This window comes from Coffea eugenioides, chromosome 2, assembly GCF_003713205.1.
Source record: "Coffea eugenioides isolate CCC68of chromosome 2, Ceug_1.0, whole genome shotgun sequence".
NCBI classification, from domain to species: Eukaryota; Viridiplantae; Streptophyta; class Magnoliopsida; order Gentianales; family Rubiaceae; genus Coffea; species Coffea eugenioides.
Genome location: NC_040036.1, coordinates 17,895,611 through 17,957,114, shown reverse-complemented (window position 1 = coordinate 17,957,114; position 61,504 = coordinate 17,895,611). Strand labels below are relative to the sequence as shown.

General features: G+C 34.8%; 6 protein-coding genes and 1 non-coding gene across 16 annotated transcripts in view; 3 read left to right on the top strand and 4 right to left on the bottom strand.

Moving 5' to 3' along the window:
* Positions 1 to 5,609: 5,609 nt before the first annotated feature.
* LOC113761916 (amidophosphoribosyltransferase, chloroplastic-like) lies at positions 5,610 to 7,809 on the top strand. The gene has a single exon (XM_027305101.1). The coding sequence runs from the start codon at positions 5,692 to 5,694 to the stop codon at positions 7,360 to 7,362; it is 1,671 nt and encodes a 556-aa protein (XP_027160902.1). The 5' UTR covers positions 5,610 to 5,691; the 3' UTR covers positions 7,363 to 7,809.
* Positions 7,810 to 8,161: 352 nt separating this feature from the next.
* Positions 8,162 to 12,393, bottom strand: LOC113763134 (tRNA-dihydrouridine(47) synthase [NAD(P)(+)]-like). The gene is made up of 9 exons (XM_027306862.1): positions 11,968 to 12,393; positions 11,390 to 11,737; positions 10,998 to 11,235; positions 10,642 to 10,901; positions 10,038 to 10,310; positions 9,487 to 9,768; positions 9,266 to 9,386; positions 8,743 to 8,912; positions 8,162 to 8,639 (listed from the first exon to the last, which is right to left on the bottom strand). Exons 1-9 carry the CDS (start codon positions 12,277 to 12,279, stop codon positions 8,541 to 8,543), a joined length of 2,103 nt encoding a protein of 700 aa, XP_027162663.1. The 5' UTR covers positions 12,280 to 12,393; the 3' UTR covers positions 8,162 to 8,540.
* Positions 12,394 to 13,566: 1,173 nt separating this feature from the next.
* Positions 13,567 to 13,650, bottom strand: TRNAL-CAA. Its single transcript has one exon. It is a non-coding gene; the product is annotated as a tRNA-Leu (tRNA).
* Positions 13,651 to 14,530: 880 nt separating this feature from the next.
* On the bottom strand, positions 14,531 to 18,254 carry LOC113762917 (myb-like protein Z). 2 transcript variants are annotated; one of them, XM_027306553.1, is made up of 5 exons: positions 17,976 to 18,254; positions 16,308 to 17,784; positions 16,059 to 16,191; positions 15,880 to 15,964; positions 14,531 to 15,169 (listed from the first exon to the last, which is right to left on the bottom strand). In XM_027306553.1, exons 2-5 carry the CDS (start codon positions 17,624 to 17,626, stop codon positions 14,946 to 14,948), a joined length of 1,761 nt encoding a protein of 586 aa, XP_027162354.1. In that variant the 5' UTR covers positions 17,627 to 17,784; positions 17,976 to 18,254; the 3' UTR covers positions 14,531 to 14,945. The 2 variants fall into 2 exon arrangements, with proteins under 2 accessions (XP_027162354.1, XP_027162353.1); XM_027306552.1 differs by having other exon boundaries at positions 16,308 to 17,750.
* An 11,290-nt stretch (positions 18,255 to 29,544) lies between these two features.
* LOC113761287 (protein BASIC PENTACYSTEINE4-like) lies at positions 29,545 to 34,143 on the bottom strand. Of its 5 annotated transcripts, none has more exons than XM_027304208.1 (4): positions 34,009 to 34,143; positions 32,613 to 32,786; positions 31,686 to 31,802; positions 29,545 to 31,494 (listed from the first exon to the last, which is right to left on the bottom strand). In XM_027304208.1, the coding sequence occupies exons 3-4, from the start codon at positions 31,752 to 31,754 to the stop codon at positions 30,625 to 30,627; spliced, it is 939 nt and encodes a 312-aa protein (XP_027160009.1). In that variant the 5' UTR covers positions 31,755 to 31,802; positions 32,613 to 32,786; positions 34,009 to 34,143; the 3' UTR covers positions 29,545 to 30,624. The 5 variants fall into 5 exon arrangements, with proteins under 5 accessions (XP_027160009.1, XP_027160005.1, XP_027160010.1 ...); XM_027304204.1 differs by having other exon boundaries at positions 31,686 to 31,843; positions 34,009 to 34,142; XM_027304209.1 differs by lacking the exon at positions 32,613 to 32,786.
* Positions 34,144 to 37,297: 3,154 nt separating this feature from the next.
* LOC113761285 (polyprenol reductase 2-like) lies at positions 37,298 to 43,939 on the top strand. Of its 5 annotated transcripts, none has more exons than XM_027304203.1 (7): positions 37,298 to 37,813; positions 38,686 to 39,035; positions 40,041 to 40,275; positions 41,363 to 41,461; positions 41,607 to 41,678; positions 41,865 to 41,979; positions 43,728 to 43,939. In XM_027304203.1, exons 1-6 carry the CDS (start codon positions 37,655 to 37,657, stop codon positions 41,967 to 41,969), a joined length of 1,020 nt encoding a protein of 339 aa, XP_027160004.1. In that variant the 5' UTR covers positions 37,298 to 37,654; the 3' UTR covers positions 41,970 to 41,979; positions 43,728 to 43,939. The 5 variants fall into 5 exon arrangements, with proteins under 5 accessions (XP_027160004.1, XP_027160002.1, XP_027160000.1 ...); XM_027304201.1 differs by lacking the exon at positions 43,728 to 43,939 and having other exon boundaries at positions 37,298 to 37,462; positions 37,651 to 37,813; positions 41,865 to 42,224; XM_027304199.1 differs by lacking the exon at positions 43,728 to 43,939 and having other exon boundaries at positions 37,298 to 37,462; positions 37,637 to 37,813; positions 41,865 to 42,224.
* A 17,436-nt stretch (positions 43,940 to 61,375) lies between these two features.
* Positions 61,376 to 61,504, top strand: part of LOC113761431 (arginine decarboxylase) — a 3,230-nt gene continuing 3,101 nt past the window's right edge. The window contains exon 1 of the mRNA XM_027304415.1: positions 61,376 to 61,504. This exon is cut by the window's right edge and continues 3,101 nt beyond it. The gene's annotated coding sequence lies outside the window, so the exon portion shown is untranslated.

The window sequence follows — 61,504 nt, the reverse complement described above, 5'->3', positions numbered from 1 at the left end:
ACCTGTAGGTTATGCTGAGCATACTTTTCTCCAGAAACCTGTAGAGACTCCAGAGTGAATATCATTTTATGCTTGGGTGGGTATCAAGTTCTGCAACCCTCTCCCGGTGGTCTGGAATCCCTAATTGTCTATTAGTAATTTGCTGCAGTGTTTGACCAGTGTAGCCGAAAGGAAACCTGCCCGGTCAATCATAAGCCCTATGAAAATTGAAAGCTACAACCCTACCACGTTGTATTACCTTACTGTCTGACACCCATGCTTGTCTTGCGGGTCTCACAAGGCTATAGTACTTTGCAGCTTTCTTTCAGAAGAGTAGAATCGTTCAAAGCTTTATACACCATGCTTGTCCTGCGACCCTCACATTCAAGAGGACTTTGCAATTTGCATCTTTCTTGAAGAGTAGAATCGTTCAAAGCTTTATCAGCGCCGTATTAGAAAAGTTGATACACTACTATTAATTCAATTCTTTTTTTTTTTGTCAGATACGATAGATTTTAGTCTATATCTACTCCTGTTCTATACTAAAAGAATGAGGGTGATCACTGATCTAGATAGATAATAAAACAATTTCATCTTATGATATTTTCTTGATAATAAAATGAGAAACTAGAAAGGAAAGAGGAAAACCCAAAATTAAAAGAATTGAAAGACTAAAAAAATTGTATTTTAGGAAAGTGATTTGAAATTTTTTTTTTTAAATCATTTAAGAAGAAGATAGATCTCTGCAATTCCTTTTTTTTTAATTTCAATCATTAAGGTAAAGATTTTTGTGGGAAAAATGAAGAATTAAATAAAGAATAAAGAGAAAAAGAAATAAAAGAAAGGAAAACAAGGAAAATAAAGAGTCAAAATAATGCAAGGGCAATTTTGTACTATAGGGGATTAAGTGAGCAAAATTAAAAGTTAGGGGGTAAACTGAGAAATGGGATATACTTTAAGGGGATTAAATGTGATTAATCTATTTTATAGCTCATTGAGGGACATTTTAGTCAGCCAAAACAAACGGCTCTCTTCCCATGGTAATTTCGGCATCTTGAAGTTTTTAACGGTGCAATTACTTAGCTAAATTGACGATGGGGGTAAACTGTGAAAAAAATAAATATTAGGGGGTAAATTGAAAATGACACATACTTAAAGGGGATAAAATGCTATTAACCCAAATTTTTGTGATAGCTAACTACTCTAAAAAGTAGATAGTTGCTATCAGTTCAATCCAGAAGAGTTCTGCAAGTTGCAAAGCCAATGAGCGCTGAGCAGTGACTCACCGACAGGTTCCCGAACCCACCCACCAATTAAAGTTAGTTGTAGTTAAAAGCCCAGTAAGTAGTAAAAACTATTCCCCCGTTGCTTCGCCCGCTCTCAAACAGTCATCTATATCTATATCTATATATATTGAGGAAGGGGTTTTTATCAGAGACCCTCTCAATGGCTTCTAAATTTCTCATTCTTTTTTCTAAATTTTTGTATTTATTTTAATACATAAAAGTAGTGGATTATAATTAACTCTATCACCAATCAAATTTAAAATTTAAAACATTCTCACTATCTACTTCATAAACCGTTTATACTTTGTTATTTATACTATAAATCCTTTTTACTTCTTAATTAAAAATAAATGCTCATTCGTATGCTATTTTAATACAATGTTACATTTTTATAATTAAGAAATATTTATCCCCAAACTAACCCTACAACCACCCCTACAATTGAGTTTTGCAAATTACAATTACGTTTCAAAAAAATCACAAATGTGCAACTACATGTAAAGTTGAGGGGGTAAAGTGCAACTAAATGTAAAGTTAAGGGGTTTACTATATTTAACCAAAAAAAAAAATTCCAAGAACGGAACAAATAGTGAGTTATAGATTTTTGTATTTATTTTAATACATAAAAAGTAGTGGGTTATAACAAACCCTATCACCAATCAAATTGAAATTTTAAAACATTCACACTATCTACTTCATAAACCTTTTATACTTTGTTATTCTTTTTTCTAGATTTTTGTATTTATTTTAATACATAAAAAGTAGTGGATTATAATCAACCCTATCACCAATTAAATTTAAAATTTAAAACATTAACATTATCTACTTCATAAACCGTTTATACTTTAAATCCTTTTTACTCCTTAATTAAAGACAAATGCTCATTCGTATGCTATTTTAATACAATGTTACATTTTTATAATTAAGAAATATTTATCCCCAAACTAACCCTATAACCACCCCTACCAATGAGCTTTGTAAATTACAATTACATTTCAAAAAAATCACAAATGTGCAACTACATGTAAAGTTGATGGGGTATAGTGCAACTATATGTAAAGTTAAGGGGTTTACTATATTTAACCCTAAAAAAAATCTCAAGAATGGAACAAGTAATGGGTTATAAATTTTTGTATTTATTTTAATACATAAAAAGTAGTGGGTTATAACCAACCCTATCATCAATCAAATTTAAAATTTAAAACATTATCACTATCTACTTCATACACCGTTTATACTTTGTTATTTATATTTTAAATTTTTTTTACTCTTTAATTAAAGACAAATGCTCATTTGTATGCTATTTTAATACAATGTTACATTTTTATAATTAAAAAATATTTATCCCCAAACTAACCCTATAACTACCCCTTCAAATGAGCTTTACAAATTACAATCACGTTTTAAAAAAATCACAAATGTGCAACTAAATGTAAAGTTGAGGGAGTAAAGTGCAGCTAAATGTAAAGTTAAGGGGTTTACTATATTTAACTCTAAAAAAAATCTTAAGAACGGAACAAGTAGTGGGTTATAGATTTTTGTCTAGATTTTTGTATTTATTTTAATACATAAAGAGTAGTGGGTTATAACCAACCCTATCACCAATCAAATTTAAAATTTAAAATATTCCCGCTATCTATTTTGTAAACCGTTTATACTTTGTTTTTTTATACTTTAAATCCTTTTTACTCCTTAATTAAAGACAAATGCTCATTCGTATGCTATTTTAATACAATGTTACATTTTTATAATTAAGAAATATTTATCTCCAAACTAACCCTATAACCACCCCTACAAATGAGCTTTGCAAATTACAATCACGTTTCAAAAAAATCACAAATGTGTAACTAAATGTAAAGTTGAGGGGGTAAAGTGCAGCTAAATGTAAAGTTAAGGGGTTTACTATATTTAACCCTAAAAAAAATTTCAAGAACGGAACAAGTAGTGAGTTATAGATTTTTGTCTAAATTTTTGTATTTATCAAATCGAATGCATAATATTTGTAAGTATTTCATTTTAACAACATTCAATTACATTCATTTTTGTTCATATATCATTCATTTTCTAAAATAAATTTCTATTATTTTTTTAGGATCTATCTTCCGAAAAAAAATAGTTCTTGAATGATATGCACTTTCTATCATATTTCAAACTATTGTTAGACAGATATTACATTTTAATTGTGTTGGTACAATTTTTAAACTTTTTTTATTCACCATTTTATTTTTACTTTTTCAATAATGCCAGCACTGTGTGTAGCACGGGTATTCACACTAGTCTATATGTATTCAGGAAGGAGTTTTTAGCATAAACCTTCTCAATGGTTTCTAAATTTCTCATTCTTTTTTCTAAATTTTTGTATTTATTTTAATACATAAAAAGTAGTGGGTTATAACCCACCTTATCACCAATCAAATTTAAATTTAAAATATTTTCACTATCTCTTAACCCATCCCACAACCATTCCTACAAATCCTTTAATCATCATTCCACGTTTCCCCCTACATTTCCTCCCATGTTTCTCACTCCAATTAACAGTCCACTCCAACGATCTCTTAACTCATCCTACAACCACTCCTACAAACCCTCTAATCATTATCCCACGTTTCCCCCCACGTTTGCACTTATCAAAATTTTGTCAACACAGTTTGACAGTAGCTCGATTCATATTGTGGGATAATTTTGCTAATAATGATGGTGAACGGTTATATCTATTTACTACTCTGTTTGGATTGTAAATTATTTGAAATATTTTTACTGTAACACATTTTGTGATGTGATGTATGTGAGATAAAAAGGTAATTGGAAAGATAAAAATGTGTGTTGGAAATTGTAATGATAATGTAAGCAAATAAATTTTGGCAAATAATCCTCAATCCAAACAAACCTATTAATATTTTACTAGTATTTGGTATTTGCGTACGAAATTTCAGAGGTAAATTAATTGTTTTTAGTTATATTCTATATATTTTGAACAGCTTTTGAGCAAACATAACCATACTATGCAGGACCATCACTGTGTACAATTGGAACTAGCAAATTACATATTAATCACAATTTAGATTTTGCTCGATACCTGCGCAGTTGGTGAGTTCCTCAGTAACACTATATCAAACTATTAATATTGTTTCGTACTCTTATTGACATGTATTTCAAAAAATTGCAGGTTTGAAAATAATACATGTGCCCGGAAGTTAGTTATGTGGTTGAGATCAAGCAATTTCACAACACCACAAGTAGTGTTGATAGCAAATTCAAAGAGAATATGGATATCTAAATATACAATCATGCCTACCGTAAGCTTACTCAATTTTAATTAATTACTGAACGAATTTTTTAAAGTTATAATCATAACCTATATCTTATTTCATTCTTATTAGATTAAGTATTTTCGAATACTTGCTTACATTCAGAGCATTAACATAGAAAATATGTTCTACGAGTCATGCAAAAATTGTAGACAACTATGTGAAGGTCATTTTTCAAAGACAGTGTGTATGCATTGTAATAACGTTGTTGACACTGTTATTAGGTAATTAATTTAATGTATATTTAATTTCAATATATTTTTCTGTATTGCATATAGTATTTTATTTGTCAAACAAGTGCAATGTTAACATATAAATCAAAGATTCCAGTGGTAACATGCATCTTAATCTACAAGACAGACATGCACGATTTGTATTTAATTGTGATGCTTTTTATCTCAGAAAATTACAAAGGAAGGTAGAATTTCTTAATATATATTTATTTTTTATAGTACTATTTATAAACTATCTAAAAAAATACACTAATTTCGTACGTTCTTAATTATCAGGAAAATGGTGATTGGTTGTTTAGCCAACGAATTAATTCATGCAAAGATCGTGCATTTTCATTTGTAGTACGCATTCCACAAAATTCAACAGAGTTAATTAAATCACCAATTTTAGCTTTCGTACTAAAAGTGGATTGGTGTGAAGAGTATTCGCACCTTCAAACAAGATTATCAAATCAAATGCTTAGTCTTTGTAAGTATTTCATTTTAACAACATTTAATTACATTCATTTATAAAAATATATCATTCCCTTTTTTAATATAAATTTTTATTTTTTTTTCAGGATCTATCTTCCGAAAAAAGACAGTTCTTGAATGATATACACATTCTATTATATTTCAAACTATTGTTAAACAGATATTACATTTTAATTTTTTTGGTTCAATTTTTTCACCTTTATTTGTTCACCATTTTATTTTTATTTTTTTAAATAATCTCAGTACCGGTATTCACACTAGTTTACCAAGTAGTACTACTACTAGAAGTGGTAATTGGATAAAGGACCTAAACCTAGCCGTAACATCCTGGCTATTCGTACATAGTACACGTTTCTCATTTGATTTCCCTCACGTCCCTTACTCTTCCCTGCGCAACCCCCACGCAATCCCATGGCCGCCTCCGTCGCCACCGCAGCAGCCGCCGCCGCCGCGGCCTCCCAGAAGCTCTCTCCGCTTACAACCCCTCCTCATGACAAACCCTTCTGCTCTTCCTTCTCAAAAACCCTCCTAAAACCCTGCCACCCCGTCACCCACACTCGCAAAGTCCACTGGACCGGTGTCTCGGCCGCTTCCAAGAATCCTATCTCCGATGTCTCCGACGATTATGACGACAAACCCAGAGAGGAGTGCGGCGTGGTGGGCATCTATGGCGACCCCGAAGCTTCTCGCATGTGCTATTTAGCCCTCCACGCCCTCCAGCACCGCGGCCAAGAAGGCGCCGGCATCGTCTCCGTCCATGACAACGTCCTCAAATCGATTACTGGAGTTGGTTTGGTTTCTGATGTCTTTAACGAGTCCAAGCTATCCCAACTCCCCGGTGACATGGCCATAGGCCATGTCAGATACTCCACCGCGGGCGCGTCCATGCTGAAGAACGTCCAGCCGTTCGTTGCCGGGTACCGATTTGGCTCGGTTGGGGTTGCCCACAATGGCAATTTGGTGAATTACCAATCCCTTCGAGCTCGGCTCGAAGAAAATGGCTCCATTTTTAACACTAGCTCCGATACGGAGGTGGTTCTTCACCTTATTGCGATATCGAAGGAGAGGCCGTTCTTTATGAGGATTGTTGAGGCGTGCAGGGAGCTGGAGGGAGCATATTCGATGGTGTTTTTGACGGAGGATAAGTTGGTTGCGGTTAGGGACCCTTACGGCTTTAGGCCGCTGGTTATGGGCAGGAGGAGCAACGGTGCCGTGGTGTTTGCCTCGGAGACTTGTGCTTTGGATTTGATAGAAGCTACTTACGAGAGAGAGGTGATGCCCGGTGAGGTATTGGTTGTGGATAAAGACGGGGTTGGACCCCTTTGTCTGATGTCTCATCCGGAGCCTAAGTCTTGCATCTTTGAGCATATTTATTTTGCTTTACCCAATTCAGTAGTTTTTGGGAAGTCTGTTTACGAGTCTAGGCGGTCATTTGGGGAAATTTTGGCCACTGTATTCCCCGTTGATTGTGATGTGGTGATAGCTGTGCCTGACTCTGGAGTTGTGGCTGCCCTTGGTTACGCTGCAAAAGCAGGGGTTCCGTTTCAACAGGGGTTGATAAGGTCGCATTATGTTGGGCGGACATTCATTGAGCCTTCGCAAAGGATTAGGGACTTTGGAGTCAAGCTTAAGCTTTCGCCAGTGAAAGCGGTTTTGGAAGGGAAGAGAGTTGTGGTTGTAGACGATTCGATTGTGAGAGGAACAACTTCTTCCAAGATTGTTCGGCTGATAAAGGAGGCAGGGGCTAAGGAGGTGCATATGAGGATTGCTAGCCCTCCAATTATAGCTTCTTGTTATTATGGTGTGGACACTCCCAGTGCTGAAGAATTGATATCTAATAGAATGAGTGTGGAGGAGATTAGGGAGTTCATTGGATCAGATTCACTTGCTTTTCTTCCAATTGATAGCTTGAAAGAGCATTTGGGGGAAGACGCACCAAACTTTTGTTATGCTTGCTTTTCTGGTAAGTACCCAGTTTTGCCAAGGGGAAAGGTGAAAAGGGTGGGTGATTTTCTTGATGATGGATTGAGTGGGAGTTTGGAGTCTATTGATGGAGGTTGGCTTTCTGGAACCAGAAATTAGAAGCAAAAGGATACCCGATCACCTACCTAGTCTGATCGGGTCTAATTTGGGGGTTTAGCAGAGAGAGGGGGAAGAGGAGAGACTATTATTACAGAAAATAAAAGGAGAGAAAGTTTTGACACCTACCTTTTTTATCCATCTTATACCGGGGCTTCGGATGATTTTGAACTTACTAGATTTTATTCTTTTGTTCTTTTAACATTTTGTGTATAAGCTTCTGTTTATCATTTGTGTGCGTCGAACAAACTCTCGTCTTGGCTCCATTTCGGCTCCTCCTGCCCACGTTTGAACAAACTTTCTTAAACTTTTGAACCATCTCATTTCTCTCCACTTCTGTTTCTCCACCCAATTATCACAAACAAAAGAATTTTTTTTTGCTCACTGTTGTTGAGAATGCTACCATAAGGTTGTAAATTGTAATGTTATAATAAAGTTGAAGTTGCTCTAGTGCAAGGTTGTGATTGTGATGATGATGAAATTCTATGATGAAGATGATGGTGATCCAGTCGTGCTCTTTCGGTTCGAGCAACAAGAAAATTTGTAACCCCTGCTGCTCTTTTGCTGCGGTTTCTTTACGACTCTTTTAACAATTTTGTCTTCAGAGAATGTAAGCCAGTGATTTATGTTACAGTTCATTCTACAATGATAGGCTCGGATTTTTGATAACAGTATGGAGGATGGTTTTGCGTATTCTATATTTCTTTCATTACTCATCCAGGCTTTTCAACAATATGATTCAAATCTGCATAAAATACTGAACCCTTAATCAACATAAATAATTGAATTGAAAGATGAGAAGGATGTCGACGTTGTGTTTTGCTGTATAAATCTCATATGCTGATGGGGCGGATTGCTAATACAAGAGAAGTGTATCGACAGCATTTGAGCTACAAAACCTCGACGAAATTCTTCAAATAAGATTAATACATGGACGGTGCAATCTCATTTGCAAATTCTCAAATTCAGAATCGCTGGAAATCTTTAGAATGAATTGTAGAACAAAAATGTTACTCGCACAAATTTAAGGCTCGTTTTCCCCAATGAAGCCGTCCATTGCAGAAAATACAAGGGATAAATTTCATCCGGCTTTTGAGCAGCAGATTGCTGTCCTGGCATTATCCCATTATTCACTCATTGAACAAGGAATAGCTATTATCTTGTGTGGATCGAACCTAATATTAGCCATTTTCAGCGCTGTCATAAGCATTGGACTTGTGCTTCGGTGAGAACGTAAATCCAGCTGGGACCTTGCCAAGTAACATCTCAGAGATTCTAATCTGCACACAAGTAGGAAAGCCAAAGCAGGTGAATAGCTGTAGCAAGATGGTACTGAAATGAAAAATTCATTAAAAATGAGCAATCAGGATGAGTAGTATATACCCAATCTGCAGCTGAATCAGAAGCCATCAGTGTTTCCAAGTCATCCCGACCATAGTACGAGGGAGGCCGCCAGTTAATTTTTTGGGGGATCACATCTAAGAGACCAACCGGTATATACCTACAAGAGTAACTTAGCCATTCCAACAAGAAATGCCTAGTTGTTTCCACACCTGCGATAGTCAAGGTTAAACATGAGGATGCCAAATCTCCTACCTTACAAATGCTTTGAGAAACTACTCAGAACTTAAAATAGCTAGTAGCTGTGTGCTCTCCAATTTCACGTCTTTTCAGTCCATGAAGACACCTTCCCAAATTTCGAGTTCATCCAATATCGGATTAAACTGCTTTTCAATCCACAAAGTTGACATTTTAATAAGCATTCACTGTCAAAGTCATATTTTTTGTTGTCCTCGTTTCTTCTTAAGCCAAAGCACAATAAAATTAAGCGGGAAAGTCATTTTTGCAGTCAACAGGAGGACAGACTTGCATTCTATTTTACTTTAAGCAAATGCATGGTACATACCTTTGGAATCAGATCCCCAGTGTTGAAGGCCAAAATGCACATAATCCTTGAAAATATCAAGACGTTCAGCAGAACTAATATCCCAATGTCTCTGTTCCTTTATTTCAGTAAAAATCCAGGGCTGCACAAGTTCAAAAACCATTTATTTCAGCACAAAACTGCAGTAAATAAAAAAGATAACATTTTACGCTTCCAGTTGATCGTCAAAATGTAGCACAAACCTTAATTAGGGCTCCTCGAGCAACCATACAAGCAGAAAGCTGAGGACAATCAAACTTGTGCTTATTCCAGTCTAAATAGGAGAACACATCCCCATTTCCAAGGACTTGCAATGAATCTGGGGCCTTTTGCGCACACTGGTATATGTACTCCCAATCAGCAAGCTTGCTGTAACGTTGCTGACGCGAACGACCATGTATAGTCACTGCACTTGCTCCCCAATTTCCAATATCTTCAATCACAGAATCAATGCGATTTCTGCCCTCAAAATAGCCAGTTCGCACCTACATCACACAAGTTATGCATCTGATAAGTGTTCAGTAATACTATGAAAGAAGTACGTAATCAGACGCAAATCAGAAGATTCCAGAAAATTGATTCCCATAGCAGAAAGACAAGGCATATGCATCAAAACTATAGGTGCATCAACATAACGTCTAAAAGAGTGGCAAATGAAAGATTTGACAAGAATACATCTATATCTTCATATCACAGGGCAAGAAATTGCTGAAATTGACACCAAAAAAGGTTAACTTACTATATTAAACCATACCTTGATGGTTATTGGGGTATCAACTGTTCCAGAAGCTGCTTGTATGACACTCTTCATTCGCATTGGTTTTGTAAGAAGAGCGGATCCAGCGCCCTTGTTAACAACAATATCAATGGGACATCCCATATTAAGATCAATAAAATCCACCGAGCATTCCTGCTCTATGAGTTCAACAGTTCTTGAAACTGTATCAGGATATGCTCCACAAATCTGAACACCAAAGAGGTCCTCAGACGAATGACGCCTCAGTAGTGCCCATTCTGAAGCTTGCCCCTGCTCCCATGGGCCAAGATAAGGTAAGTACCAAGCAGCTAAAGATTTTCATTGCAGAAAAGAAAAAATTGGACCTAATACAGGTAAAGAATATGAACACATGTATCTTTTATTTGTGTACAAAATAATCCCAACATGTAGGTGACATGAGTAACTCAAGACTAAAAGAAGGTTCGCAGAGTATATAAAACAAAAACGACCCTCAATTAGGGAAATAAAGATCAAAGTCAAAGTACTTGTACAAGTATATCCGTATTCAAGAACAACAAATCATCTGTATTGTTATCTCATCACACAAATAAGAATCTAGTCAGTAAAACAGCATGGTAACCTGCAAAAGATTAGTGCACATTGCCATCTCGCCACATGTCACATCAGCTCCAAGCAATTTGCAAACCCTTCGGAAAGGTAGATTCCCCACAGTAGTCAGAGGTGCAAGATAAAGCTTTTCTCTGAAGTCAATGAGCTTTTTCTCACGTGGGTGTAATTTTAGGATTTTATCAGACTCTACAGTAACAGTATCAGCAATATCAACTGATTTTGATCCATTTGGTTTGGAGCTAATATCCTCCTTCCCATGCACACCATAACCTATTCCAATAAAATTTTCAACTGCTAGTACCCCAGAAATAAAAACTAACTTCTGATGGTAAAAATGAAATAAATCAATACCAAAAGTAGACTAACCAGCATTTACTTCAGTGGAGCCATAAGATTCATCACATGAAGATTTTGCCTTCTTGACAGGTCGTATATCTTCAGTTGCATCAGCATCCTCTGGCTTATCCTCTTCCAGCAATTCAGAACAGCAATTCACATCACTAACAGAACCAATTTCAGCAGAATCTTTTTTAGCATTTTCCTCAGCAGAGCCATTTGTAGCAACTTGATTGTCCTCGGTGTCCACCAATTTTTTTATTTTACCCTGTCCCATCATTTAAAAAATACTCTCAATCATTACACAGACTAAACTAAAGGGAACTTGATGAAGTCCAATCTCACAAGGGATGATCCTTCAGTTATCATCAAAGCACAAACATAATTAAACGAAAACCGAATGACCCTTTTTTTCCCCTTACTGAAAGGCCAAGAAGCTTTAGGGTAGCGTCAGCTTTGGGGAACCTCATCTTATTCTTCCAGAGAAGCTTTTGGACATCCTTATTCAACGAATTAACTTCATTCCTCAGAGTCCCAGCAGCAACAACACCATTAGCTCTATGAGTGCCGGAGAATCTACAAGCCAGCCCATAATGACAAAGTCCTTGATCAATCTTCAAAAAGGGGCAACTGCCCTTCAAATCAGCCGGCTTCTGAGCATTGAACGCCTCCACATCATGGCTAAACCGGCACTTTTCACCGTAACAACAAGAACCCACATCCCCGCTCTTGGCAACCTCCGGACACAAGTGCAATGCAGATTTTAATTCCTGCAATCAGCATTCACATTAACCAATATACCCAGTAGTTAACTGCCTTGTGTTCCTCATCTGAAATGCCCATTCCCACCCCCCACACCCGCGCGCACACACAAAAAAAGGAACATAATAATCACAGCAATTCACATTCTATTCTTAATTTATCTCCATTACGAAAGAAAGATTTTAATCTCTCGTTTTCGGGGATTATGAAATACTAGTATATGAAAAAGTACGAGTACTTGGCGGCGTTCACGTTTGAGCTGGCGTTTGGATTTTTTCTCTTTGATAAGAGGAGTGGAGTTGGGCTCCGTTGCGGCGTCGTGAGGTTGGGACGTGGTGGAGTTGGATGTTCTGATTGGTGGTGGGCGAAGGAACTCTTTCTTAACTGGAGCTCTGGCTTTAGCTACTAACTCTTCTGGGGTGAGCGGAGCCGGAGCCGGAGCCGGAGCCGCGGTTGGAGCTGAAGCATCATCATCAGGTTTTGAGTTTTGGGGATTCTCCCGGAATGAGGGTTGCTCCAGAATACTGGCCTCAGCTGCAGACCCGTCCATAACGGGTCGGGTTAGCAACGAGAGCAGGCGTCTGCGAGGAATAGGTAGGGTTTTTGGGTTCTAGCTCATGCTACAGCTCAAAGCAACAGTGGAATGTGGAGGTGTCGCCAGGAACGGCGTCGTCTAATGTACAGGACGAATGATCTGGTCCTACTATTGGGCTTTATTATTCAAGAACTGCTCGTATAGTGGGCCGTAGGCCTTTGGTCGGACTTCTTTTTCACATTTCATACAAGTCTACAAGAACATTGACCCCAATTTAGTTTTTGGTAATTTCTCTCCTCTCATTATTTTAGGCTTAGTTTGGGAGTTTAGGATAGAAAAGAAAAGAAGGGAAAGTTTAAGTTATGAGAGAAGAGAAGAGAAGAGATTGTTATGTTGTTTGAGAGTTTTGAGAATTAGTGGAATGATTTGGATATGGAAGTCATTAAATATTTATTCAAGGCATTTTTAAGGACAAAATAGGCATTTTAGAAAAATTAACAAGTTTTCTCCAAACTTTCTCTCCATTTCTTTCCAATTTGGGAGGAAACATTTTTGTCACTATTCATCCTCTCATTTCCTTTCTTTTCTTTCCTACTTAAAACTATCAAAGGAAAATCAGTCTTTCTCTTCTTTTCTCTTCTTTTCTATCCAAATCATTCACTCCCAAATGAACCCTTAGAGTTTTGAAATAAAAAACGAGAGAGAGATTGGCACACTCCTATTTTAATTTTTATGTATTGTATAAAATCTTCGCATTGAGCTTTTTTCTGAAGCTCTTTTACTTGCAATATCTCTTTTTAAGCCTTGAGTCCAAATATTCTCCTGGAAGCGTTGCCAACACACGTAAGCCGTTTTGATTGCAACCTTTTTTTTGGAGTTTTTGTAAGAAATTATATGATTTGATGTATGTGAAATTAAACAAAAAAAAAATTGAAAAATGTGTCAAGAAAATATTTCAAAAACTTTCATGAAAACTCAGCAATCAAATAGCCTACCCTAGGTGTTTATGGCGTTGGAACTTTGTTTATGAACTCCTTAGTTCTTGTCAGTTTGGATTACTATGTTTAGCAGTTTGTATAAAAAGAAAAAAAAATGTACTGCATCGATTTAATGTATGTGAGATAGAAATGTATTCATGAAAGCATAAAATTTTTTTTTTTAAAAAAAAAATACAATTGAAATGAGCATTAAACGCGAGACAGAGGAGCTATTTTGTAGAATTTATCTTCCATGGCTTTATCAAAATCAATGTAAGAAGCAAAAGAGATCCAAGATTAAAAGAAATGAAAAAGTGAACAGTCTTGTCAGAAGTGGGATTTGAACCCACGCCCTCTCACGAGGACCAGAACTTGAGTCTGGCGCCTTAGACCACTCGGCCATCCTGACAGTTGACGGTTGATCCTGCTCTCTATAATACTAGTAAAAAATAAACTCTTACAGATTGTCCTAGTAGTAATTTTTTTAATTGTTAGTGGTCGTGGGAGTTTCATTCTCCGTTTACGGAAAGCATAGTCAAAGGCGACTTTGAGTTGGGTGGGCTTGTCGTCCGCGCAATTAAAGCATGTACACGTGAGGAGTCCTTGACCATTCATCAAACGGCCCAAAGCATATTAATTCGCACACGATTGGTAGCTTGCTTCTTTCGTTTGGCTTTCTAATTTTCTTGATTTTACCATTTTATCCATCCGCTTGAAAGTTGCTGCAAAACCACTTTGGATAGGGTTTTTTTTCAAAAAAAAAAAAAAAAAAAGGAATGGATGAAACAATGACATGTAGTGGCTGAAAACCGAGCACTAATGCAACTTTGGAAGAACGATTATTGTTTCCCCTTAAATTAATACTCGGACGTTTGGATGATTTTAGTAATAGAAAAAGGGTTGTAAATTGCAGCTCAGCTCAGCTAAAGAGTTTCGCGATGGGCCACAATGTCATAGGGCGGGCGGTGACTTCTTTTTGTTTTTGTGTCATGCGAAATCGTGCAAGCCACCGACTCGACCAGACCAGATTCCGCGGCTGATTGCGTGTTAGGACGATTCTGGTTTGAACATGAAATCCAGTACAAAAGCGAATGGACGAATGCGTTGCCAAACTTTTCTTTGCAATCGCATTTCAATTCATCGAGCGTCGATCCCCTCCCTATAAACAATTATTTTGCCAGCCAAATTCATCTTCTCCTTAATTAAAAGGAGTTTCAGATTCGCAGCTGCAGCTGCGTCCAGAAACATATTATTGAACTTTTACGTTAAACAACCCCTCCACTCAAAAGCAACCGAAATACCAAGTGAGATATTTATATACTACTGTTTGTTGTTACAAGGATACGAAGTACATAATAATTATGCATTTCTGCTTTGAAGATGATATCACAAAACCAAGTCACGTGCACATTAATTCCCTAGCACACGAGCCAAAGCTACACAAGTTTTTTTTTTTTTTTGGTATGTTTGACTTCTAGAAGTTGTTTTGCAAAACCATGCAGGATTTGTAGGGTCTCTATGGAAACAAAATACTACTAACTCTTATAGAAGTACCTTTCTGTTTGAAATGCAAAACAATGAATGAATGCTTTTTTTTTTTAAATTAAAAAAAAAAACTGATGAATGAAATCAAATTGAGGAAAGCGCAAGATGAACAAAAAAAAAAGACACCATCATCCACCAACCCAACATCATCCACCAAATTTATTGGTTGGTTTCATGCTTGGCAGGCGTCTGTTGCTGCTGTGGTGACTGAGATTGCTGCTGCTGTAGCTGGTGAATGTTAAGTTGGGCAGCCTGCTGATGATGCAACTGAAACATTTGAGAACTCATGGCAAGCTGCTGCTGGTACTTGGAAGGATCACCGTTCAGCTCAGCAGTTGCAAGCTTCAAGCGCTGAACCTCCGCTGTTAATGCTTCATTTAATGCTGTGACAACAACATAGCCGAGTTCAAGTTCATATTATTTTATGGTTACATGTATATGACACAGCAGAAGATTATTAACTCCCCAAATGTCAATTGTAAGTATTGTTGGATAGAAAACAAGCAGATCAACTAACTAAATCAAAGTCCCTAATTTTCTCAATTACACGAGCAAAGAGCACCCGCCTAATTGTAGAAAAGAATAAATACCAAAGCAAGACAATGATAAAACGGAACACTGGCACGCATGCATGTTCTCCGAGAAATTTACTCGATCAAAAAACGGCTGCCACAAGAGTACGCAATACAGTTGGTACAAGTTTCAGGGGAGCTGGGACATCGTTAAAGGAAAACCTTCCAATATAAATGGCCACAAACCACACAGGATTACATAAACTAATTTTTTTAAAGAATTCCAAACTACCAAGAGTATTAATTTTGGGGGTAACTTCCAACATGGACTCAACCTCCCAAATGACAACATGTATTAATTTTGGGGGTAATTGGTTCACCAACCATTAGTTAATTTGTCCCTCAAAAAAAAAAAACATTAGCTAGCCTGTCATTAAAGGAGAACAAAAGGCCCTCCCGGCAATCAAAACACATGCTGGCTCTTTGTGCTTTGCAAGATAAAGCAAAAAAAAACAGAAAAAATCATAAATTTCAAAATAAAAATGCATGAATGTTGAATTCTGGAAATAACAGGACATTACCATCTCGCAGTTGTGCCTGTTGTTCCATGGCTTGCAAGCGAAACTTCAATTCATTGTTCTGGCTGGTCAGTCCAGCAGAATCTCTCTGAAGAATGCACATTTAAGCAATAATGATCAGACATACAGAAGGTAATAATACTTTAAAGAAAGATGTGCAAACACACAGTCCCGCTCTTTACCTGCAATAGTGTTAGCTGGGCAGATAATGTGGTTGCTTCAGTCTGTAAAGTTTGAACCTTGTGCTCCAATTCAGCAATATATCTCATCTTTCTCTCCTTTGAACGAGCGGCAGACTGACGATTGGCCAAAATCCTGTCACAAGATGTACGAATTCGTTAAGCTCAACTAATTAATCCTAAACTCCATGGAACAGCAGCAAGAAACAAAAGCCCTGGTAAATGCAAAAGACGAATTTAGGGACTCAGTACCTCTTGGCCCTTTTAGGATCAGATAAAGCAATCTCAGCTAGTTTCTCGTTTGCCATAATCTTCTTAAGTTCTGCCCCGCTAAACTCGCCGTTTCCAAACTCCAAGCTGAAGGTATTTGAATTTGCATCGAGAGAATTGCTTGGTGACAGTTGCCCAGCACGAGCTCCTGGGGATGGAGGCATTTTTGGTGACTCATCACCAAAGTTTAACTTGCCCATGAAGCTATCCATGGAAACGCTCCGATAGTGTCTTGAAGCTGGAGAGATATCTTCCCCGGCATTCCTTTTGAAACCCTCCCTCTTCTCACTTGAAGAAGAGATTCCTAATCTCTGCATGCTATTACTACTTTCATTTACACTGCTCGTCGCTTCATTATCACTGCTATCACCACCATTTGTCCTTGTACCACTAGCTCTACTATCCAAATCTTCACGGTTCTCAGTGCCCTGCTTTTCATCAGTTCCAGAAGAATTCAGTGCATCTATGTTGTCCAAATTCATATAAGCAGAAAACAGATCATCTACAACCTCCCCCTCAGATTTTCTCTCACCCATACCCTCTGCATTGGCCTCGCTACTTTTCTCCCAAAAGGATTCGCGTTTCACCAATTGTGCTGGCTTAGCAACTGAATTTTCTCTCGGAGGGATGGCAGCACCGGGACTTCGCAATGGCACAAGGGGCGGTGAGGATTGCATGATAGTAGAAAATCCAAATGGTATATCACTGTTAGACCGCCTGTGCGTCTTACGGGGAGGAAGATTTTCCCCTACCCTTAAAGAATTTACACCCCTAGTGAAAGGGGACGGTGGCAATAATGATGATTGTGAATTGGCATTTTGATCCTCCATAGAAACATCAACTGATAGATGATGTTCAGAAATGGAGCTCGGAGAGGATTCTTTATAAGGGGAAGGGCTTAAGGGAGGCAATGAATCGAGCGAGAAAAATGAAGGTTGTGACAAAGATCGTGTGTGTGAGGGCCCTGGACCTGAAGTATTACCAAAAATTTGAATTCCCGATTGCTGATTTCCAGGCCGGGTTACTGGGATCTGTGAATAGGGAGAAACACGGGGCATTTGAGGGTGAGAAGGCGGTATGCCAGCCCTTTTGCTACCATCAACACTAAAACTTGGAGAAAACTGCCGCATCTGACCTCGAAATTGCGAGGAATTCAACTGGGGTACCTCAATTTGATTCACGGACATGGGTAACTGTTGCTGCTGTTGCTGTTGTATAGGAACTGAAGATGATGAGGTACCAAATGATGATTGAAGCCTTTGCATCATAGCACTACTAGCCTCATCACTATCACCACCCATTTGCTACGCAAAACAACCAGCTTTAACACTAGTTTCAAACGGTCGCCGCTCGCTATAATTTATTCAAAAGCTCCTCCTAAAAGGCCTAACTTAACAAGCACTTCACTTCAGCGTTCAAAACCACCTGAATATTAGAAAACCCAACATAATATCAAAATCTGCAAGCCAAAATTCAACCCCATTACATGCAGGAATGATCTAAAATCGGAGTCGCGTACATATGAACAAAAACAACTTGATCAGACCCCAGAAAATTTTTATTTAAACAGAAAAGCACCAAAAGTAGCTACTTAAACGATAAACAAGTGGGGAAGATACAAACTTTACTATACTTTCTTAAAAAGGGCACCTGAAATTCGAGATAAAATCGACCATTTTCAGAAGAAATCCGCCAATTCAGACAGGCTACATCCACCACCCATTTGAAGCTGCCAAATGTGCTGTCCAAAGTGAGGAGGAATGAGGGTGGTGACGGAGACACCGATGGGAAAAATAGCCTCTCTGTCTTCTTCTTCTACTGCTTCTATTCTCTCCTGCTTAGTGTGTATCTGCTTGTTTTTTTTTTCCTTGATTTTTTTTTTTTTGGGGGGGGGGGAGGGGGTTCTCTCTTCTCTCTCTGAAAAGTTCTTTTTTGCTCTCCTTCAGCTTCTCTCTCTAAGATGGACGGCGATGACACTACTGTGATGCTGAAAGAAAAGGGATTGAGCAGTAGCGTATTATATTATTTACAAGAACACGGATTTCTTGGCCAAAAAGATCAAATGAATATTGTACGAGTACAGTCCTCCTACAGTAGTATAGCCAACCAGGAAAGTACGTACTTTTAGTTCTCAGGACTCAAAAGGAGCAGTGATCCTTGCTAGTTACTACTTCAAAAAAGACGCGTGAATTTATTATGAATTTCATTTTCATTTGGGTGGAATCCGCATTTCGGCCGAATTTCAATTTCATTCCGACTTCATTTCCTAAATCTTTCCCCCTCTATCACCGCAGATTTTGTTGCATCGAATCTCTCTCATGTCCATCTCTCTCACGTTCTCTCTCCCTCTCTGTCGTCCCCCCCCCCCCCGGGCACAAACTCCCCTCCTCTTTCTTTTCCCGAATGGAAGTAGTATTGCACTGCCACCTCCTTTTTGTATTTTTTGTATTATCAAATAAACTTTTTTATTTTTTCAAAATTTATTCGTAAAATAAACAAATAATTAATCCGTTTCTTGTGCCCATTATTTGGACACTATTTATAAAAAAAAAAAGAGAATTTGCAACTCATCTTTTCACCTCGCATATATAATATAACAAATTATTTCAACTCGGATAATTTGTGCTCGAGTATCCAAATAATTTAAATCAACTTATTTTTATAATAATATAAAGCTATCATTGGATAAGAAGTGGTGTTTGTATTTAAAAGTGATGGGATTACCGTTGAAGGGCTCCTACAAATAAAGCGTCATATTTGAAATTTATTTTTCAGGACGTACTTTCATGCCATCTTCAATTCTCAACACAAATTTTTGATAGAGACAAATCAATAAAAAGGTTCACAGCAATCTTAAAATGCATTCAGATAAGGCCTTATTTCATTTCAACGATATAAAAGCAACAGCTACACGTGTCGCGATACTACGACAAACCCTGTATCCACATTTTAAATCAAAATTTTATTAATTTTGTAGGGTAGTACAAGCATTAAAAGAGAAGGATGTTGGGCAGTAATTGTGAGATACATAGTTTGATTTTCAGGTCTTTCTCTTATAGAGTTTCAAGTCTCCTCTTGGGAGTTTTTTAAAAGACTAATAACAGTGTGCAACTTTGTATTAAAACCATTTTTTAATCCATGTCAAATTGATTTGCACAAAAAAAAAATCTTTTAAACAAAGATTATCCAATATTATAGAATAACGGGAAAATATTGATCAATTGAAAATGTTCCAAGGGAAAAAAAAACCTTTAAGTCAAAAGTTGGATTCTAATTGACATAACATTGAAATGAAATTTGTTCTTTCATCAACTTAGGTCTCGCACCTTATAGTTAATTTTTCTAATGTTAAAATTTCAATTTGGCTAGGTGTTTTTTTTTTTTTTTTTTAAAAAAAAAAATATAGGTAATTTGGAAACATATCTAAATCCATGGTGTGCAATTATTATATAGTAAGTTAAGTGCAATTTAGGTACGTTGATGTATGCTCGAAATTTTTTTTTTTATACATTTACAAGATTTACCTTATTTATTATCCATTTTTTAGTTCCTTAATAATTACATACAAATTTTACCTGCAATATTTATGTCTTTACCTAATTTATCTCATAACATAAATAATTTTAAAAAACTTGTAATTTTACTGAAGGAGGAATAAAGGATAAACATGAAAAAGTTTTGAGAGGACAATAATTATGACATTATGATTTTTTTTTATAAAACTTACAGTGCATTATCCCTAAATCCGTCCTTGGTCACGAGTGTACAAGACTTTTATTGGATATGACACACGTTAATTTCATGTTTAATTATTATGGTAAGAAAAAAAAAAGAGAAGGAAGAAGAGCAAATTGCAAAGAGTTGTAGTAAAACTTGGGCTATAAAGGGTGATTATGAACTTTTATTGACTCAAATACCAATTTTCTATACACACTGGTAGATAGGATCAGAGTATTTCATTGTGCAGCTAATTTCCAGCCCAACATGCCAATACCCTTGCCACGGAAAACCATTAAACGATTGCTTCAGTTACCTTCACTTTGGACACTATGCAATTAATCTGAGTTTGCAGTTTCACCAAAGAAATATAAATCAATCTTTCTTACACTGACTGACAGTGTATACACTATCAATTTTGAATGAATGATAATTATATAAAATTTAAAATTGAAATTCAATTTTTGCACATGTATCATAAATCTAACGGTAATAATGTATACGCTGTCGATGTATGTAAAATTTAACCAACAAATATTCAAGTGAATTGCAACTTGCTAATCCTTCATGCGTATCATTGGAAGTGGACTCTTTTATTGCATTGCATGGCTTACCTTAATTAGTCTAATTACAGTAGTATTGTGATAATTGAGGTCCATGAAATTCAGATGTCAGACTTTTGTTTTCCACGTCAATTATTTATGGAATTAATCTATCTCCAGTTAAGGAAGATGATAGCTGAGAATATCTTTCTTGCATCCATGCAATAATTACGTGGGCCCCACGCTTAACTAAATCTTATTTAGGGGTGGGATGGGAAAGTTTTCGGATAACAAACACGAATTGCAGGCAGATACTTGATACTTCGTTCCCATTTTAAATATATAGTTGGGTGCAACTTCGTGTTTCTTGAGAATCGTTTAAATCCGCAGAAAATTTAAGGTCTTGGTTTGATTGTGAATTTTGAAAAAAGAACTTTTGAAACATTTTTATTATTTTTAAAAATATTTTTTATTACACACATGTCACATAATTATGCGTCCAAAACATGTAGATGCATCTTCTCGTGCTCTGAAGACTCTCGTCGATGTGTCTTTTGCTTACCTCGTGAAGCTCTGTTTGGATAGAGAATTATTAGCCAAATTTTATTTGCTTGCATCATCATTATAATTTTCAACACATCTTTTTATCTTCCCAATTACCTTTTTATCTCACATACATCACATCACAAAAAAGTGCTACAGTAAAAATATCTCAAATAATTTACAATCCAAACAGATGTACTCACAAGCATGTACAGCATAGGTGTATTTGGATGGAAATTATGTCTACAAATTATTTATTTGCATCACAAATATATTTTTTAATAATTTTTTTAAATTTTTAAAATTAATTTTTTTCATTTCACATATATCACATTATAAAAAATACTAAAAAACTACAATAATTATTCTAAATAGTATTTCAAATAACGATCTCAGAGCTCAATTGCCAAACCCTCATATATTTGACATTTGATGCAATACTTTGCGTCCAATAGTTTCTTTTTTCTCCTGTTGGGTTCGGTTGTCTAAATTAGAGGCGAGGGAATGTTTTTGGATTGCATTTTCCGTTATTTTTCATGGAAAAATTACTGTAGCGATTTGATATATGTGAGGGAAAAAGGTGATAGGAAAATGTGATCACGGAAAACGACAATATTTTCCGACGGAAACAAGCAATCCAAACAAGGCCTTTTTCCCTTAAAATTTTGGCTAGTTTGACCGGTTAAGTGTATCAAGCTGAGAGCGTTAATGGGTTCCCCTACCACCCCATTCTGGACATCCAAATAGGGCTGTCAACGGGCCGGGTCCGGGCCGGAATTCATTATTCCGGACCCGGACCCGAATTACTATGCCGGATCCGGATCTGACCCGTTTACCCGACGGGTCTTTTATTCTATGTTCCGGATCCGGATCCGGCGGGTCCCGGATCCGGGTCTACCCGAACAAATTTACCAAATTTTATAATTTCTAATAAAAATGAGAAAAAAATATATTTGTAAACTAATTTCTAACTAATGCAAATAAAAAACCAAATAAGAAAAGAAATCAAATTAATTTTATTAAAATACATCACCTTAATCAAATTATATTGATAAATATATATTTTTTAAATTATTAATTCATTTATATCAGGATCCGGGTCTAATACGGGTCGGAATACTATATTCCCTATCCGACCCGTTTTTTTGTTTGACAAAACGGATCCGGATCCGGATCCGGGAAACGGAATTAAATCCCTACCCATACCCGCAATAATTTCACGGATCCGGTCCGGATCCGGGTCTAGACCCGACCGGTTGACAGGCCTACATCCAAATCTCTAAGGAGAGATTGAACATGGAACTTGGGAGGAAACTTCAATCAATATAACCGACCAAATAAAAATAGTAGGCCATTTTTGTTAAGTTAATTTCAATTAGTAGCGATACTTCCCATTAGAGCTTTAGTAACAAGATGCAGTATTGCATCTTCTATTAATTTTGGCATCCTAATTCTCGTATAACGAAAGCAAAATAGAAAAAACCTTTATAGTAGTATATTGTAATGTTGGAAGTCGAGATAGTTGAATAGTAGTATATTGTAGTATCGGAAGTCGAGATAGTTTATCCATGATTCAATGATTAACGAAGTTTAAGCCAAGATTCATGCTGCGTTGTCTTGACCGTTCAGGCATACTTGTTCGTTGAGGAGGCATGTGGCAAACCAAGCAATTGATTTACTAATTTAGATCGCAACTGATTCTTTCTTCTTCCATATTCTTTTTTTTTTGTCACATGAAACATAAAAAGTCTAATCTTAATTTGTACTTACTAACAAAATATCATTTAATATTGTTGTTCAACTCTTCTCCTTTTCAAAATTCAGACCAAATCTAAGTCCGTCATTTAGACTATGCATAGTTTGACAAATGGAGATAAAAGCAAGTGAGGGAAGAATAGTGACACAAAGTCTTTTCCTTGTTTGAAAATGGATTTTTCATCAAAAGATCTCTATGTTTTTCGTAAACACATTTTTCAATCACTTTTTTACCTCACATATATCAAATCACTATAGTATATTTTCTACAAAATACAAAACAACTGCAATCAAAACACGAATGTTGGTAAGAATTTTAGAGCAAAATGTCAAAGGAAGAAAAATAAGGAGAAGAAACCTTAGAAATACCACCAATCTGCTTAAAGTGTTAGTAATTTAAATGAGATATCATTTTTTTTCTCTAATGTATGTGAGATAAAAAAGAGTTATTGGAAATATTAAAAGATAATTGGAAGTAAAAAATAATACTTGAAAAAATATATATCTATCCTACCTTTTTATAGTCCCACAAACAAAAAATTGAGCATCTATTTTTCTTTCCATGAAACATAAGTCAATTTAAAAGATTGTACAAAACAAGTGATATCTGTATAAAATCAAACGAGTTTTATAGATGGCAAATGATTATTCTTTTGTGGTTGGCCTTTATATCGAGTCACATTATGCTTGAGCTCTAAGAAGATATTTTTGTCCGCCGGTTTGTTTGGACAGCTGATTATTTTTCTAAATATATTTGCTTACATAATTATTACAATTTGTAATACAAATTTTTTTTTAATTACCTTTTTAACCCATATACATCACATCACAAAACATGTTACAGTAAAAATATCCCAAATAACTTATAATCCAAACAAACTGTTCAACAAATTCGAATTTGTCTATCTCGAGGATCTAGGTGGATATTTATACAGCACAGGAGACATATTCTAGCTGTCTTAACTAGACAAAGGGGGTACAGAAGTAGGAGGAGGGAAAAAGTAAATAAGGATCTGAAATGCCTAAACTCCGGTCCCCTACTCACCTTCATCGTAAAAGTCACACAGTGTACAAGTGGCAAATGTTGATGCACGAATTATTCATATTTCTGTACAATTTCAATTTCAAAGTAGAGCCGCGGAGCTGTGGAAAGTGAATAAATTTTACTCTTACCCCAAAAAAGGAAAAAATAAAGAATAAATTTACATCCACGTGGCTGAGATCAGGTCGGTCATCAAAGATATCAATAGGTTGACTTTAAAGCTGGTGGACCAGGATTAGCAAACACGTGGCTGTACGCGAGTACTATTACGGCCCAGGGAAAACTTATCCGCTCCGATGGACAGCCATTTGGCAATGGTCAAACATCAATCATGAACGCAAAAAGTTGACATGGGCCCACTTAGTTTGCCAGGCCTGCCCACTTACGAATATGACTTGATCAGACCCATGTGAATTTTTTATTTTTTATAAAAAATATTTATTTACACTCGCACTTTTAATAATCACACTTCTAATGTCAATTTTAATCATATAATTTTTATTTATTGAATTATACAATAAATTAAATAATGAGAGTGCAAATAATATTTCTTTTTCCTATTGATAAAAATCACTTTACACTATTAATCCTTTTCAAGTATTCAGCTATATCTACAAGAGCCCCAAGCTCATTCAAAAAATCATAACTACAGGGCCAAATGGTGCACTCATAACTAAACTCATGGAAGTTCGATGTACGTAGCTTATAATTTTTTATCTCAATTTTCTTGGAATGCCCGAAAACATATACTCCTATTATTATTTTCTGGGATAATTTCAGAAAACTCTCTTGAAGTTTCTGACAATTGCATTCGATTTTTCTCAGATTTAAAAAATTACACTTACCTCTCTTGACACAGTAAAATACCTATAATGCTCTCCATTTAGTAGATAATTTTAAATTTAAGGCAATAAATTTACAAAACCAAAAAATATATATTTTTTGTCACTTGTCTATTTTCTAATTAATATAATCTCTTTTTATTATCTTCAATTTTGTGGATATTAGAAAATTGAAATTATAAAATCTACGAAGGGAGTATATTATGTTTCAAACTATAATGAAATGGAGAGACTCGCAGTGATAACTAAATAAATAATGAAATTGATGATTGAAATAGGAAGAACAACTAAATATGCGGAATTTGACATATTTTGTTTATTGTTAAGAAAAACTTTTATAAAATATCAATAATTACATAATGATTTCTTTCATTGGATTAGAAATTTTTTATTATGATTTTATTGTAGAGGTAGAATTTATTCTCTACTTTTGAGATATTAATATTTTTAAGGCCATTGGAGAGTTATAATGATGGTTCTATGTCAAATTAACTTATATTAAAAAAGTATTCGAGCATTGATATTTAATTTAGGGGTATAAAATTGGTTGTCAATAGGGTTTTGTGTGTGTGTTTTTTTATCGTAACAAGTATTAATACTGTATATACAATTTGGGATCTTTTGGATGACTACTTGATTTTAGAATTTATGTTTGGATGGTTGTTAGAATTTGACTTGTTGATTAATGCAAAGAGTGGATGAAAATAATTGAATATACTGTATTTTTCTTTCTTAGTTTTGTACAAAAAGGTAATTTAAGATTTTTGGAAGAAAAATCTAGATTTTTTGACCTATATTGTTACTAAACAGTAAAAGTGGGGGAGGTATATATAATTTTTAAAACTTGAGGGAATCTCTTTGTAATTGTGAGAAACCTTAGGGGAGGTTTGTGAAAATATCCCTTATTTTCTAGCTGCAAGCCGAACCTACAGCAAACTTCTAGCCAGGCTGCACTTCACTTTACAATTGTTGCACATGTAGTTAAGGAAAAAGAAAATTATACTATCCAACTTCCCAAAGAAAATTGAGTGGAACAAACGCAAAGAAAAGAGAAAAGGAAAAAACTGATTAATGGCCAAATTTGTGTCTATAAACATCTGAGGATATTTGAACAAATTGGGAAGGGCGTCTGAGGATGTTCCTAACTTCATATGACGTGTGTCCCAATTACTAGGAAGTGACAAGCTTTCCCAACGTTGTTGAAAAGCAACAGGAGACACGTCACAAACTAATCTTTTGCCAAGTTGGACAATCCTTTTTATTTTGTTAAAAAAAAAAACGTGCCTTTTTCTTCTGATACCAGGACATGTTAAGCTTCTGTAGACAGGAACTCAGAAAAACATGCCACGTTTCCGCTTAGGCCAACAAACCAAGAATACCCTTACCCACGTCAACCCCACCATCTCCAGAAAAATCGATGTCACGAGAAAAATGGAAGCAGAAAGGAGCTATACATGTTGTTACTTGTTAGTAGTATTTGTTTAAGGCGAATGGAGTCGGCAACTAGGTACAATAATTTTAATTTAATTGAAGGTACGCGCGAGGGGATGGTTTTGGGGTTCGGTTGGTGATACGATCGAGGAAGCCACAGGACCATGTAATGTATATGCCCATCATCTTCGCGAGTACTTAGTGTTGGTGATCTGGCTATCGCGATGAGCGGTCACTCATGCGACCTAAATTTATACGTTCCGATCCATTTTAATTTTCGTCTAAAAGCATTGATCAATCATTCAACAATAATACAGTGGACAAATCGAAATAATATTTTATCCAAACAAACATGTTTTTCTTCTTCGGACCACAAGCTTTTCTGGAAAATCGATACTACGAGTATCAATCTTGACATCAGATAGTGTAAGCATTTTTTTATCTTTAAATTTTTTAATTAGAATTATTGCATTTCAATATGTCACTAATTAAAAGAAATAAAACACTCCAATTAATTACATCTCAATGATTTTGGTAATTTTAATTAAATATTGTTCATTCAAAACTATTTACCTACCCTTGAACTCCATCTCCACTTATTATACGTATTAAAATTTCTTAATCGAACCATGAAAAATTGCTCATTAATCATTAAATGGGATTGTAAAAAAAAATTGATGTCAAAAAATAGATACTTTCTAAAAAAAAAAGAAGAGAGAAACATACAAGGAGAAGAGAACCCTTATTCATCTGTATATTTTCATACAAATATCATAAGTAAATTTCACAATTATGCACTTTTTACCGATATAAAGAATTTTTCGCGTTGCAGCTAATGGAATTTCAATATGCAAAAAATTTATACTGAAATAGTAATATTAAATTGAAAAAAGAAAATCTAAAATAGCACCATACAAACTATTATTATCATTAATAGCAACCCCTCAAAACAATAAAAACTGAAAACTATTCATAAAATGACATAAAGTAAATAGCAATGAATCAAAATGTTAGAATACAATTCAAATAATACCAAAGATAACATCCAAATATCTGATATCCAAATGAAGACAAACATTATTGTTATTAACAATAATATAGTAATGCTTCATTTGTGTTGATTTGAGCAGACCAAATACATCCATCATGCTAGGAGCTATCTTCAATGATAAAATGAGAATTATAATAAAAGCAAATTTAAAATGAAGAATGATAAAATGAAAACGATATCCAAATTGTTTTCAATAATGCCCAAAATAACCTTATTTTTCTAATGATTACATATGTGTATTGTATTGCAATATTAATGAATAATAGTAGCATTTATGAAATGAAAATCTTTAAAATTAAGTAAATTTCATTTATGGTGACGATTGTAATTAGACAGATTTAGTGCATTCCAATAATTGACAATAATAATAGAGGTTATGGATTAAAAGCTGGCAATTTAAAAAATAAAACACTGCAATATGCTAAAAATTGATATTAAAATTGTTAATTAGTCGCAATTCTCATTCCAATTCTATGGTCATAAAAAATACTGATATTGAAACAAAAAATATTGTACTGTTGCTTTTGCTTTGCATTGGATTGTCTAAAAAATATGAATAAAAGAAGAGGAAAATAGAAAACAACAACTGTTTCTATCTATGAAATTTCAATTATCAGAATGTACAAAAAAAAAGTTTACGTGGTGGATCATTTATACTCTATCATTGAAAAAAATCGAATTAACAAAATACAAAGAATTCAAAATACGTGTCTGTTTATTTTTCTAACTTAATTATATTCGTTGTTTATAAAAAATTATAACAATTGTGGTTTATATGCAATAGAATTATGAATATACAAACATTTTGGTAAAACATGATATTATCAATAATTGATATGTTATAGTTCAAGCCATAAATTAAAAAGTGTTTGATTTATGATTCTAAATTCAACCCTAATAAACATATTAATTACATTGAGATGCTTTCTATCTCTTTTTATTTAATAAAAATTTAAAAAAGTAGCTAGTTAAAGAAAATAAATAACATAAAAATATGATATTATGATTAAAATTTCGTAAAAAAATTTTAATATCTAAAAAATAATATATATTTTAAAATATTACAATTACGTGCACGTCAACTATCACTAGTCCTCAATGAACAAACAATCTACTAACACTAGGAGCTGCTACAGCTTCAAAATAATTCAGCTGCATGCCTTCACATAATTTGTGTACATGTAATCTAAAATGGCTTTTCTTTGTTTTGCATGCATGAGAACTAAATTACAAGTCTAAATTCCCGAGAATGATGGGAGATAGCTGAAGACTATTGCATCGCCTAACCCTAATTAAAAGTTTGTTATGGTCCCAGTCCCAGACCCATGCGAGAGTTCCAAGGACGCAATAGGCGCAGTTTCTTGTCCTATTAATGGTCAATGTTTGCGGCCATGCAGATTTTGTATTAACACGTTTACTACAAGTTAAACTCGTTCTTCACTTCTTCCCCGCAAATTTGGTGGAATTTGGTCTGCTATCCACAATCAATTGACTAGACTCGAAAAGAATATTTGTCAGATTTTCCTTGGCTGCCCTTTTCTAACCTCCGATTTCTAGCTTGCGGACGGGCATAAGCAGAATTGGCGGAGAAAGGAGCTTTGTGAGTCGCGAGTCTAAAATGTTTCCCCAATCTACCTCCCGGGCTCATTTCTCATAGCCCTGTGGCACTTGAAGCGGGTAAAAAGTAAACCAGCTATGGTGGTGGGGTTTGATGTTGGACTCTGGGTGATCTTGGCTTTTAGCTGGAGTGACCAAGTCTTCTTCCTATTATCAATCTCCCCTACGCAGAATATGATATCTGATTGTTCCAACGCCATATCAGGATATCTTGAACTTGATTGGGCCTTCTTGGCCTCATAATACTAAGGGGAAGAGAACAAAAAATATAGGATAAAATAGCTTTGCCTGTAGAGTTACCTCTCCCCTATAATATCCTACATTAATGCCGACTGACTCATTAGATGTAACCTTTGAAGGAGGTGGGGAAAAGGCACTAATTATAGATGCATATAATTATATTACTCCTCTATTCAAGCAATTTAAGAAGCAGGAGCTTCTCCGAGATTTTCACCCCCGCTTAAAAATTCTAAAGATAAAAAATTACGATTCTGGCAGTTCGGACTTGCAATCAAAATACGACATTAGTAGTTTTTGATGTGAGGATACAAAAATTTTCATGTTTCTTATTTAATTTACCAGAAATGTGAAAGAAAGATAACAAGAAGATTCTTGCAAGCATTCGTGTAACCGATTAGTCCTATTGGAGTTAGAGAGCAGTAGCTCAAATTGAGGATGAGATAACACATCTTAAATTGAGGATGAGATAACGCTTCTTAGGAAACAGTCCTACAAATTAACGGGACAGGCAAATTTTCACCAAGAGAAAAAAAGAAGAAAAGGTAAATTTTGCAGAGCATGGCCTTGAACTCAAATTTACCAAGTCCAAGAGCATCAAACACTTGTCGTACATTCTGCCTTTGCTCAAAGTCACGGAGAGCAATGGATAATTGCAAAATGTTGAGTTGAGTTTTGCTACTTTGTCCAAAACCTCTCCATGATTGGATAGATCGGAGCTGGAAAGAGACGTATGATGGTAAAGACATACGGCTCCTTCATTCGATTTCTGAGCATCCGCTAGTCTTCCAGGCAATTCCTCATGATCTGTATGCATCTTAGGTCCGAGTTATCAGTGACTCGCCAAGATTTCTTTGCTTGACCTGACCTTTATTTGAGACGACAACTGCTGAGACTAGAATTGGGCACACGTGAGACTGGGGAATACCGAAATGAGGAGCACGCAGGTAGATTATCCTTGCTGATCTCTTCGTCTTCGTGGTGACAGGCATGGTAAGCCTATTGGATTATTATGCCAATGCCTAGTGATATGGTTAGAGCATAAATTTCGACCTACCAAGGGATTCTTGATTCTAGTTTTGTGGTAGTGTCACAGTAACAAATTCAATTGAAATCTCTTGATGCATCCAAAAACTTCTCTAGTCAATGACCTTCTCGCAAATAAAAGTGTTCATACGATTTTCGACTACAGGAATTAAGCTAAAGAAGCATCCCAATTGCGATCCCAGTCCAACTGTGAGTCTTGAAGCCAAGTGCAACACTGCACAAGAACCAATATACATCCACCGCAACTATAGATCTGTACGAGTCTGTTCTGTTCAAGCACTAGGCAATATTCCACTTTTGCAGGGTTAGCTTTACACGAACCAAAAGCATTAACCAAACCAGCTGGAACACTTAAACAGATCCTCCATGCTTTCAATCCACCATTGACAAATTAAAAATTTTAGAAAACTTCAGAGCCCGAAGCTCTTAACAGAAAGAGCATTATACACTTGTCAATATCAACCACCGATAACAATCATTTAATTGTAATGTAGCGATTTGTACCATGCTTAGCCCAGTAGTTTTTAAGATCAAGAGCAATTGATAGATCATGACCACCTGCTGCTAGTCTAGTAAGCAACCGACTAAAAACGCTTCCACTCATCTTCCTCCCACCCATCCGAGCATGCCGTTTGTTGGGTATTTGCGGAAGTGGATACACTGATAAGGAGGTTGTGCAACAAGATGACTGCCAGCCCCCATTTCCCCATTTGTAACACTGCCTGGCTACACCAGTACACGTGCAAACAGGTATTGGCATTCGAGTCTCATCAAAACTTATCTGGTTGAGAGAACTAAGATCCTGAGCATCCCACTCAGCCTTTGACCCATCAGTTGTGACATGTCTATTCAGATCCTCACCGACCTTAGCCTTCTTAGCTGACTTTGACTTTGTTGGGATTACATTGTTCACTTTTGTTCGTTTTGCTTGGTGCGACCTGGCAGCTTCAGATGAAATTGCTGTTATAGGAAAGGCTTCGGTAATGTGCCCTTCCCTTGTCTTGTTGGCAGATTGAGCACTATTGGCATGAGGACTTCTATGCTGGTTGAAGCGCTTCATTCCATGCTGAATGCCACAACCTAATGCACCATTCATAGTACTTTCTTGAAACTGGAGGGCAGCAATGGCATTGTCACGTTCTCGTAGGGCATGATCACGCTCACTAATAGCCGTGTCTCGCTGCTGGATTGCTGAATCCCGCTCATCTAACGCTGCCCTCTTTTCAGACAGTGCCCTATCCCTCTCTTCAATTGCAGCATCCCTTTCAGCTAACAGCATGTTGATCTTTGTATTCATAAAGAAAGCATTTTGTTCCTTAATCTGATAATGCGGGATTCCATTCCACTGCACCAGTGAAAGAAAATTGCAGGAAACTACAAGCAGTATTCAGCAGGGATGCCTCCATAAAGGCTGACATCAACATGAAAGGCTATTGCTATTTGAATACTAGTCTTTTTTCTTTTTTTATTCCATTGTTTTCCTTTCACACACCAATGGAGACAGGAAAAAGATAATGTCAAACAGTAATCACTTACTGGAGAGTGAGCCCCTTTGTAGTAATCTGTCCTCTGTCTCCTGCTTTCTCTTTGCCCACCATCATCCATTGTTCCAGTCAAAAGGCAGAACTCCAGATGCTTTAAAACAAAATGACTCTGCAACACATATTTATATAGTTCTTCATTTAAAAATTATCCTGCACACATGGAAAGTCAAGCATATCATGAGAACTGCCAAAATAACCAATGTAAAAAAACCATTTCTGTTGTATTACCAAGTTACAATCACTCCATGCTAATTATGGATATCTTATTTAGCCCTTTTGATGTATCTCTTTTTTCCTTTTTCTGGAAAGTAAAAAGCAGCAAGCGTGAAAAGAAGTTAAGACAGTGAGCCAAAAACAAACAATAGCATCAAAGTAAATGGAATATTCCTGTTAGATTGGCCATCAAGATAAGTTCCTTTGAAAGTGTTCTACAATAAAATACAAATATTTTAACAACTTTCAAAACCACCATCATTCTTAAGCCTATCAAGCATAGAAGCAAAAGTTCTGAAAACCAAAATGACTGCAGATTTTTGTTGTATTGGAACCAGGTAGACAATGTCAAGGCACTTGTATCAAGACTCAGCTACAGGAAAAACCAAAAAATTGTATATGTTGGCAGTATCAATTAGATAGAGAAGTTCAATATGATGCCACTAAAGTGTTAGTTCAAACTAAATTCCCTGAGTACATTTTACTTGACCAGATGCAGGTGTCAGACAAAACTGGCTAGATAAATCTAAGGCACAGGAAAGAAAATGTCAGAACTATAGGCATAATCCTTGACACCAGACTGAAACAAACCAGAACTTTTTCTTTTTTTTGAAAATGCTTAAATTTCTAAAATGAGACTCACATGATCAATGCAGACAATGTACATTGCTAATCACGGAATTGAATTATTAAGGGCCGTACTTACAAGTTAAGATAGCGGTTGAGGCCATGAAGAGATAACCAGAATCTATGGTTCAGTCCAAATAATGTCACCAGATACAGTTTGTTTAGAACATTAAGCCAGGATACAAGGTATTGTGCAGCTACATTAACCCTCGTCACAGAGATAACACTACTTAACTTCAACAGCAGAAAATCACTGTAGAAAAGCAAAGTTCAGTTCATGTATCTCAAAGAGTAAAATGTTAAGGGCATGCATCTGAAAGAACATTACTAAAGTGTTCACAGTTTAGCCCAGTACGTGTAACTCATACATTCTAATTAGAGCCTGAACTTCCAAAACAATGCTTCATGAAGTTTCTGTAGAACTAATCAAAGAAATATGCCTAGGGAAGACAGAGAATGTTGTCATACTCGAAACTGTAAAGATGAATACAGACTCTCAAGTTCCAACTTGCTAGATTTGAATTAACGTTCTGAATCTTTTTTCTCCCCAATTTTAATAACAGAAATTGGACTCCTGCTTTCCCTTGAATTTTTGCTGAATCAAAAATAAATAATTAACTTCCTAATCTCAACTAACCACTGAGCCAACCTTTTGGGACCTGTGAATTATGATTTAGCGTAGCAGACATACATAAAAATACACATCCGCGACCGATCACATCAGCAATCACATATCATGTAAATAAATAATCATGCCATTTGTCAATCTTTTTCATTTGTTCCTGTAACGAAAAGTATATTAACTGCCACATGCTTACTTTTACATTTAATTGTTTTTTGTCTGATAAATTTTGTCTTCTATCTTAGAATGTGGCAAACATATGTTCCAGAAATTCATCTTTATTTTGGGATTCAAAGTTTTCTGTAACGTGAAGGTGTAAAGACCTCATTGCTTCTTTCATTATTCTGCCAGATATTAGCCCGAAGAGAATGATTACGAAATACGCACCTACACAATGCAAAGTAAAAAAGACAATGTTGAACGAAAATCACTTATTTACCCATCAACTCATCATCATCACTGCTTAAATGTCTTTCCTTGCAAGAACACAACCAGACAAAAGGAAAAAAACAAATAGTGCCGGCTAAAAAAAAAAAATTGATGAATAAAAATCTATGAAACAAAACAATCGAATGCAATTAACAAATGACAATGGCAAGGCTTTCGTCCGTCTGGTATAGTAAACTTAAAAAAAAAACTAATTAGAAGAATATTTGATGACGTTTGAGGAGTTGAAAAGACAGTCGAAAGTAGGGTTTTAAGCAATCAAAGACGACCAATACTCGACAGACCAAGATAAAACGTTCTAATATGCGTAGGTCCCTGCAGATATGAAGATTGAAGAGAAAAAAGAAATTGTGACCGCGGCGGAGGAAAAGAGCTTGAGAAAGAAGGCGGAATTGGACAAACTTACAGAAGAAGGATAGAAGGAGGAGGAGGAGGTGGTGGTGGTCGTGGAGAATCTGGGGGGACTGTGATCCAAACGGTTCTGCCCTCAAAGCTGTTAACCCTTCTCAACCTCCTATTCCTATTTCAGCACTCAAATTAGCTTACTGGTAGTACTACTCTCTAGTAGTATTTCTTAAGAGAGATCTGCCCTTTTTTTCTTTTCTTTTCGTTTTTCACTTGCCCTTTTCTTTTCCTTCCCTTCTCTCATTTTCACAAATATTCCACTTTCCACACCCGCCCCCGAATTCTTTCTACCATACCCAATTAATTTCATAATTCCTTTCTGTATTACACTATCATATTTAACCCACTCCTATGTATAATTTGGTTCATTAACGTAATTTGGAGTTTAAGTGGACTATGTCCTAATAATACATGCATTATAAATCGTCCATGTGATGTTTTATTAGTTGATAAAAATATTTGATTCTAACCAATTTGTTAAAAGCTCAATGGGATCATTAATGTTTTTAAGGGTCCGTTTGTTTCGGGTGAAAATGTTTTCCAGGAAAATATTTTCCTAATTTCCCGTGTTTGGTTGCACAAAAGTTACTGAAAACATTTTCCTATGTAAAATATTTTCACTCATCTTATGGAAAACAACTTCCCTTCCAAACTTACTGAAGTTGTTTTCCGAAATGCATGCATCCCGCCTGTAGTATGTTCCAAACTTACTGAAAACATCTTGTAGTATGTTCTTTTTTTTTTTTAGTGTAAACAGGAGGACTCGAACCCAAGACCTCTTCCTTACACTCCCTCCCCCGTACCACCCAACCCAACCCTCCCTAGTATATTCAAAATAAAAAAAAAACCTCATCCTGCTCATCCTATGCTAGTAATTAATTATGTATAATAGGGACATTCTTTTCTAGAGAAACTTTCAGCAGTGAGAGTGCAAGATATATGTCACAATAAGCATTGCATGTGATTGATATTTGACACTAAATGGCCAGCAATTTGTTTATTGCTTAAGGAGATATTTTTTTATTCATATATACATTTCTCCAAGATTTTTTAAAGTTAAACAATGAGATAAATTTTCTTATTTTGCATGGGAAGAAGTATGTAGTTATAATGTGTAGAAAGTAAAGATAGAGATAAAAGTGAAAATATTTCAAAAGTTAAACAAACACCAGAAAAATGAAGTAAGAAAATATTTTCAATAAGCTAACCAAACACCTGAAAATGATGAAAGGGAAATGATTTTCATGGAAAATTACTTCCACGGAAAATATTTTCCCAAGGAAAACATTTTACTTCCAACCAAACAGACCCTAAGTGTTTTTTGTTTTCCTAGAATTGTTAAAAATTTGTCTAGTCATGTTGTAAATTGTTAATTGTCATTTTCCAAATGAATTAGGTATCTTTAAAGACATCCATAAATTTGCTTTAATATGATAAAATGTCTCAATTTTTCCAACACTAGTTTTAGTTGTAAACCAAGTAAGTTTACATTTGAAATTGAATATAACTCAATTCTCACACACACTACAAAATTGGGCAATAATAAAGGAGTAAATCTTATACATACTGGCTATATATATATATATATATTATCAGTGGTGAATCAATGATACACGTGCAAAAATTGGATTTTAAATTCAAAATTTGCATAATTTTTATTCATCCAATACTGACCTGTTAGTGTAGGAAAGATTAATTCATAATGAAATCATTCAGAATCATATTGTATTCATATATAGCTAAATGTGTAAAATTTTCCGTGCTTACAAATACAAATGGGAATGAAAGGCTCAAAGGCAACATTGATTTCATATTATTTGCATTGTTAGTGACTAAACCTTCAAAAATTTGTACCACAGGGAAGCTTGTTTGCCTTTCCAAATTTCCTTCTGGGCTTGGGCACTTTCAGATTTGAACCCCAGTAGAAAGTACGAAATAGAAATAGAAATAGCCCAAAACTCTTCTTCAGGATTAGGCCATCTCTCTGAGCTCTGAAGCAAAATTTTCGGAACATTAATGACTTTAAAATAATATTTAATAGAAATAATACTTGTAAAGAAGATTCCTTTTTTTAATTTTTTTCTGGAGAATGACCTAAAAAATAGGATCCAACCACTTAAAAAAAATCACATGTTATAAAATCTATTATAGAATTCAAAATAAAATCATTTCATATACAAAAAAAAAATCATAAAATAATTACAAAAAAGAATACCTTGTAATTTTAACCAAAAAAAAAAGCGTCAAAATTTTTAAGGGTACATGACATGTGTATGAGAGATAATTTTACCTTATTTGTATCTCACCTTCACTTTTTAATGTAAATTTAAGTAGGAATATTTTTAATAATAGCAAAACTTAGAACTTAATTAACATGGTGAGATTTTTTTGGGATTAATTCTTGATTTCCCCAAAAGAAAAAAGGAAATTGCATTGCCTTATATGAGTGACACGAGAAATTTGGATAGGGAAAAAAGAAGCATGTAGGAAAACCGAGATAACGGTTTAACTGAAACATCCCAGATTTTTTAACGGCAAAAAGCTAATATGACTAAGGCGGGTGCCGCAGGGGACTATTGGGACAGGGGGGGATTTTTTCCCCCAGTTTAGAAACAGGGTGGGGGGCGGGGGCCATACGTTTTAAAAAAATAAAGATATATATATGTACATAATTATATATATAATATTTAATTTAATAAGTTATAAATTTATAATAATGATATTATTAGTTATATGTATCATTTAATGTATATTAGTGTATGTAATATAATTGATATTATCAATTATACTACTAATTATACTTGTCTATTGATAAAAATTATTAATTATTTATACTAAATTTATTAATACATCTATATTAAATTCCTAGCTACACTTAATACAATAACACTTTTTTTTCTAAAAAAATACAATAATAATTTAGTGATTGTATTTATATCAAAAGTGAAAACTTGATTATTTTAATTATATTTGTTTTATCATATTAGATTGTATTCAAATAACTTTTATTTAATTATTTTTATGAGTTTCAATTATGAAGTTACAATGAATAATAATTTGATGATGTGTTGATATTTTAATACTTGATTATTTGCTATAATTTAATTATAATAAAATTATATAATAAAATTTTTTTAATCCTACGGATCCCCGCAGAGAAGCGGGCGGTAGGCGACTGGGCCGGGGTGGGGAGGCGTCCCCCCGCCCCATTGCCACACTGAGATGTGACTTGATGGAGTCAAGAGAAGGGTAAAGTGCAATAAAAGCAACACTGGAGAAAAAATGCAAATGGCACCAAAACCTCAAGGCGACTTGGTGCCTTTTATAGGCTTTAAACCAAAATTCTCCAGAAGCTACGAACGCTAAACCCCTCGGCCGTCAGAAGTTATCCAGTCTCTCTTTTCACGGTTTCTTCAGTCTCCAACCCTTCACGCCACGCTTAGTATCCAATTCCTGTAAGATCCCCTATATCCTACTACTTGTTTTTCCCGTGACAGCATTGAATTTACGGTTCTTTCTTTCTTTCCCCAATAAATGTGCAAATAACCGTTCATATATGCTTCTCCAATCCTGTGGACGATCATCCTGATAATTGTTCGACCTGCCATCGATAAAACTCTGACAAGAAGACTTGGGTTTTAAGGAAAATGGAGATGGGGCTGGTTACGTTGCTGAGAGTAGCATGGATTGCAGGGACTTTGCCAATTCTGGTAGCTTCTATACCCTGCTCTAAGCTCAATTGGTTTCACGATTTCTTGCTGGGGTTTGCCAGGCGAGGCAAGACTATGCAGCAATCATCTTCTAGAGTAAGTCATTATACTTCTGTATCAACCCACGCATGTACGATTGATTGATAACTAAATCCCTGAATTTCTTTCTGTTTTATTGTTGTAGTAATGCTGCTGTTTTGATGAATTATTCGATCATGCGCCAGGTGCTGTAGCATCTTCTTCATATGCATTTGATGGAACTGAGTTCCATCGAGCTTTCCTACTCTAATGCTTGTATGGTTTTGGCCATGGCTGGTGTTTGTTGTTGTTAGAAAAGCCATGATATTTTATTTTTCTCGAGAGAGAATGGATGACATTGGCTTATAAATTCAGAATGATCATGTAGAGTGTAATTCAAGGTCAAGTTCGAATCTTTTTTAGAATGAATAGTCAAGATCAACCATCGTAGGTCATTTTCTTATAAATGCGCAGATAGAGCCATTAGCTACTTTACGGTTGTTATTTTGAGTGTATGATGGCATGTTAAGATGATGCTATCTGACACGTGCTATTCCTTGATTACTTGATCACTGCATGCGATTATTCATTCCTTCACACTACTGTTTGATGCAGCCGGTGTGTTTTAATTCATCTAACTATCTTCTTTTACATTGCTTCCATTGGTCAATGATTAAGGCCTTTACATGTCAGGTAGAATGTGAATGATGACATTTCATTTCAAGTCACATTTTCTTAGCATTTATAATTGCTTTGAGTTCTGAGCTTTTTATGATCTATTGGCTTTAACTTTGATTACGTCATAATGGACTCGACTTGGAAGTTTCTGTTTTTTTTTTTTTCAAGTACCTTTAGTTTCTGTTTTAGTTGATGGATTCTTTTTTGGAAATCGTAAGTTTACACAAAAAGAAATTCTTGTGTAATTGAACTTAGATGTTATACATGTACAGAAATTCACTGTCCCGCAGAAGTTCTTTTGTCACTTTTATGCATTGGCTGTTATTTGGACAACGTTCTTGCTGTTAGCAACATGGCTTTACGCATACAATATGGCACTATTGGTCTCCCAGCCACTGCACTTTTCTAGGATTACCAGCTATCTCACGGGGGGTTCACATAGCTTTTGGTTGCATGGATCTCCTTCGATGAAGATAGAACAGAGATACAGATGTTGGGTATCTATTTTTCTGCTTTTGTTAATGGAAGCTCAAGTGCTGAGACGCCTTTATGAAACGATATATGTCTTTAAGTACAGTCCTTCAGCTCGGATGCACATTTTTGGTTATTTCACAGGCCTATTGTAAGTATTGACATTTTTTCCTTTTCTCATGATTATTCAATAAATAGGTAAGTGGTCAAAGATCTTTCTTTGGTTTTGAGTCTGTGCTTGTGGTCCTATTTCACAGGCCTATTGTAAGTATTGACATTTTTTCCTTTTCTCATGATTATTCAATAAATAGGTAAGTGGTCAAAGATCTTTCTTTGGTTTTGAGTCTGTGCTTGTGGTCCTTTGCTTCTGCTGAGTTGTAAGAATTAATATATTTAGGCGTGAACACTCAAAATTTTTTTTTTTCCTTTTTATATACTTGTGGGGCTCAGGGAGGTGGTACATCTAAAGAAACATGATTGACGTTATTTCCATGATATTTACCATTTGCAACTCGGAAGTTAACATTTGAACATTATTTTGTTCAATAATTTCATTAAATAAAACAGCGGTCATTAATATTTTAGTTCCTAAGACCATTGAAGTGTTCTATTTATTTCATGTCTTAAAATGCCTGATAAAGTCTATTAAAGTGATTATTTCTGATATCTCATGGCATCAGCCCAAAATTCTTTGAACTTCTAAATTCCTCTAGAAACTCAGTCAGTATCATTTATACTTCCTCTAAAACTCACTGAAAATTGCATAGGGCTGGAAACAAGCTAAATGCTAATAGTAATAGGTAAAACTAGATGAAAGTAATATCGTGAGATCATTCATGAACAACATGGAAGGTTATAATTTTAGTATATGGAGTTCAAAGGCATCACTAGATAACTAATCATGTAGTCCTAGATTGTACAGCTCTTATTTTCCAATAATCAAATAATTAATTGTTATGACCAATTTCTATGTCAACTTGCAATCAGCCTACAAAATGCAATAAATAGCCTATCCCTAGTTTTCTTTGCAAAGATGTTATTGTGAAGTAATCAGACTTCTCTTTCAGATTGCTTATTTTTTCAACAATATGTTAACAGTTGTACTATATGCAGACCCCTTGGACTTTTTCCTGATTAGTTGTCTTTCTGATACTAGTTTCTATACAGCAGCGCCATTGTCACTTTGCTGTAATTACATGTCAGAGGTATTCCTATTTGCCTCAAATCTGATTCAAGAACTAATAGTTAAAGGGAAGGACCGCATGCAATTCGGTGAATATAGTTGGTGGGGATTTGTCAGCCCTCTCTTAAAACTTAAATGGCATGCTTGGTTAGGTGCAGCTATTTTCCTTTGGGGTTCGGTTCATCAGCACCGCTGTCATGCGATTCTTGTAAGAAATTTTGTTATTATTGTTGGGCGTTCCTACAAATAGTTAGTAAAGTTATATATGAGGTCAAGGCGAGTTCCAGATCACTTTTCTGATATTGTATCAAACATGTAGCTTCATTTTTAAGCATCTCTGGTTTCCCCCCCCCCCCCTCCTTATATAGTTGTAGTATTATGGTAACAACTGGATCTAGAAGATTATGACCATTATGATTTGGCTTCATAGTATTTCTTTTTATGTGTTTTTCCCCTATGCAGCTCCTTGTCAAACATCAAGAATAGGATATTTGGCCAAATAATCTTATTTTATTGCTTATATCCTTTATCTCTGTATCTGCTCTTTATGGCAATTTTAGCAATTTTGACTGGTAGAAGAATATGCAACATGGTTATGTTAATTTGAAAAGTTCTGGGTCTTGTAATAAATCTTAACTACCAAATCACCAAATATATTTTGGCATGTCATTTTGCCGTATCCATGGAGGAGAGAAATGCTTTAGTGTATTAATGTGCATGCCTTTGAAGTAAAATGCTCTTTGAACTTTGAAGGCTAAGAAAGTACTTTTTCAAGTTTAGATGTTTGTACAATTGTTTTGTCTAACAGTAGAAAGGGTATTTGGTCTTTTTATTAGTTGGGTACTACTTAAGTTACTATTAAGATGCTATTATATCAAATAATGATACAGTGCCTTAACTTGAAATGGTACTTTTACTTCAAATGCATTAAAATTCGTGTAATGTACTTTGAGAAATTTTCTCATGGCGGATTGCTTTAATTTACGAGTGTCGTGTGTTTGTCTGAGGTGAGTTTGTGCTCTGCCCATGTTGGTTCACAAGGGTTTAACATATGAATAAACCACTCAGAACATGCAAGTGCAAAGCTGCGTATATTCAACATTTTCCTGATCCTGCAGCATGTCTCTCTTTGAACGGGTTTCTTCTTAGTTATTTATGATGTGTTGCTTGGACTTCTGGGAGCATAAATAGACACCTAAGGTTCTACATTGATTAACGATGCTTAATTTTTTATATTTAGGTACATGTTTGTAATGGATTGTCAAACATGCCACATAACTTTGTTTTGAAACCAGGGTTTAGTGCGGGATAACTCAGAGCAGATTGAGGACTACATAATTCCTTATGGTGATTGGTTCAAATATGTTTCAAGCCCTCATTATCTGGCTGAGATTGTATGCCTCTTTTCCTTTACTGTACATTGTTTCATATCTTGCACAACTGTTTTTTTTTTTTTTTTGGCTTGTTGGTGCATTGACATTCTTGTCTTGCTCTGGTGGGCAAAATCAATTTACATTTTGAATTCTTGTGATCATGAAGGTAATATATGGTGGTCTTCTGGTTGCTGGTGGATGTTCAGACATTACGCTATGGTTGCTTTTTGGGTTTGTCGTATGGGTTCTTTGGCTTTATCTCATTTTTTTTTCCTTTTTCCTAGTTTCATTTAGGCCTGATTTTCCCCTCCTTTTCTGAAAATCTATTAATCAATCACCTCTATGTTTGGTAATGGGAACTTCTTTCAACCAGCATTCTTTGTTATAGTCTGCATTCCTTTTATCTGACATATCATTGTTGCAGGTGGCGAATCTTGTTTTTGCGGCCGCTGAAACACACAGGTGGTATCTGAGAAAGTTTGACAACTACCCTAGAGAGCGTTTTGCCATAATTCCATCATTTTATTAATGCGCTCAAGGTACATTTTAGATTCCATTTATTGGGCTTAACTGCTTGGCATTTTTGGCCAAGGAAGAACTATCTCTTGCATTTGAGACATGAGTGGCTGGTGCTCTTTTCTGTTCAGTTAAGGATCGGATTTAGGAAGATAGAAAAGCTCGATTCTCTCTAGTGACATGATTGGACAATTTTTATGTTACTCTCTGTAACAGCAGTGAAGGTGGTTAAGCTGGTTCAGCATATAGAGTCCAGTTGATGTATGTATAAGTAAGCTTCTTATTATATATAGCGGCTTCTTGTGCTTTGTACCCACTAGAAGTGGCAAAATGGATTCATATTCACCAATCCATCCATATAAACCAATCTTAAATGGATTTGGATGATTCATATAAATTCAATGGTTTTAAATGAATAACCATTTAAATCCAATTATATTGGTGGATTTAAATGGATTATCAATGTCATCCATATACATCCACTTAATTTAAAAAATAGAAAACATACATAGTGATTGCAAATATTTATAAAAAAAGTGGGATAGAATCTTGTGGGATCATCTATTCTTTTCTTTCTAACTTCCTCATGTGTCAAATTAATTTTGTGGGACCACCTATTCTTTCCTTCATAACTTCCTCACATGCTAAGTTGCCAATAACATTAATTGCATTTTATTTGCTTCGAGTTCCTAGACTTCTTCCATCCTTTTCAAAATTATATTTTAGTCTCTACTCTTGTTTTTTTTAATTAAATTCTCATGTAGTAATGATTTACAAACATTTACATTCTTGAGTAAAGAAAAAGCGAGAATGCATCATGCAGTGTCAAAATAATTTTTTATTTTTTTAATTCTTTTATTTATAAAAAGAATTTTTCTAATAAGTGTCCTCGCAACATTGGTTAAGATACGTAAATGACACCTTTTTTTTTTTTTAATTAAGTGAAAGGTTTTGAATCCAAATTCTCATACTTATAATCCCTCTCCCTTATCATCCAACCTAAATACAAAAAAAAAAAAGACACCTAATTTACTAAGTAATATAAGGTAACTTGTATATCAATAGTATAATAAGGAGTTTCATACATTTTTAGGTATTACGTGCACATGCGATGAAAATATTTTACTTGTCAAATAACATAAGATTTCTTATTAGAACTCCACTTTTATTCAAGGCATCCCTCTTGAACAGGAGTGCAAAAAATTGGAAACGTAAACTTCTTTTCACTGTAAAGCCGTATTCAATTCACCCAAAAGTTATAAAAATGTAGCCAAGTTATTAATTGTTCATTACTTTACAAAATGATACTTAATGTAATGATGAAAGGTTAAATTGACCACAGCAGTTAAATTTTCTTGGAACTAAACTAATTTTATGAAGAACTGAAATAGAGTAATAGTACAAGCATTTGTTATTACCAAAAGGTTTTAGGTGATTTAAGGATAGAACTTTGGGGATATGTATTTTTTGGAAAAAAATATTTGGATCTTAAATTTAGGATTTGGGAGAGTAAATGGATTAATGGATGGATCATGGTTTACACTATCCATTTAAATGACATCCATTTAGATCCATTTATTAAATGGTTTTAATTGGATTGGATCAATTTGATCCACTATCCATTTAACTAAAACCATTTATCAACCATATATCCATTTTGCCACTTCTAGTAACCACCATTTGAATCACTGGAAACATTTCTAGTTGGAGTATTGTTCTATTGTGCATTATGAAATGAAATGTGCAGACACTCTAGGTTTGGATTGTGCAGTTCACAACAGTGGAGGTTAGCACTAGTACCTGGTGATACAACCATTGGCTGTTTAAGAGTGGCTACTACTCCGATCCATTGTTATCCTAATTGTATATCCTGCAAGTTGATGCTCGACGTGGAATTGAAGTTGGGCGAAGATGTGAAAGCGTGTTTTGATCATGAAAAATTTCCAACCGATGTGATACAGGAATTCTTTGTTTCCCTATTTAGTGCCCCAAACGCGTCTTTATAGGTTCTCAAATTCACTATTTAATTTCTAATTGAAATAATTAACATACATGTATTATTACGTAATATTATCCTGAATGTTAAAATAATCATCTTTACCTCAAGGAACATTTGTTTCATAGCTAACGGTCGCCGGGGGCTCTAGATGCGGGCATATGTCCATTTCTACTCCTTATCACTAGTCACCACCAACTCCTTGAAGGCTTCGGCGTTGCTGCTAATCAACCTTCGTACCCGGTAACTTCCACCGGAAATTAGTGACTAGGCTTTCTGTTGGCTACTGGGCGTGAACCTTCACCGGTTGGCCGATATCAATTTCTTCTTTTAATTATACCTGGTTCTAGCTCCACCAAAGTCCGCCTAAAGTTAAGAAAATGTCCGCTGTGTCCTTTACCAACCATGCATGCACAAGGTTTGATTAACCATTTGAATTACGGGTGCAAATGGATCGAGCTCAATGAAGTAGCTCGCGAGCATGGTCGATCAAAATTTGAACTCGAACTCGGTCAATGCGAGTACGACTTGAGTTTAAGCAGCTCGAGCTGCTTGACGAGTTCGAGTATAATATGTAAAGCTGGAAAACTCATTATTGAGTTTAATTGAGTTTTACATATATATATTTAAAAAATTATTTATTAATATGAAATGTCTATTTTAATCCTTATTTAAATTATATAAAATATACAAATTTATATTTCTTAAACTCGATTAGGCTCGATTGAGGTTAAATTAAACTCAATTTGCACGAACTCAAACTCAAGACAAAACAAAATCGACCTCAAGCTCGACTTTAAAGAGTTTGACAAGTTCAAATAAAGCAAAACAAATTGAATTTGAGCAATGCACTACTCGAGCTCAACTTGTTCGAACTCAACTCACTCGATTGCACCCTTAGTTAGAGTATCTTATCTTGGACTTCTCCAATACACGTGGCAAACCATGCATAACTACGTGAAGTTGTATTACAACTCACTTGATCATGCTACTTCCTAGCACTTTCCAGGTCAGGTTGGTTCCTTATTATTATATTTCTTCTAATACATTCCAATCAATGCCGTCTATGTACGATTTAAGATTTATTTCATTTTATTTTATTTTTGGTGTGCGAATGTCAGGATATTAAACTACTGGAATGCACAAAACTGAAAATGTGTCCGAATGATACATCAATTCTTAGTGTTTGCCGAGAAGAGAAACAATAATGATAAAGCCACAACCAGACGTGGCCAACCTAAACTCTACAGACTTGTAGCTTTTGATGACGGATACATAGCAATTGCGTTGCATGACTACTTAATCCTAGCCTTATCTTAGTAAAAGAACGGCATAACAATTGCCCATTGTTGATAAAATATGGACGGAAAAGATGGATTAGGTACATACATAGCAGCATTAGACTTTATCTGAAAAACGCCAATTGGTGGCCAACAAATTTTGGTGCGTGGGGAGAAATTTAGAACATTGTTATGGTCCGTCAATGAAATTTGGTTTAGACATAGCAGTTACTTTTCTTGATGGGCGGAGTACCGAATGATTAGGACGTAGAATCCAATTCTAACAAGACAAAGTTGCAATTTCTTGCACTCTCACCGTGTTAATAATTCAAGGGATGTCCTTATTCAGGAATTCCACTATATTGTATTCAACGGCCTAAAATTAGATTGTCTTAAACTACAACGTTTTGCCGTATAATCAACTATAATTACAGCGTCGATTCAATGGTGATGAACAGAATCGCGGCCTTCGATCATTCGAGCTGTCTGCAAGATCATTTGTTGCTACTTGCCATCGGACTCTACAATCTTTAATGGTATCTTCACCTCACTATTGCAAGTTTACAACGGGAGGCTGCATTATGGCTCGTATGAAGGATCCACAAATCCAACTGCAGCATCAAAAATACGATTCCCATCATTCGCTAAGACTGTGTTTCCTCGATCTATCCTTTTCAATTCGTAACCTAACATAGCATATACTCCCATGTTAATTTTTCAGGAAAAAGAAAAAAGCATCACACTTTCTTTCTTTTTCTTTTGGGTACTGGTGCGTGTCTTAAGAAGGAAATTAACAGTTATATTGTTTTGGAAGTTGCATTCTGTGAATGTAATTAAGGATGCGTTTGATAAAATTGAAATCTAAAAATTAAAGTATGAAATCTGAAATCTGATTACATTAAGTTATTGAATTGTTAAATATTAAATCTAATACATTCGAGTGCATGTCACATTCAGTAATAAGTGAATAGCTTATCACTTAAAATTCGAGAGCAAGTTTTGTTTAGAAAATTCAGTGTCACTTAATTAATTCAGATGTTCAATTTTACATTATCAAACGGTTTGAATATGTTAAGATCTGAATCTATTAAATTTAGGTGCTTAATTGGGTTATCAAATAGAGATTATGCCAAATTTATCACGGAATTGTAAGTAGGAGATTTTGGATTTAAAACCTCCCACTTAAAAAAAAAAAAAAACAAAGAACCAACTTTTATCATAGTGCAAATTAAACGTAACCCAAGGAGATTAATTAAACGTAAGCAAGGAGATTGAATCTCAACAGATAATATTTAATAGCAAAGGGTTTGGCATATAAATGAACATTGGTGGTGGGGAATAACGTCCTGGATGATGTGTTTCTGGGGTAGGTTCTGGTCCCTGGTTATCGATTACCAGAAAAAATTAGGTCATCGTTCGGCGCAGGTGTCACACTGGAGCCCATGCCACGTTCTTTCCTGGCTGCATGTGCTTTGTTGCGTAAAATTTGTGTTGTATCCAGATCTCATTAATTGTTGCTCATAGGTCATAAGTCATAACTCAATCCGCAGGCCGTGCCCCTTATCTCTGCCCATTAAATAATGCTAGCTCGTGTCCTTTTCTATGGTTTCTTAATTCCTTGTTCAGTGTTTGACTATAGTGACTAGTGATTCTGAACCTCTATATTATTAATTTCTTGTATCTTTTTTTTTTTTTTGAGTTTTTCGTTTTTTTTTAATAGATTTCCACTCAGAACTCATTAACATACTTAAATCGCACCTAATCTAATAATTTTTTTTAAAAAATTCGCACTTAACCTGCGATACCATGTGAATACACATACTAATAATACTAATAATTATCACCCCTTATATTTACATACTTTCCTTAATTAAGTCTACTTTATTGAAAGCTTAACAACTTTATTACGTCTCAAGGAGTGACCCATTTTTGTTTTGATTGGTGATTGAAATCCAAACATCCATTAGGCAACGTAATCCTCTACTAAAGTTGCTCAAAAAGAAAACGAATCCTTTTTCTATATATGAAAAGTGCAAAGCTCATTAATTTGCTTGTTTCGTGCTGCAAAAGTGCGTACCTTTTTTGCAGATTAGCGTTTAAGCTTGTGGTGATGATGTTTCATCTCTTGCTACATTCCCTAAAGCCACAAGCAAGTGCTCTATGACTTTCCTTCTGGTCCACTTAGTTATTTAGGGAATAACAATGCTCAAACTCCCGCTTGAGGGAAAAAAAATAGAGAGTTTTTTTAACCAGCGTCTATTGGACACTCGTTAATGCATTTAAATTAACTTATCTTGTCGTATAATATATATATATAGAGTACCCGTTCGATCCAAAAATAAAATATATTACTTTCTAGGTTTCTAAAACTGTTTTTGCATTTTGAACTTTTAATAAAATATATAGTACCCGTTAGAGAGCCTTGCAGCAATTATTTTCAGGATAGACCAATAGAATATGTTAAGAAAAGAACATACAGTTAAAGTGAATCCAAATGGAGGAAGTATCCATTAATTTATGATTTTAGATAAAGATTTGTTTTATTCTCTTTTGCAATACTGTGATTCCACTGAATGTTCCTTTCTAAAGGTTCAACCTTTTTGTCTTTAAATAAAAACCGGATTATAGATTCCACCAAACAAACTGACCTCATCAATTATTCGCAGGCGTGGAACCCCGGTTTGTACCTCTTCTGCTTGTGCTCTTGCCACTTGGGTTTTCTTTGGCTAAGTACAGCATATTTGGGAGTTGGGAATGGGAAATTGTGTATTTGGATAATAGATTATTTGTGAAAATCTTTTGAAAAAAGTATTGCAGTATTTTTTTTTTTTGATATGATACATGTATTATAGAAATGCTGATTGAAAAATATATTGATGATACAAGTAAATAAATTTTTAGAAATAATTTACTATCCAAACAAATCCTGCCCATGTATGTAGATTGAAGACTATTTGATTTCAAAAAAATGAGAAGGATGAAAAAACCATGAAAGCAAAAAAAGTATATATGTAAATTCGACTTTGTTTTTTCATTTTATGTCTCCTGTGTGCAACATTAAAAACAAAAAACACTACACTAACGGGAAACACAGTTTGTGTTTGGATTGCAATTTTCTGGAGTTTTTGTAAAAAAATATACTGTAGCGATTTGATTTATGTAAGGTAAAAAGGTGATTGAGAAATATGTTTACGGGGAAACGTAGGGATTTTTTTGATAGAAAATTCCTTTCCAAACAAGGGTACTTGTGGTTTTTTCTTTTCTTCCCCTTCCCCTCGAGGATATACATTCCTCCAGGAGGAGCCCACTCACAAGTCACAAGAGAGGGAGAATCCTGTAAGCAAGTCCCCATGTCCGAGTATTGAGCAATTCATTCATGTTGGGACACTGTATCTGATTCCAAAATTTGCAGGCTTCTCTGTATCTTTCGAAAAGCCAAGGGATGGTGCAGATAAGTCAGCCCAGAAATCCTTCCACTGAATCTGGCCTCCCTGTATTCAAGATATTGTTACGATTAACTATTAAAGTTGCTGCAGAATAAGCAAAACAAGCAGCAGTAAATCTTTTAAAGTAGTTTGATGCTTGTGGATCAATCAACAATACATTTGTTAAGTATATTTAGCCGAACATGATTGCTTGGTCCGCAGCACATAATTCACTTGAATGTGTCGTGTCTGCTGAACAAAACAAAGTGAATGCTGGATGGTATGCATTTGTTGGATTGTTGGAGTTTAATCTCCGACATCCAAACATTTTGCCCAAGCGTCTCCATGTGAGACCACGTCCAGTGGCCATGGTTTCCTACCAGCTGCATTTGACGAGGAAGCTTAAATCTGCATCATCTTATCATAGTTGTTTTGGATGAGGACACCAATGGTCCCTCAACTTTGATTCATATTCTATCTAATTCCTGAACTTTTTTAAGTGTTTATCAAGTTTCTAAACTTATATATTTTGGTTCTAAATAGCCTCCAAGCCAAATCCAATTATGGTTGTTTCTTGCTTTGCCCCCTAACCTAAGGTTTGATTCAATGCATAGTTCCACCTTCTAAGATCAACAACAAGGCGTACGTATTAGCTATTTTTATTGATTAAATATTTAATTTTTTTTTTTTTGTAAATAAATTGGCTGGCTAAAATTAATCACATTATCCTTCCTATGATTTATATGAACTAAAAAATGACAGCACTACTTTTTTACAAAGACTAAGTCTAACGTTACTTTGTCTTTAACATTTTTTGCTGACTTTGTATCTTTTTTTCCCAAGTTTTAAATCTCTTCAAAAGAATATAAAATTTCAACATGAATTATAAATTTTTTTAAAAGAAAGGAAAGTATTTTTGTTTTTTATCAGTCTAACATCTTTTTCACAAGATTATTTAGAATATGATAAATTTTGACAGCAAACAACTAACAAAAGAATAAAAGTGTAATTAGTTTTTTTTTTTTTGCATATTATTTTACTTTTAATGTTTCTTCATTCTTTTTTGTTTATTTTGCAGGTACATGACATCTACACAAATATTCCTTTTTCACTAACTTTGTTCTTAGAATTTGACTTGATTAACCGATCCCCACAAGTACATAGTATAAGTTTGACTAAATTTGTTAAAAGAATAAATTTTCATTATTTTTGAATTGGTGAACAATTGTATTTATGCAAAACATTTTAGTGGAAACCCGTTTTTTAAACTTGGAATGGGGCAAATGGAGGACATCCATTAAACTTTGGTGGGGTAAAATGAAACTTATCTTAGCTTGAATTGGGTTTAAAGACCATTAACACCCAGATTGAGAATTTTAAGGACCGAATGGATAGTTTTAAATTTGAGAGACTAAATAGAAACTTTGGCTAAGATTTAGAGATCATTGGAGTCATTTACCTGTTGTCTGTTACTATTTAAACATAAAATTAGGTTAACACATAGGAAATCAAGAAAAAATTTTGGGCGAATGCACTAAATAAAGAAATGTAGGAAATCTAGCCTATAAGGATAGCATTGGTGGAAGATACAAAGTATTTGGATTGCTTCTTTATAATTATGAGAATTTATAAAAGTTAATCTTTGTTTGGTTTAAATTTTTTCCCCCCCTTTTTAGGATCTTTATGTTCAATACGTCTTTACACTAGTGTATCAAGATACAAGTCACGCGTGTAAAAACAAATGCTAAAATTTGGAAATCATGTTAAAAGTGTTGTGGTATAGAATGCAGGGGCGGAGCCAGAAAAAAATTTTAGTGGGGGCAAAAATAACATCAAAATTTTTTATCTACTCTTTTTCTAATTTTTAAGCAAAAAAATAATAAATTCACCAACAAGTACAAATGGGGGAAGAAAGAAGAGCCGTCGGTTGTGAAGGGAAAATGGGGACCAGAGGAGGAAAGGGAATTGGGGAGTGGGGACCAAAAGAAAAGACTGATATAATTGGTACTTGGCTTTATTGGGGGAAAAAATGGGAGACCAGGGGAGGAAAGTGAATGATATAAAATTTGTGACCTACTTTTTCACATTTGTTCTAAAAAAACTCTGGGGGCACCTTTACGATTATATCAAAATTGTATAACTATTATACAAATTTGAGGGGAGGCAGTGGGGGCCCATGCCCCCAGTGCCCCCACCTTAAATCCGCCCCTGATAGAATGCTTTACATTATCAGCGTATGAAATATTATAGGTTCGTCTGGGAGTGAGTTATTTATACAATTTTATTTATTTGCATTATCAAGACATTTTTTAATTATTTTATCTCACATACATTATATTAAAGAAGTGCTACAATTATTTTTTTCAAGAACTTATTCGAAAAAAATCACTATCCAAATATAAAAGCTATAACTTTTTTCCGCCATACCATGTCAAAATTTGGGAGGAATTGGGATAAATCTTTAAACTGGCTGAAGTTGCACGAGTGAAACCGTGGCAGCTCTGATTGGACTATTGGGTAACGGTTTAAAAAAGGACACGAAATTGGCTTCTGATTGGACTATTGTGGTATGTGTAGGAGTGCAACCGAGTCGTGTTGAGTCGAGTTTTGATTTAATCGAACCGAATTCCAACATAATTTTACAAAACTCAAACTCGAGCTAGGGTACAAACAAATCAAGTTTTGATCTAATTGAATCTGGTCTCAACATAATTTTACAATAACTTGAGCTCGAGTTTGATAAGTTCAAAATGTCAAGTTAGAACTCGAGCTCAACTCAAATTCGAGTTGAGTTCAAACTTGAGTTCGAGTTAAAAAAAGATAAAAATAATTATTTTTTTTTAAAAAAAATAATAATAATAATTTTTCTTAACAAATAATAAAACATTGGGAATATATATGTAATTTTACTATTAAAATAAAAAATTAAAAAATATATATTTCTATATATATATAATCGAGTTCGAACCGACTCGAGAACTAACGAATTTAGTATTTTTGAACTCGAATTTGAGTTAGAATTCAACTTGGTCAGACTGAACTCGCAAGTGACTGGATTCGTTTGCAACCCTAAGCATGTGCAACGATTGGTTTTCATGCTGCGTTTATTTTTAGGACGAGCTAAATAGTAAAACCGTGGGAGCTCTGATTGGACTTCTGGGTAATGGATTCAATAAAGACACAAAATCGGCTTTACAGCAGTGTTTGATTGGGCCTTCCTATTTCGGCACGCGAAACGATTGTTTTACATATTGCTTTTATTTTTAGGATGATCTAAATACAAGTAAAATTTAAGAGCAGAAAGCTCATATAAGAATAACAATAGAAACAAATTAACAATTGCAGCACTTTTCATGATGTAATGTATATGAGATAAAAAAATTTATTATAAAATAAAATATAATTGAAAAATATGTTTATAATACAATCAAATAATTTTTTACAAATAAAATCGCATCCAAGCAAACCCCTTATGTAAAGCAAATTGGTAAATATATATGGCAAAAGCAACTATGAACATTCCAAATACTAGTAATTTGGGCGGCATGATCAATAGAATGATTAACTAGGTAGTTAATAGGTATAGAATTAGGGAGAGGAAGGGCTGTTAGAGTTTTTCGTTTAGAGCTTAAATTTTGTGCTCATCTGTGGAGAGTGGGAAGAGTGTGGGAGGATGGGAACGTAAAAAAAAATTGAAAAAAGGATTAGGGGTAATTTAAGAAATAGGATACGGTAGGAGTATTTGAGGAAAAATATTAATCCATGTATTTGGAATGTTCGAGTCACTAAAATATACAGCTATATTCCACCCCACAATTACTTTACATAATGTTTTACTTATTGTGGATGATGTGAAAAAGTAAGGGCGTGCACAAATTTGGTTAATAGAATTTAATTAAAATTGATGAATTGATTTCATCATTTCAATTCGGTTTGGTTAAAGCTGAATTCTAAAAGCTATTATTTGATCCAAAAGGAATTTTGGGTTTTCGATTTTGGTTTTAAGCAAAAAAACTGAATTTAAAATTTCCTTTTCTTACTTATTACACACATACATACATATATAGGTAAATACACACATATATACATACAGAATATATATATAGATATATTATGTGTGTGTATATATATATATATATATGTATCTATCTATCTATGCACGTATACTTACATGTTATTGTGAACACTTTATGGTCTCATTACCTTTTCCAAGTTCTAATTACAATCAAAATACGGTTAACATGAGTACAGGTTACTCCAATTTGAGTTTCGGTTAACCAAAATAAAATGCACGCTTATAACCGAATTTCAAATCGACGAAATCGATCAACCGATTTCAATTCAATTCGATTTCAATTGGGTGAATATAAAATTGATTTTGATTTATGTCAGAAAAACAAGAACCTTTTTAAATCACTGATCAACTGACTGATTCTCACCCTAAGATAAAAATAGATGGCAAATATTTATACGTGGCGCGTGTAGTTATTACCTTTGAAGAACGATTTATTTTTTGAAGAAGGATACATTATGGGTTAGTTAGAAGTAGAGGTGAGGGTGCCACGTGGATCAGCCGAATCGAATCCGATGGGACTTTTACCAGAAGAATCGGTCGGGAATCCAGAAAAAGGTCCGACCCTTTTATATCCGGATTTCACGACCAGTTTCTTTTTTCTTCGAAACAAAGCATAAGCATATCCTCTGTCGGATCCGGTGGATCCCACCTAAATCCAGTAACTGCGGAATAACAGCTGGGCACAAACTCAGAAATTAGAGTCCATCATTGGAGTGGCTGCCAATCAGAATCCATATCCGTCAATGGCCAACTTACCCGTGATCCCATTTAGATGCCGCCACTCCAAAAACTTGAGCACCCTTGTCCTTTATATCGCCGACATATCATCACTCCCAGAGAGCGTATAGGCAGTCTACACCTGGAAAATATCACTGGATTCCGGTGCTGAATTCACTGGACAGTAAGGTCCAGTTTAGACTGCTATCTTTTTTAAGTTTTTATAAAATAATGTGCTGTAATGATTTCGGTGTGCATGATAAAAACGGTGATTGAAAAATATATTCACTGAAAACGTAAGAATTTTTTGAAAGAAAATTGTAATTCAAACACTATCTAAATTTAGGCTATCTTGGTGAGAGTTTTCTTCTCTTCTAAACTACTCTGGTGAGAGTTTTGTTTAGTTTTTATTTCTTTGTTATTTATTTTATCAGATCTAAGAATTTCTTCAGATCTATATGTTATATCTAAAATTTATTAGATCTTCTCGTCATATCTCTATATCAGTTTTGATATTGAACCAGTTGGATAGCAGATATGAAGGAATATACATGCACCGATATATATATGTGTGTGTGTGTGTGTGGGGAGTTGTTCGTTCAATTGGTCAGATTTGATGATTGGTGATTCACAGTATAATTTTCTATATTTTGTAACTCCGTTAAATCTTATAATTTTTTAGATCAAATATATCTGTGACATGTTCAATATATTTTCTGCCATTAGTGCATATTACTTTGTCAAACAAATTATGCCGAACGATTTCCGGCGAAATGATTAATAATATTGATTTATATTTTATCAAAAAAATAAGGCTCAACTATAGTAATTCAATTTATTTCTATATTTTTTTAAGGATCGTTTCATTTTAATATCTATAGTAATAGCACTAACTACAAGATAGAAAGATTTGAAAATTAACTGATATAATAAACCTAAAAGTATAATAAATTTGATTATATTTTTGAAACTCCGAGAGTATTTTCCATAACATGAATGTCGTTGCAAGTCAATAAATTTGTATATAACTTCCAATGATTTGATAAAAAGTTCTTGAAGATTAAAAAAAATCTAACAAAATAGATCTAACTTCCAAATTTAATTTATGAGATCTACCAAATTTTTAGTATTACCCACAAAAAATGCCAGAAAAAACTTTTACAAAAATGTTTTAAGAGAGAAAACTCCTATTAAAAAAAACCTACGAAGAAGAAGAATTCTCAATATGAAACATTATGAGAGAACAATCTCTTATTAAGAAACTATAGGACATAAATTATTTGAATAATAGAAATAAATCTAGGAAAAGGCGCCGCTCCTGAGGGAAAAATTTATTTGGTTTCTCTCCCATAGGATAAGTTTTAGACGAAAGTAAGAGATAATGTCCCTTCAAATTTAATTTGATTTTCAGTTCTATATAGATCATGTGCTATATTTGATGTACTTACTACCATTAGTACATGTATATGAATTAAATTATCCTTTTTACCAAAAATAAAAATTCCGGTTCGGATAACCAATATTTGCACATTATTTTAAAAAAAACATATTTTTCAATCATCTTTCATCCTATCATAAAAAGAATTACAATCAAAATTCTTTATAAAAGACAGCACAATCAATTGAACTACATATTTTTCCAAGATGTATTCTAATTCCCCTCTACCTGTTTATTTCTTTTATATATTTTTATGTTTGTTCTTCATTCTAGTTATTGAGTGATACGAATTAAACTTATTTCACCATAAATTGTGACAAAAGGAAGATGAAAAGGAATATTCCGCTCAATATATATTTTTGCTATTTTAATTTTAACAAGTTATATTTGACAGTGGAACGTTTTTTTATCTCAAACAACCTCAAGGATCAGGAGAAAATAGATCTCACAAATTAGTCATGAGAAAATGATGAACTAGAATTGTGTGAAAGTCCAACACAGACATTTATATTGGAAATTTGACTAGCGTACGGTGAGATTCAATTTAGAAACATTTAAGAAATCATGGCTATGTAATTTATTCTCACTCTCAATTTTCATCCTATTTATGCAATACTTATGAAATAAACAGTAACGAATACTCTTTTAAACATTGAACGTGATTTGACCAAGTACCGTGACAATTTCAACAGGCTATGATAAGAATAAACTCACAATTTGATTAAGATAAATTATCCGTTCATTAATAAAAATTCTTTTCAATTTAATAGACAAAATTTTACCTAAACAATATTTTTTTTAACTTAAAAAACCTTAACCACTGTGACAATTGCATTGTGTGACGACCAATTTAGGTTTATTTTGGCAAAAAGGTTTATATGATCAGGGCTGAGGCAAGGCAAAGCCAACTTAATTGAATTTCATGTGCATGTGACGTGCTCAGACCAAATAGAGAAAAATCCAAGCGAAGCGCGTCGAATTCCATGAGTCAACAAGTCAAACTCCGCATGCGCTTACGGGTAAACGAAGGATGCCTCCTTCAGTCTGGTCTACTGCACCATGCACATGTACCATTTTGATTTTGGGACCTGCTATTAGTGTGACCCTTACCTCTGTCTTTTTCTGTCCAATCTTCCAGTCTTACAATTGATTATCCGAAAGTCCAAATTTACCTGCTTTTTGCTGAAATCGTTTCCTTCCGTCCAACCAATGGCAACAATCCTTATAACCCTCAATGCTTGGAAGCATGAATAACGTGGGAGACCCGAATTGAGATAAAATAAGGCCCTATTTGACACTTGAGTTTTTTGCCAAGTTTATCTATTACAAGTTTTTTAAAAATTTTAGTTACAGTAATCTCAAAAAACTTTTCAAAAATTTTAAATTATACACTTCAAAATATTCAAAAATTTATACACTTTAACAAATTTTTAAAAAAAACTTCTACAGTAAACTACAGTAAAGTTTTAGACAAACATCTAAAAAACTCACTTGTCAAACGGGGCCTAAGATCGTATTAAGAAGTCATTTACCCACTTAATTCGCATAGTGTGATTTGATCTTCATGCTCATAATTCTCATATTTCTTTGCGCAACTCTAAACACTTTATCAATCAATTTGGTAAATCATCAAGAGTACTACTTACTTTATATACACATTGTTTCCTCGAATTGATTAGACAATTATGAAAAAAAAGACCTCAAGTAACTATGCAGATTATAGATTGGACTTATTATCAAAATGTAAATTTTAATGCCATGGCGATAGCAAAATTACCCTTGTTAATTGAAATTAAATACCATCACCAATTGACTTAGGACAGGGGATTTCTCATTTTGGTAAAAAATTATATGGCATTATATTGTCACCATTTAAAGTATGGTCCCTAAGTATTTTGCATTGTGAACTGTTTAAGATACTGGATTGTATTAGAGGTGCAAACAAATCAAATCGATCCCAAACAGTGCTATACTCGAGTCTACTTGCTATAGCACTACTCGAGATTGAATTTGATTGAATCAAGCTTAAATTTCTACATATTGACTTTGATTCACTAAAGTTTCTGAGATGTTCAATTTTGATTCGTTTGGACTCGAGCAAACTAGATCTCGATGTATCGAGCTTGATTAGGAAATGAGGTATTTTGGAAATTGACAAGAATTCAGTACTTATATATGTAATTTACTATACACTAATATATATATATATATATATATATAATACGTGTTGCTCGATAAGACTCGATGAGTTATTGAGTTTAACTAAAAATTATCAATACTCGACTCGTTTGGTTAACCAAGTTGCTCGAGTTTGACTCGAACTCGGTTAACGTCGAGTCGAGTTGATCGTTTGACCGATTAGCTAGTGAGTCGCTCAATTTGTTTGCCCATTATAATGTATTCACACAATGGCGTTGGCCTTTTTTTTTATGAAGTGTATATCCAAAATAATGCTTCTCGTAACTATTATGTTTTATTTTTACATGTATCTAAAAATTAATATGACGTCTTAGCAGCAAAATAAAAAAAGAAAAAGATGAGCACGATGAATTTAATTCAATGATTAATTATTAATATGTGTTTTGCTCCTAAAAGAAATAAAAAAAAACATTTGTTCTGCTGAAAATTGACACAACAAGTTTTATGATTAAATTGTTCACATGCTGTTGAAGCGTAATTAATATTCATTAAACCCTACGTGATTTATGCCGAAGTCAGGATGCCTCTTGTCATTTGAAAATATTCACATAAACTCTTTATGCTTTCGACTAAACAAGAAAAAAATAAAAAAATTTTGATTGGATGATTGGAAAAATATGAAATATCAATTCTGTCCCTATTTAATAATGTTGAACAAACTCAAATCTATAGTCAATCTCATCCCCTCATTTTGATTTGTCTCTTTTCTACCTTTTTTTTTTTACGGTTTGGAGGGATATCCCGGAATCATTCGAACTAATCCCCCAGACTAGACAGAGCTCGTCTCAAAGATGCCTAGCAATGATAGCAAGTGCGTATCGAACCTGAGAGCTTGCTGTAAAAACAGATGACCAGAATCAGCTAAGCTACCCACTGGGGCAATTGTCTCTTTTTCTACTTCATTGTTTTTTTCCCTCTTTCCTCATATTTTCTTTCTTTTTTTCCCCTTCCAGTCGTTTCTTTTTATCTTTTATGCTTCCTTTAAGTAACGTTCTTTCTTCTCTCTCTCTCTCTTTTCTTCCCTTTCTCGTTCATTTTCTTTCTTTTTGTTCTCCACTTTTGAACAACCCAACCACCATCTTGCTCCATGAACCCAACAGAATCTTGAACAGAAATGAATCAATTACCATCAAATTTTCCACACAGGAATCATCCCAGTTTTTCGGGCATAAGCGAAAATCCCACCAGCTTCAATTACCCGGCCAGCATCCCTAATGGGCTTCAACTTATTCTCTCTCCCAGTGTAGTGATTGATCAAATTGTTATCTGCGAGCTCAATTGTCACCACATCCTGAAGAAAATCTCCAATGGATAAATTTCTCCATTCCCCACATATTTCCTGAAAAAAATCCTCGCATAAGATTCGGCCACCACCGCTGCTCCTCCTATCAGCTCCGCCGGGGCATTGCTCACGGGAAGACCCGTATCCGAATAGTCACCACCGATGACGATGGAGTAGTTCGATTTGAATTGGCCCGGTTCAATGAAACGCGTCTGGGAGAAAAGAGGGAAGTCCGATTAGAGCACAGGACCCAAGCTTTTTGTTTTCTTCCAGGTTGGAAAGATACTCGGCGGGATGGAGTGGGGGTAAAGTACTTACAGAGCACAGGACCCCACATAAATTTAGACCTTTGTTCATAGTTTTGACATCATAAATATAAAAGCTAACGTTTTGATCAAAAAAAAAAAAAAGAAAAGAAAGAGAAAAATTAAAAATGGAGTGGCAGTAGTTGAGCAATCTTTTATTGTTTATTTGGAGGATTTTTTTTGGGACAAAAAAGTATACATTTTAGGGCACCTTAATATTTGGATGTACGAAGGATATTTTTTGGGACAAAAAAGTATACATTTAGGGCACCTAAACCATTTTTCATCGTAAATTGCGTTTTCAATGTGCGTGCATGGTATTTGTCGGTCATTTAGGCAAATTTTCAGCATCTTCTAGTTCAGTCGGAATCACGGGAAGGTTATGTAAATATTTGTAAATGACGAGTCTTTATCGCAAATCACATAGAGGTTATGTACGCATTTTTAAACGACAAGAGAGTCCTGACTTTTACTAACGTTTCAGAAAAAAAAAAAAGAAAAAAAAAAGAGAGTCCTGACTTTATCGTAAACCACAACAAAGTTGAGTGGATTTTTACCCAAGGAATAAAATTTTCCCTTTGGTGGGGCGACTCGTCTTCAATTGCCGATCGCAACAGATAAAAGGATAAGATCGGAACTGCGGTAAAAATCAAACGCAAGCTCTATCGTAATTATGGAGAATTTCTGCAAACGCCTGGCTCAGGTGCAACCGCCAAGGGACTGCTAATTTGACCGTTCAGTCCAAAGGTGAACGGATCCTTTTCCGGATTGGTTGGTGTGGAGAATTAGTACTCTTTTAACGTGTGTTCTGCGCGTTAAAATTGGGCCCCTTCCCTCAAAAAAATAAAAATTTGGGCCCCTTCAATAAAATTTGGAATTTCTTGAGTGTCCCCCAAAAAAAAGGACAGAAGAGATTCAGTATTCTCCGGGATAAGGTTTGCCGAGGGAGGTGATCTTGTGAGTCATTTTGCAAACTGCATATTCTCGGGAGAAATTCAATGTTCTGTTCCTTTTTGGGATTTCGATTTTCTATCTCCATACGTAGAGGACGACAGGATAATAACTTCCCTAGCTAGGGACCCGGAGTAAAGATATCCCACTTTATGCTGCTCTTTGGCAAGAAAAGTTCTTAAAATGCCTTTTTTTTAAAAAAAAAAAAAAAAACTCACATGGATTTTAATGGATACTCAAAACAAAACATGGTTTTTTTCATTGCATTTAAGGTCTACTTCCACAACATATTGCCACCACATCAATCATACGTGTAAAACAAAATCTAAATACCACACCATCTCCCATAAAATATGTGAATTGTCTGTATATGCGCGTTTTAGATAACTGTCGACGAAAAATCTCTATTTTTTTTATACCAACAAATAATTAGGTTATAAAAAATTAGACATTCAACATACATTATTGAACCTCATGCCTTCAGAATATTTTGAAACCTTTTCTTTTGGTTTAATGAAGAGTTCAGAAAATCTTAGAGCTGTGGATAGCGGAAGCTCCAATAGAGTATGCTTCCAATTATATGTTTTAAAACGAATTTGTTGGAGATTTAAACTCAAGATCTTTTGATTTCTGGAACTTTAATCTTAATCCCTAAATCGAAACCATGAAGACGTGCACTTGAATTCTTAAACATAAACAACTTCATTATAATATGCATTTTTCTTGCTGCATAGTTTGCCATTTGTATTTCTGAAGTGGATGCATTGTAAATCTTATCTTAGACCATGGACAAATAAAATCTAATTCTTATCCATATATTTATCCTCCAAAATTATGTACTTGCATCCACATTTCTATTTCTAGTATAATTTCTGTTTTATCCGTGAGAACAAGAGGACGGAAGAGTAATTACAACCGCCATAAGGCGTGTGGGTGGTGTGGAGTTCAAGCCGGAAGGCAAACTACCAGCGAGGCTGAGGTGGTAATATCATGGCCGTACTTTGGAAGACCAAATAGCCATGAACCTTCTTCCTCATTTCCTCATCTTTGTCATAGTGTCGTGTCATTCATGTAAAACCCACCCTTCAAATTTCTCACGATATTTCCAGACTCAGCTAACCTCTATCATCTTTCATCTCGCCACGCGAATTCAAGCACTAACTCTGTCACTGACGACACCGGTGACGGTGAGTGAAGACTCCCGAATTGTGATTCCACGACCCTAGGCCACGCGGCGACCCGATGCTGATTAGAACCCGCGACAGAATCTCAGACCCACCAAATAAAGAAAAAAAAAAAGAAGAGGAAATTGTAAACTGTGAAAAAGTCCAAAATTTATTTTGTCAAGTCCCAGCACCAAACCATCTGCACTAGTACGCGTATACTTATGAGTTAACATCAGAAGTGTTTGGATAGCACAAATATGTTAAATAATATTTCACCTGCATCATAAATATATTTTCTAATTCACCTTTTTATATTTTTAATTATCTTTTTATCTCACATACATCACATCACAAAAAATGCTACAGTAATTATTTCAAATAATACATTATCCAAACAAACCGTTACCAAACATATAACCCACCCAAGAAATGCAGATCGAAAAGAAGAAAAGGAAAAAAAATATATACAACCAGATATTTCAATTAACAAAAGAGGTAGGGCCCAATAACAGAGCTCCTAAACTCCTCCTCCACCTATATAAACCGATAGTGCCTCTCATGCAATTCTCGCTCACTCAGTTCTCGTGCAGCGTTGTTTTGACAAGCCTTATACAGAAACCCTAGCCCCCCTCTGTTTCCTTAGCCGTTAGGTTTCCGTCACCGCGCGCTCCCTCACCCACCCTCCCTCTTCACCCCTCCTTCTCCCTACCCCCA

Coding starts and splice junctions, on each gene's coding strand:
- LOC113761285 (XM_027304203.1), top strand. CDS start 37,655: ATGGAGATGGGGCTGGTTACGTTGCTGAGAGTAGCATGGATTGCAGGG. Junction 39,036..40,040: donor GGTTATTTCACAGGCCTATT/GTAAGTATTGAC, acceptor TTCTGATACTAG/TTTCTATACAGCAGCGCCAT. Junction 41,679..41,864: donor GGTTGCTTTTTGGGTTTGTC/GTATGGGTTCTT, acceptor TCATTGTTGCAG/GTGGCGAATCTTGTTTTTGC.
- LOC113761916 (XM_027305101.1), top strand. CDS start 5,692: ATGGCCGCCTCCGTCGCCACCGCAGCAGCCGCCGCCGCCGCGGCCTCC.
- LOC113761287 (XM_027304208.1), bottom strand. CDS start 31,754: ATGGATGATGGTGGGCAAAGAGAAAGCAGGAGACAGAGGACAGATTAC. Junction 31,495..31,685: donor ACAAAGGGGCTCACTCTCCA/GTAAGTGATTAC, acceptor TCACTGGTGCAG/TGGAATGGAATCCCGCATTA.
- LOC113762917 (XM_027306553.1), bottom strand. CDS start 17,626: ATGGGTGGTGATAGTGATGAGGCTAGTAGTGCTATGATGCAAAGGCTT. Junction 15,965..16,058: donor CCCAGCTAACACTATTGCAG/GTAAAGAGCGGG, acceptor TGCATTCTTCAG/AGAGATTCTGCTGGACTGAC. Junction 15,170..15,879: donor ACAGGCACAACTGCGAGATG/GTAATGTCCTGT, acceptor TTGTTGTCACAG/CATTAAATGAAGCATTAACA.
- LOC113763134 (XM_027306862.1), bottom strand. CDS start 12,279: ATGGACGGGTCTGCAGCTGAGGCCAGTATTCTGGAGCAACCCTCATTC. Junction 10,311..10,641: donor TGTGCACTAATCTTTTGCAG/GTTACCATGCTG, acceptor CCATGGGAGCAG/GGGCAAGCTTCAGAATGGGC. Junction 9,387..9,486: donor CTCGAGGAGCCCTAATTAAG/GTTTGTGCTACA, acceptor GAACTTGTGCAG/CCCTGGATTTTTACTGAAAT.